This window comes from Chenopodium album, chromosome 15 (genome assembly GCF_948465745.1).
Source record: "Chenopodium album chromosome 15, dcCheAlbu1.1, whole genome shotgun sequence".
NCBI classification, from domain to species: Eukaryota; Viridiplantae; Streptophyta; class Magnoliopsida; order Caryophyllales; family Amaranthaceae; genus Chenopodium; species Chenopodium album.
This window is the reverse complement of record NC_137848.1, coordinates 27,896,306-27,965,120: the sequence shown is the minus strand read 5'-3', so window position 1 is coordinate 27,965,120 and position 68,815 is coordinate 27,896,306. Positions and strand designations below refer to the sequence as shown.

Genomic DNA, 68,815 nt, shown 5'->3' with positions numbered 1-68,815 from the left:
GATGCTTGACCATCTGGCCGACAAGGGAGCTGAAGTCCTATGTGAAGTCCAAAGTGGCTTCCAAGGCGAATCTGGGGCAGTCTAGCAAAAAGACTCCCCAGCCTACTCGTAGTTCTGAAACCGATGAGGAGCCGGTCTACACAATAGCTGGCGGATTCGCCGGTGGTGGCCCAACCATGCGGGGCACCAAGGACCATCTTAGAAAGATGGTTCACTCTGTTGAAGAAGGACAGGTGGCTAGCACATCCGCCTTCCCTGAAGTCATCATCACCGAAAAGGACAGAGGCAAAGTCTGTCAGCAGCATGATGACCCTGTGGTCATAGAATGCAAAGTGGCAAACCAAAAGGTTGGCCGCATATTGATTGACATAAGAAGCTCCTTAGAGATCATCAACCGCAAATGTCTATCCAACTTGAAATACAGGCCGAATAGCATGATGGATGTCTCCCATCCCCTTGTTGGGTTTGGGGGAGGAGTTGTGCACCCAGTCTTACGGATAGATTTTCCTCTCCGCCTGGGAGAAAAAGGAAGCGGTCGGCACATGACCATCTGGTTTTTGGTGGTTAAAGAGCTGACTGCCTATAATCTCATTCTTGGCCGACCCACTCTTAATGAGTGCAAGGTCGTCATCATCCCTTCTCTCATGCTGGTCAAGTATGAGAAGGATGATGGAACTGTTGGCTCCCTGAACGGGAACCAAAAGACGGCTCGAGAGTGCTATCTCTCGGACGTCCAGCAGCGGCAACTGCAGCCGGTCAGGGCAAAGAACCATTAGATCTTGATGAAATCAAGGATGACCATCCGACCCAACCAGCCACCAAGAAAAGAAAAACTGATCAGCTGGTGGTGGTCAAGAAAGAAAAGCAATAGCAATCACTGACCGAGGAACGGTCAGATGACCTCCGTCCCCAGCCAGCTGCAGAGTACATTGATATTCCTCTGGACGACAGTCGGCCAGAGCAAACTGTTAAGGTGGGGACATCTGCTTTTGCTAAGTTGGGTGCAAGCTTGCACCATCTGCTGAAAGAATTCAAATACATATTTGCCTTTGAAGTGGAGGAGATGCCAGGCATCAGCCCGGATCTTGCTGTCCACAAACTCGCTGTGGATCCTAAAAAGAAGCCTATTCGGCAAAAGAAAAGAAACCATGGCGAGGAGAGAAGTCAGGCAGCAGCCGCCGAAGTAAAAAAAGTTGTTAGACACTGGGTTTATTCGGCCTTGCAACTTCCCTAATTGGGTTGCGAATGTTGTGCTGGTAAAGAAGTCGAATGGTACCTGGCGCATGTGCGTTGATTACACTGACTTGAAAAGAGCATGTCCGAAGGATAGTTATCCACTCCCAAAGATCGACAGCCTGGTCGACTCTACAGCCGGACATGCCCTGATGAGTTTCATAGATGCCTACTCAGGCTTCCACCAGATTCCCCTATGGAAAAAAGATCAAGAAAAGACGGCATTCATCACTGATTAGGGGTTATTCTGTTATACAGTGATGTCGTTTGGCTTGAAGAATGCGCCTGCTACTTTCCAATGAATGATTAATATAGTCTTCATTAATCAGATCGGGAGGAATGTATAGGCGTATATTGATGACATGATAGTCAACTCCAAGCAGCAGGCGGATCACCTTGCTGATCTCCGAGAAACATTCGCCACCCTCAAGCGGCACAAGGTCATGCTTAACCCCAAGAAGTGTGTCTTTGGTGTTGAGTTTGGGAAGTTTCTCGGATTCTTGATTGACCAAAGGGGGATAGAGGCTAACCTTGAGAAAATACAGGCGGTCATCGACATGCAGTCGCCCCGCACTGTTAAGGAAGTACAAAAGCTAACAGGTTGCGTGGCGGCCCTGGGGAGATTCCTCAGCCGATCAGGAGACAAGTGCCTCTACTTCTTCTAAGCGATCAGGAAGAAGACTAGATTTGAATGGGGGGATGATGCTGAGGCGGCCTTTCAAAAATTGAAAACACATCTGCACTCTTTGCCAAGGCTCGTTAGCCCTCTGCCCAAAGAGACGCTCTATATGTATTTGGCTGTCTCAGATCATGCCATAAGTGCCGTTCTCTTAATTGAAAGAGACGCCATCCAGCTCCCGGTCTACTTCATTAGCGACGTTCTCAGGAACGTAGAGCTTCAGTACCCCGTAGTTGAAAATTTTGGTCTTGCTCTTTACATGGCTGTCAAGAAGTTAAAGCCCTACTTCTTGGCACATCCGGTTGTGGTCTACACTGACCAACCGATCAAGCGGCCAATGACGACCCTAGATTCCTCGGGCCGAATGCTCAAATGGGCTATTGAGTTGCAGGGACTGGAAATCACTTTCGAACCAAGTAAGGCAATAAAGGGGCAGGAATTCGCCGACTTTATTATCGAAATGACAAGGCCGGCTGAGCCGGATAATATTGATCAGGTTTGGAAAGTGTATGTGGACGGGAGTTCCACAATGAATGGCTGTGGTGCAGGCATAATTTGTCAGTCTCTTGAGGGGGACAAGTATGAGTATGCACTACGGTTCAAGTTCCAGGCCTCAAATAATGAGGCCAAATATGAAGCCCTGCTAGCCGGCATCAGCATGTGCAGGGCAGCAGGGGCAACAAAGATTGACGCCTGATCTGACTCCCAGTTGGTCGTAAGCAAATACCATGGTGACTATGAAGCCACCCATCCGGTCATGATCAAATATTTGCAGGCGGTTAAAGCTGAAGCTGGGACAATTGAAGAATTTTATCTAAGTCAAGTGCCTAGGTCTGAAAACAACTAGGCGGATGCTCTGTCAAAAATGGCATCCTCCGCCTCCTGTGATACGCCTCGATCAGTCTTTAGAGAAGTTATGGAAAAAAGGAGTATATCTAATGAAGAGCCCATTGGAGTACTTGACTGAATCTCTACCTGGATGGATGGCATCCAGGCATATCTGACAGGCGGCCATGCTGAAGAAACAAGCTGCAAACTTCGAGATGAGGCAAGGAGAGCTCTTCAAAGCAGGTTTCTTGAAGCCTCTATTGAAGTGTGTTACCCCAGAAAAGGGAAGGAAGTTCTCGAAGAATTGCATGCGGGATACTGCGCCTCTCACATAAGCGGCAGATCCTTGGACGTCAGAGCCAGGCAGCACTACTTCTGGCCCACCCTTGAGTCAGACGCCATGGAGATGGTTAAAAAATGCGACACGTGTCAAAAATTTGGCAAGCTAATCCATCGTCCAGCCACTGACCTGTCGGCAATCCACAGCCTAGTACCGTTTGCTAAATGGGGCATGGACATTCTAGGGCCTTATACGGCTGCTCCAGGCTGCAAGCGCTACATCTTAGTGGCTGTAGATTACTTTACCAAATGGGTAGAGGCAGAGGCGGTCAAAAACATCAAGACAAAGGACGTCATCTCCTTCATCTAGAAGAATATCATCACCCGGTTTGGGGTGCCTATGTCTATGGTTTTTTACAATGGTCCTCAGTTTAAGATGCCTCAACTCAAGGCTTGGTTGGGAGATCAAGGGATCTCAAGTTACTTTGCATCAGTCGGCCGACCCCAAGCAAACGGCCAGGTCGAAGCCTTCAACAAGTTAATCTCAGACGGCATAAAAAAGAAGATTGAAAGAGCTGGCGGCCTATGGGCGAATGAGTTACCACACGTCCTATCGGCCATCAGAATAACAGCGAAAGGGGAAAATGGAGAGACCCCATTTCTCATGGTGTACGGGGCAGAGGCCATCATGCCTATGAGCCGACTCTTCGAATCATGTTGTATGATGAAGAGGCAAACTGGGAGGCCATGCGGCTGGCATTGGACTCAATTCCAGAGCGCAGGGGCAATGTCGCCTTGCGCCGTGAGATCTACCGCTTGAGAATGACTCGGGCCTATGACACAGCGCCCCCTGAAGGTTGGGGACTTTGTGCTACGGAAAATGAAGGTAGTCGGTAGGGCGAATGAGCAGGGAAAGCTAACCCCAAATTGGTAAGGCCCCTACCGAATCTATGAAGAAGTAAGAGGCGGCACCTACCGTCTGAAGACACCAGACGGCAGGCAGCTACCCAGAACTTGGAATGTAGATAACTTAAAAAAGTACTACTACTGAAATTTTGTAATTTTTGACTTGTTAATGAAGATATGCCTTCATTTCCAAACTTGTCTTTTAAACATAGTATTTAATCGCCGCTTGCACAATGTGCAGACGGACCAAGCTAAGAGATTTTATTAAAGTGCCGCCTGCACAATGTGCAGACGGGCCAAGCTCAAAGATTTTATCACAGCATCGTCTGCACAATGTGCAGACAGACCAAGCTCAAGCTTTTTGACATAGTTGAACATCGCCTACAGAATATGCAGACGGACAATGTTCAAACTCTATAAGGTACCGCCTGCACAATGTGCAGGTGGCCTTATTTGCTTAACAATGTTTAATTATCTTGTAAAGGGACCGTCTGCCCCAAAAGCAGACGCCCCAAAACCTTGCTAAAAAGTGACGAATGCACAAAAGCAGTCGCCCCTATTATTACTCACCTTTAACAAGTTAAGTCCCAAAGACTTAGCGGCTATCGACTCTTCAAAAAACAGGCCAATGGCCGGATACATTCTATTCAAACAACCGTCTGCTCCAACGTGAGTACAACTGTCTGCTCCAACATGAGTCAGACACCGGCGACGTCCATTCAGGCGAATTCGTCGAAGAGAAGCATCTCCCATTTGGGTGGCACATTGCTCTATGAACAAAAACAAGCGACCCTACCGTATGCGTTAAGGCAACGCTCGCAGTAGTTTGATCTAATCTGACTTGAAATCTAAAAAGCTTAAGCTTTTCGGACTGTTCTAGTACAGGCGAAAAGCGGCTACTATTTCATTTTAGAGGCTATACCAATTCTACCGCCTGTTGTTGCTCTAAGGGCAATCCAGGCGGACAGATTATTCTAGTGAATTATAAGCTAAGTTCAAAAACTTAGCGGCTTAACTAGATCTCAAGAGGCCTTTGGCCGGATGCACTCAAGCTATTAAATCGTTTGCTCTACATGGCCGTCTGTCGCTTGGTTTGAGGCAATCACCATAGTGATTGATTGACTTAGAAACCATGCATACTCCTAAAAGTATCAATAATTTCTAAGTCAACCAATCCATTTTTTGAAACCAACCGACATCCGGCCAGGGGCAAGGACATTCGCATAGTATACAGGTCAAAATAATACTTAGCCCAACAATCAATCTATGCATAAAAAATTTTTAAAGCATAACACCAATATAAACAAAACCGGTCAAAACGACCGGATGCTTCATTAAAATAAATAAACATCCATCAAATTGACGATTGTGAATGTCAGCTGGCAGAGCCAGAAATTGTCAAATTACCCGACCCCTCGGTTGGTATAAATACAAGATTACTCGGCACGCAGGCCGGAAAAGAAAATATTTGGCCGTTCGGCCGTAGAAATAACATAAAGCTTAAAAAATCAAGGGAGGCCCTCAACATTGGCAGCCACATTCTTGTTGTCCTCCGGCGCCTGCTCATCATTCTTCTCATCCTCCTCCTGATCCACATCGCCCCCGAGGACGACCCGTCTGAGGAGTCGAACTCCTCATCATCCCCGACCGACGCCTCCTTCGCCTGCTTCATAAGCGGGTCGTTAAACTCATCATTGGCTACGTCAAACTTGGCTTACCAAATTTGGTAGTCAGAGCCCGGCTGCAATGATTCCGAGGTCATCAGCATGATGGATTCATAGCCCTCCATCATTTGTTTGACTAGGTCCTTTTTCTCTTCCTCAGCCAGGGACTTGTATTTAGTCCTGAGCAAGGTCTCTTGGTTTTGCAGCCGGCCCTTGAGTTTGTCAACATGCCTCTGTAGGCGGTTCGCCTTCTTGTTCGCTTCCTCGAGGGGTTCCAACTTGGCCTTGAGGTCCTTGACCTCATTTTGAAGCTCGGTTACCCTCCCCCTCGCTACATCTAAGTCCTTCTTGACCTGCAGATTGGCCCGAGCTTTAGCAGCCGTTACCTCTTTGGACTTTTCAAGGATTGGCTTTTTAAGCCCGTTCACGCGCAGCATAGCCTGCATTCGGCCAACAGTGAGAATGGTCAGTATCAAGCGGCTATACTCATTATTCAGGATAAAATCACAAGTATCCTACCTCACAAAGAAGCGCCAAGATGGCGTCGAGGTTGAGGGAGCCAACTCCTCTAACAGATGCCTTATCTTCAGGCTCAAGCACCCTCAATATCTGTTTGGCCAGCTGTAGGACAGTCGGCCTCTCCGGAACCTCTGTCAAATCAAACAATACAAGTTAAGCAAATTTCCAAAAAAAAAGGCCAGTTCCCTTTTTGGCATCTGTTGTTCAATCAAGTAATTGGGAGATGGACCGAATAATGATACCTTCCTCCTCCCCCATGGAGGCTTTGCCTCCGCTTGCTGCTGAGCCGATAACAGTGTTGAGTGGCTTGCCACTCTTCGATACCCCCTTTGGGGCATCCGGCTTCTAGAATGGTTTGATGGGGGTGAAGTCGCTAGGAACCTTCTCAGGCTTATGGGCGATGTGCTTCCTAGGCTTCCCAGAAGTGCCCACATCACCACTCGACTACTTTTGAAGCTTCGGGTCCGGCTGTTTGGAGGGAGAAGGCTTGGACGAGACATCCTTCAAAGAGTTCACATGTTAGTTGCGATTAAATAAAAAAAAAAAAAAAAAAAAAAAAAAAAAAAAAAAAAAACCTCAGTCTAAAAGAGAGGAATATGTTTCACCTTAGGAGTTTTGCCTGACGGTTGCTCCTCATTCGACCGATTGCCCAAATTGGACAAACGGTAGAAGGCTGCAGAATGTGCAGCCTGCTTTTTGTTGGCCGAGAGTTTTGACATTGCTTCGCCTGCACAACGCAATAACAAAGAATTAGAAACTCAAACAAAAACAATGATCATCAAGAGCAGCTAAGCAAAGTAAAACCAAATAGCCTACTACCTCTCGGCCTCTCAGAACTAAGACCGCAAGCGGCCAGATACGTCCCATCCGATAGCCACTCGTAACCAGGAATGTAGCTCTGCGGGGTTACCTCCTTCACCCCTGTTTCCTCATTGGTTTGAACGGCCACCGAAAAAGGGCCTCGATCCAATATTTGCGACTGCGACTGCCTTGGGACAGGCGGCAGGGCTTTCTTTCCAGCAAGGAGGGGAGGTTCCTTGTTCCAGCGGTTGTACCGCCTGTTTCGCTGAAATTCTGGGGAAGAGACTATGTAGAACTTTGTTCTCCAATCCTTCCATTTGTTCTCTTTCCCCAACGTCATCATAAACCCCTTATGGCTAGTAAGGGTAAACTAGCCGGCCCCACTTGACTGGGGAGTCTTGCTCAAATAATGCATATGAGTGAATGCCTCGAAGCTGGGGTCCACCTCCAACATCTCACAGGCGGCAACGTAGCCTAAAATATTTACCCAAGAGTTGGGGGCTAGTTGCCAGATACCCAGTTGGTATCCTTCAAGAATCCTCTCCACTGCAAAATGGAGAGGGAAGCGTAGACCAGCCTGTATGGCGGCCTCGTAGCAGCCGAAGCACTGGTCGCCGTAGTTGGCCTTCTCTGGCCAGACGATTGTGTCCTCGGCATCTAGCACGGACAGAAGAAATTCATGTCCCATGACATGATTGAAGACGAACTTTCCAAAATCTACCATTCCCGCCTGCCTTTGGGAATGTGCAAATAATAGGGAGCACGTTGCAGCCGGCGCGAAGCAGACGGCTCTGCCCATCCTTCTCCCCTGTCTGCTAACAAGGACTCCTTGGCAGCATCTAATTTTGAGCGCGCCTCCTCCGAGTCAATGGAGGCGCAGTAAGAGGATGATGACCCAGAGTCATCATCAGAGTCTTCCTCGGAGCTGGGGGCCTGCTGACTAGGGCCAGCAGTGTCCTCCCTCATTACTGCATCCGGCACCGAATCATTCGGCCTGGGGGATTGATTATCATCCGACTCCTCCAGAATTGAGGAGCTCAGGGTACTAACAGTGCTTGGAGGGTCCCGGCAAACCTCAGAGACAAGTGCCCTAATGGAGCCTTCAGAATAGACTGTCAAACTCTCCGAATGGTCCCAGGAACTATCCGTCCTATACGTTCGACTGGTCTGCTTTGTTCTTGCCATGGTGTCCTGCAGGGGCACAGACACAGTCGGATTTGGAGAAGTTCTCAAAGGGGATTCCTCGAACGAGCATTCGGCACTCCTAGTTCTAGATTCAGCCGTCCCCGGTGACCTGCTGATCGCTAACCTAGGCTGTGCCAGGTGCGTTTGGGAAACCATTTTTGAAAAATAAAAATGCAAAAATAAAATAAAGAAAAGATCAGGCGGTTACCTTATAAGAAGGTACTAGAGGTGCTTGGTCTGGAAGTCTGCTAAAACAGGCGGACGAACGGCCGAGTGTCAGATGATGTCAAGAAGAAGTCAATTCTTTGTAAGTCAGAGATTCAAGATTCTCTCAAGATTCACGCAAGTGTAAATCCAAAGGGAAGTCAACCCCTATTTATAGAAGGGGTTAAAACCTGGGGTAAAACCCTAGATTCTCCTCAACAGTAAAAAGTAATAATTCAGCCAGTAAAAGGCCGAAACCTGTCACAGGCGTCACGTGGCAAGCCATGTCACCCCTGTGAGGGGCAAATGATTTGGGTATTTTTACCCCTCCAAGTGGACCAATGAGAGGGTGACATGTGTTGCTCTCTTAGGTGTTCAAATGGACTCCCCAGATGACGACACGTGTCGCTCAGATATGCCCTCTGGGAAAAGCGGCCTTCAAGGCCCAAATCCCGAGGTGAGCCGCAAAACGGCGCTGCCCTAATTCCTAGGTCATCAAACCCTAGGATAGGTCACGTTTTTCTAGGATCCTATAAATAGGGAGATTCCCCCAATAGTTGGGACATCTGAAATTCTACGTCTTAATCATTAAGACATTTATTGCTCTCGAAAACAGAGAACACCTGATCTCGGAACCCGAGAAGATACTTACTTTCCGCACGTTTTTCTCCGAATTCGTACTAACTTAATCTTTGGAGGCGGACCTCCGACCATTCGGAGCTCCTTTTATTTTGCAGGTATAGGCGCGCTTGTCGGATCCAGTCTTCGAGTTGTAACTCTCCCAAGGGACATAAAAACACCCGAAACAAGCACGAGCCCCGATTATTGTTATTATTATTATTATTATTATTATTATTGTTATTATTATTATTATTATTATTATTATTATTATTATTATTATTATTATTATTATGTTATTGTTAATATGTTTTTTGTTATTATGATTATTGTTGTTGTTATTGTGATTATTGTTATTGTTGTTGTTGTTGTTGTTGTTATGATTAGTGTTGGTTTATAATTATTATTATTTTTTTTTGTTATGGTGTTGGTATGAAATTATTTTATTTGAATATTAATATTTATAGTCCAACTTTAATCAAATAGTGTTTTTTGTAATTATTACTGATATTTTATTTTGTACTTATTTAATGTAGATCGAGGGTTCTGGTGCTCGTCATGCAATATCACGACGTTTGAATACGTCTGTTAGGAGACAGTCATCTCGTTCAATAATGACCGGGTCACCGCTTCAGCATGAGCAGCAATATGGGTCTCCTAGTGGTTGGTCGGGAGACCATCAGTCAGGAGCTAGTCGACCCATGTATTCGCCAGGTGGACTACCTACATCTGACGAGGAGGACGAAGATTCGGCTAGTCATGCTGGTGATTGGGACGAAGAATCGGACCTTTAGGATTATCATATGGTATATAGGGGTTAGCAAGGGAGATTTTGTTGGTAGTCAAGCGAGTCAACCTACCACCAGCTCGGCAGAGACATGGTTAGTGTAGCAGCCGATGCCAGGTGGTCCTAAGGATGGGACTGTTATCCCTAGTTTTGGTGGTCACGTGGCATCATATATATGGGTTGAGAAGGAGTGAAATGGTTTATGGTGTTTGAGTAGGTCAAAGTTGTGTTCTGAATTGGTTAAGTGGCGAGGTCGGCTTCCACAGGAGCACCTCGAATTGATTGATGCCAGTTGGTTGTCTCACTTACCCGGGCTTATGTTTAAAAAACTTGATTGGCCGTTGATTTCAGCTTTTTTTAAGAGATGGCACCCGGATACGAACACATTTCATATGTCATTTGGGGAAATCACGATCATGCTGCACGATGTGTACTATATTCTTGGGCTTCGTGTCGATGGTGCTATGGTTACCACTACACCTTGCACAAACGTCTTACGGGACGCGTGCTCGGTTACCATGGATAAGACTACGAATGAGTTGACTGAGATATGCGGTACTAAGACGATTTGGCAGGGTAGTGGGGTGTTGAGTGATAAGATTTTTGGTACGACGTTGGAGGCTCAAAGGCCCTTTTGTGTCCATTATTCTGCGTACATGTGGTTAGGGCTTGGAGGTTCACTGTTTTTACACAAGATTGGTAATTGGACTCATCTTTCCTTCCTCGACGAGCTAGTTGTTGATGATACCCCTATTAATGAATATTGTTGGGGTACAACTACTCTAGCTTACTTGTATCGGCAATTGGGTACGGCATCACGAAAAGTTGCTGATTCGATTGCTGGTTGTCTCACGCTTCTACAAGCGTGGATGTATGAGTACTTTCCGTGCTTTCGACCACAGCAGGGTACCTTGACAAAGGACCTTAATATCCCTAGTGCGCCTGCTTGGGATGTTGGAGCGGGATGTCCTAGCAAGAACGTGGAGCGCCTCCTTTCTTTTCGTACTAGAATGGATGCGCTAACTGACCTTGAGGTTAACTGGCTCCCGTATGGAGTTGATCCTGCACGACACGTTCTGACCACCTTATTTATTGGCTGCATCCAGTACCGTAACATCATTGAGCCGTACATGCCTGATTGAGTGGTTCGACAACTTGGATTCATGCAAGACATTTCAAGGAGCATTATCAGGCCAAAGAAGGCCAAGAGGCCGACCAACTTGAAGATGTACCGGGTAGACTTTCCGACTGAGATGAAATCTAATTTGTGGAACCGGTTTGTCCTTGATGTTTCTTTTAGTGTTGTTTTAGGTGCCCTCGCCAGACTTAGTTCTGGAGCTCCTACTGTTGCGTCTGGTTATATGCAGTGGCTGTATAGATTTTCTCACCCTCGGGTATCTCCTAGTTCAGGATTTACATGCAATCTACCTAAGAGAACTAACACGGATTATATAAGTTGTTGTGTTTTATTATACTATTATTTCGACTACTAGTAATTGCTATTTATATAATATGTTGTCGTCTTATTTGCAGTGGATGGGTCAGTCCATGGAGATTCACCAGAGAGCACTAGACGAGTATCCTCACATGTCGCGTGAAGTAAGGGCAATGACTGAGCAGCTTGTATTTGATTGGAAGTCGAAGATGGGGTTGTAGATTACTCTTTATTCGTAATAGTGGTTGCATTTTTAATACATGTTTGAACTATTTTATATTTGTTTTTATTCGGCATGTAATGTAAGAACTAGACACTTTTATAATTTGTTTTGTTGCATGTAATGTAAGAACTTAAATACTTAATTAGTTTTATAACTTTAAATTACACATAGCTACAACTATTCAAACTTAGTGAAAATACATTAGTAATTACATACATAACTATACTACCTAATTAATGTCTCCCACATGTTCCTTCTAACTTCATATTGTTGATCTCATCCATCAACACTAGCCTCGTGGTTCTCAGTCCACCAACCTGCGATTGGCGAAAGAGGTGATTCATTTGCAAGTTCAAGACAGATGAAATGTGACCCACCAACTGTAGCGATCACGAACTCTGTACTCGGTGCCGTGACCCCGTTTCGTGCCCTCAGCGGTAACACTGTGATGCATGGGTAGTAGCAAGTTGGTACAAGGCCTACACTAAGAAAAATCACCCTTGTGTTGAACCAAGTAGCAATAGGAAATAAATCTTGAATTGTTACCATCCAATGTCGCTCCCCAACCGCACCACCATCCCATCGAATACGCTCTATATTCATCCAAAGTCTCCCAATCCCGTAAATCCGTTCGTACAACTGTGGATGACCAGCGATCTCGTTTGCTATTGTTTCTCGAGCGTTATACCATTGCGCTTGATCACCAAAGAAGAAGTCGGCCACACAACGAAAGCCATAGTTCCCATCACCAATAACATCCTTCCACGCCGTGATGTACGACAACATCGGTCCCGAAAGCTGTCGCAAATACCTGCAGTGACTAATGTCATATGGATCTTCTGCACAAAAGTAATAGTCAATATTAGTAAAGCTACAAGATCTTATACACTCAATTTATAAAATTAATAGTTATTTATTAGTACCTGTTTCTTGGTTACCACCACTTTCAGTGTTTCGACGGTTTACATGCTCGAAATAACTTGGATCACGCCTGGTATCATTGTTCCTCCGTCAACCTCGAACATTCAGGTTTACATGTGGTTCTTGAAGGTTTGTATGAGCCGGATGCAGCTCCTCTTCAATGATGCGAGATACATTTCGAAGTACAACAGGATCACTATCCATGACCTCATCAACCAGAGAACAAAAATGTGCAGCTTCCTCGGTCGAATTGTTAACCAAATCAAGAATATTAACACCATCTCCAATAACCAAGATCTTCCAGTAGGAATGAATTTTCCTGGTATACAAGCCTGTCTATGCAATTAGTGAATCATGTATCTAGAAAGCACATGGTACACCATGAGTCACACGCATTGCACATCTACAACGTTCATAGACCTGGTAACTCAAATCCCGTATCCTTTACGTCTTATCATCAAGTACTTTCAAACAATGTTGAGACGACAATTTGCCATTTGCACGTGACAGTGGCAATTGTCTGCACTTCTCACCAATTTTAGATCTTGATGCTTCCAAACCATTACGAATTGCAATGATTTGATTATTAATATGACAATGGACTTGGACCCATATGGTATCCAAAGAACCTGCTATTGATTCAGATTATTAAAAACATTATTATTTTTTGAAAATTTTGGAATTTGGTACCTCAAAAATGGGGGGTGTTGAATTTTGGTACCCCTTTAAAACTTTATTTTATTTTGGTACCCATCAAAGTGTAAAATAATAGCTTTTGGTACCTCCATCCATGTTCAGTTAACTTTTCCGTTAGTGGGCCTTGTCACCTTCCAGCCACCCCTTAGCCACCTTTAAGCCACCAGCACCTCCAATTCGCAGCCACCAATCACCAGCACCTCAAAATCGCACCACCAACACCTCCAATTCGCATCACCGCACCTTCAATTCGCACCACCAGCACCTCCAATTTGCCGCTCCTTCTAGCCACCTTTAACCACCAGCACCCCCGGCAACATGCACCAGCAAAACCACCTGAAACATCCTTGCAATGGCCGCAAAACCCACCTGAAACAACCCAAAAAACCACCCGTTTTCTGGGTTGTTTAAAAACCCTAAACGGGTTTTGTTTTCAGGTTGTTTCAGGTAGGTTTTAGGGTTTTGAGGGGTGGCGAAAGCGCGATGGTGGTTGTTTCAGGAAGGGAATAGGTCGGCAAACAAGGGAGGGGGGTTGTTTTCGGCAAACGATGGTTATTTTGGAGGGTAGCTACTGCTGTGCGGTGGTGTGCGGTGGTTTTGCAGCAGTTGTGCGGCAGTGTGCGGAGGGCTGAGATCGTAGGAGGGAAAGGGAGAAGGTGGGCTCGCCGGCGCCAGAGTAGTGTTTGGGCACCGGTAGCCGACACAAGGTGGGGGAAGGGCGGCTGACAGGGAGGAGGGAGGGGGGAGGGCAGTTGGTTGTTTTTTTTATTATTATTTTTTATTTTTTAAGTTTTTATTTTTTTATTTTATAAGTTTTTTCTTTTTTTTTAATAAAATTAATTAGATAATGGGCCCTACTAACGGCAAATTTAACAGATAATAGACGGAAGTACCAAAACCTATAATTTTAAAGTTTGATAGGTACTAAAATAAAATAAAGTTTTAAAGGGGTACCAAAATTCAACACCCCCCATTTTTGAGGTACCAAATTCCAAAATTTCCTTATTTTTTTATTAAAATTACAATAACGAAGTAAACACAACAACTAATATAGTAAAACAACGAACCTGTGGATGATTCAAACCACGTCTTCACTGCTGAATGTTGGCTCTCAACTCTACAGTTGCCCGTGGTACCAAAGTGAAGAACTTGGTTCGTCCAATATGTCACAAATTTGGTTTTATGACAAAGCCATGTTCTCTCAACATAAAGAATTGCTACCTGAAAAATTTGCCACCTAGCTTTCATCGTAGCTAGAGCATCATCATACTCCGCCTCGGTTGTAGCATCCATGATACGTTTCCATTTGCCATTTTTAAAACTCTTACCAATCTTCTTGTTTTTGAACATATCAGCCACCCTATCTTCCACATCTTTGTTAATATGCCATCGACATAGTAAATGCGACGTCCCTGGAAACACTTCTCTCAAAGCCGCACAGAGGCCAAGTTCAAGGTCTGACAAAAATACCGTTGGCTCTTTATCAAACCCAATCAACTCCCTTAATCTCTGCAACACCCACCGATAGCTTGCTGTGCACTCGTTGCGCATGAAAACATAACCAACTAGGAAATTCTGGTTTGTCGGTGTGACACCTACTATCTTAAAGAACGGCATCCTATATCAGTTGGTCTTGTAAGTCGAATCCATACCTACTACATGTGGGTATGTGCGGAGTATGTTGACCATGATTGGGTGCACCATAAATGTATGTTGCAGGACGCCGAGATCATCGGCCATGACCCAATAAATATACTTACTCTCTTTCGCCAAATGAAGAAATTGCTGAACAACTCCTCTTCCTTCAGACATCTCCGTCCTCAACTCATTCTGTCAATTGTAAATGTGCCTGATGTTTGGATGATCATCAGGAAATTGCTCTGCAATAGTTGCCATGATGTTACGTGGTGCAACCTTAGACTTTGTCATGTCACGCACAACCTGTTTTGCACTCGGGCTCAATCCACTAACTTAATTTACGATAACCCTCTTGATACACAATCATTGGATGGTTATGGGTGCCGGTTTCATCATTTTTTGCACGGATCTTCCAATTGTTAGTGGTGAATTCATAATATATCTTGATGTAGAAAGGACAACCATTAGCTTTGGTTTTTGTCTCCTTCCGTATCGCGTTCTCCAACTCTCTCGGCTTGCTCCTCCGTCCCCGATCACATTTCAAATATCGATACGGCCGACCATCTCTGGTTTTGTTATAAGACGATTTCACCAAAATAAATCCCAAATTTATGGAAGCAGCATCCGCCCATTTTACTGCATCATCAAACGTTGGAAATAATGTGTCCGTGATGAAATTCACACTATAATTCACACCACCACCGCCGTCTTCAAATTCCAAATCTTATAAAAACAAAATAAACAAAACAATGGTCTTAGACATTATGTTCTTTTTATAATATTAATAATAATATTTATAAAACGATATTAGAACTAATAATATCATTATTCACAAAATATTGCGAAGTAATAATAATAATGTTAGTACTAATAATAACAAAAATAACATTAATATTAATTACATAAACAATAATAACATTAATAGTTATTATTCAAATTATCAAAATATTAATAATAACCACATTAAAAATTATAATACTAATAAGAAGACTAAGTTAATAAATTTAATTAATTAAAAAAAACATTAAAAATATTAACAATAACAACAATAATACTAATAATGATAACTACAATAAACACATTAATACTAATTACAAAACAATCATAACATTCTTACTAATTACTCATATTATCAATAACATAATAACAACCACAATAAAAATAAAAAATAAAAAAAGTAATTTAATAATCACGTATTACAATTAATTTAAATTAAATAAAAAAAATCTGGAAATGGGACATCTGCCCAAAAATTCCGGATTCGCCTAAAATTTTCAGATTTGCCTAGGTGGATCCGGAAATTTTAGGCGGATCCACCTAGGTACATCCGAATATTTTGGGCGGATGTCCCATTTCCAGAAAAAAAAAAGAAAAAAAAAACTAAAACTTACAGATTCATCCGACAACATCTCCGGAGTACGAATGTTCCAGTCGTCCATCGTCCAAAACCCGTCGCAAAAACTTGATAATTTTTATAAAAAAAAAACGATTTTTGGGTGGTGGATCGAAGCAAGTGGGGTTGGATGTCGTGGGGACCGATTTGGTGGGCTCGGGATTTACGTGGTACACATTTGAGGGGACCGTTTGATATAATAATGTTCATGACCAACAAAGGAGCTTTTTATAATACAACTTGCAAAAAAGGCAAACTTGTCCATTCATGTCAAAAAGGGAGCGTTCCCTTGTAAAATGGGAGTGACGTTTAGCAGCTCACTTTTATTACCTAGGGATGGTAGATAATAAAATAGTGGGACTGGGAATAAGTGGAAAATGACATTTTTGCCACCAATGAAAAGAATGGAGGAGAAAGATTAATAAGGGTAGTTTTGTATTTTCGTTATTTATTCCCTACCTATTCCCATCCACCACTCAAACAATGTATTGCCATATTTTTATGATTACCACGTTTTAATCCCCAAACTCCCATTCCTACATTCCAAAGGCCCCATAGTTGTTACTCCCTCCGTGTTTTAATAAGTGTTACAATTTGACTTTTTTCCACTATTCACATAATGGTTTTGACTTGATTAATTTACTAATATAAAAAAAACAAATGTTATTGTATATTGTCCTGTTCTCTTCACCTTAAAAAAATAATATTAAGTAAAAATAATTTCAGTTCAATATAAATAAGTTCAGTTCTGTAAAATTAATTTCAATTCAGTAAAAATAATTTCAGTTCAGTAAAAATAAGTTCAGTTCAGTAAAATTTAGTTTTCTTAAAGAACACTTATAATAGAAAATCAGTAAAAGTAATTTCAGTTCAGCAAAAATAATTTAAGTTCAGTAAAAATAATTTAAGTTCAACAAATATAATTTTGTTTTAATAAAAATAATTTCATTTCACTAAAAATGAGGTGAAGAGAACGGGACCTAATACATTATTAGATTCGTTATAATGTATACTTTCATAATATCAATTTTCCTATAATTTAATTAATACATGATTAGATAAATTAATAGTCAAATTCGTGTCTCAAGATACACTTTTGACTTGGGGCGACTAATGTTTACTCTTTATGGTCTACACTTTTGCCTCCCGACAAACATCCAACTTCAATCTTTGTCTTCCTTTTCGTATTATATTCGGAGCAAAAAATGCAACAACAATCTCACGAACTTTGCGTTTCAAAAACCGAGAATGATTCCGAACAGGTTATCTCTCTTGATTTAATCTATATTGGTTTTTCATTTTTGTTTAATCGATATCTGATTGCTCATCTTTTTTGTGATTGCTTGAATTCTGTTTTTTTTTTTTTTTTTCTTTTCTTTTTTTTTTTTTAAAAAAAAAAGTTGATTAAACGTGTTTATTGATAATTGCTTGAACATTTTTAGGTATGTTTCGATTTTGATAGCAACTGATGATTTTTGCTGAAATCTTATTTGGGTTTATTTTTTTATTTATTTTTTTTTTTTTATTTTGCTTTTGTTCTTCTGTGTTTGATTTTATTTTATTTTTTTCCCATCAAAAGCTTGAAATAATACTCATTCAATGTTGTGGAATTGATTTTGTATTAAGTGATAATCATGTGATTTCCTTGATAGCTTCACTGGATTTTGCGAGGATCAAATTCTTGTTGATTCTTAAAACTTTGGGTATATTTGTTATTCTTATTGTTTACATGATCATGATGTGTGAACACACTATGTTGCTTGGATTTGGGCACTCGTGTCAGACACGGGTCACTTGTCCAAGTGTTCAATTTGACTATGTAGCGTAAACATTGCATGATTTTGGTCCAAAGTAACGGGTCCAAGTGTCGCACTCTTGTTCGAGCGTTGAGGATCTGACATGGTATTTGAGGTAAGATGAAGTGTCTGAGCAACATACCTTGCAATAATACGTGTTATTGTGTTGTATGCTATGATTATTGAAGATAAGTTTTCAAAATGTGGCAAATTTCCCATTTTAAATTAATTTTATAAGTATTCATTCTTATTAAAAAAAATGTGGGAAAGCTGAAAACTCGGAAATTTCCATTCTTGTTTGTGAGGGGTTTGTTTTTTTGTTAAACATGATGTTTTAAGTTTAGAGTTGAAGCTACAAAAGGGTATAGACGCCTTCAATATCAGACCTTTATTTATCTCTTTTACAGTCGACATTGTAGCGTAGCTAATTTTTGTGCTTCTTGAAGAATGGTTTAGGCTGATTGGTTTAAATGGAGCGCATTATTTTGATATGAGATGGATATAATTAGAGGGTAGGTAAGCTTGAGGATGTAAAAGCTAATTTTGAATGACTCATACCTCACATGAACATATGGCGTGATACTGGGATGAAACAAAAGAAGGGAATTTATAAAAGTATCATTGATTGCTTTACTGATTTGAAATTTTTTGGGATTTTTAGTTGTTGATGGTGAAGAAGCTGGAATTTGTGATGGGTGTATATGTGTTTCTAATTGTTTAGAAAACTAGAAAGCAGGAGGGTCCTAGATACATGTAAATACATGTTGCTGTAATGATCTTTGAAACTATTCCCCTTCTTCCCTAGCTCCCCTCCATTAGATATATACTATTTTAGAGACCTTCATTAACTTGGAAATCTCTTTCTACATCATTAAATCTGTTTGTATTATTTGTATCTTAAGATGGGCGGTGATATCATGTCAAAATAAATTTTCTCACTGTTGTAAGTGCTCTCTCCTTCCCTAAATCGAAGCTCTATTTTTCCAAATTATTTAACCTAAATAAAAGCTCCCTTCCTCATTTGGGTGGGTTCTATCACTTATACACTTTTTATCAACAAAGCCCTTCAACCCCCACTGGACTTTCTCTCACTTACCCTAAAAATAACAAGCTAGGGGAATACCTTTATATATATATATATATATATATATATATATATATATATATATATATATTTATTTTAAAATTCAACTACTAATCAATAATATTTACTAGAATTTCTCTTCTAATCTTTTGCTCAAGAGAAATGCGGCTTTTATTTAAGGACGAACGGTGTAATTATTAATCACTTAATTAATTATTCGACAAAAATTCTATGACTAGTGAAACCTTAAATAACCGTTATTATTTTGATGTTATCGACTACCATAACCAGTACTCTGCCTAAAATGTCGATGAATTGTTTCGGTACAACAACTACTCTTCTGTAAAAGTGAACCAATACCCTCAAGCCCTCAACTAACAAATAGTAATGTCAAAGGCATAAAGCTCCAGCCTCCAAGATACAGTAATCAAATAGAATAAATGTGCAACATGGCAACAAAATTTTGTTTAAAAAATCAAGCACCAACCTATAACTTAATAGCCAAATCAACAAAATAAAACAAGTAAAACATTAAAAACACGAGGAATAATAAATAGGAATTATACAGCCAATGGCCAGTAAAAGTTGATTGTGCTGATTTTTTTTTTTTTTGAAACAAGTTTAGTCCTTTTATTATGCTAATTCAAGGATGGGAAGATTGGTCTGGGAGGAGTCATGAGGGACTGTGGATGATATCATGGCTGCTACATGCTATGTGGTGAAGGTTGCGGGTTCTGTCAAAATTGCTGAGGCCATAGCAGCTAGACATGCATTGCAAATTGCTGTTGAGGCTGGTCTTACACGCGTGGAATTGGAGACTGACAGTCTTAAACTGTTTCATCACCTTGACCAGAAGAAATATGAAAACAGTTGTTTTGGTCTAATTGTTTGTGATATTTTAATGTTAGCAAAGCTGTGATGCTCTATTAGGTACTGTCATGTAGAGAGGAATGGTAACAAAGTGGCCCATAAACTAGCACAATTGAGCAAAAACTGTAATGTACTTCGTGTGTGGATTGAGGATGTTTCTCATGAAGCTACTAGTTTTGTATTAGCTGATTCTGCACTTTTGAATTAATAATACTCCCTGCTTTCTGTAAATAAAATAAAATTAAAAAAAAAAGCCTTAAGCATTCTGTACATGATTAGGTGAACCAAATACTTATGCTTCATTGAAATGCATCAGATTCGTAGTTTGAAGGATTTCATATCTTTTTGACGTTGGAAGGATTTCATTCATTTAAAAGGGAGAGGAAAGTGAATCCTACACTGATTCTATTTCCCTTTCCTTTCCTGTAATCGTCTCCAAGCAAGGGAATATGGATCCCTCCGGATTCCCCTATCTAGACAAATGTAAATCCACAAGTAATTAGCTAGTCTATGATAATTAGTAGCAGTAATCAGCCCATTTTCAAGGAAACTGAATAGTATTAGAGTTAGATAAATACCAATCAGCCCAAAATAACCCTTGTTCTTTTTGCATGAACTTTGTTGATTAAGTCTACAGATTTTGGTGCAGGAGTGAAATTTTATCAATATACCCCTTTATAGTTCTTTGCACTTGAAATGTGTTGTCTGGTCTATAGATTATGGTTCAAGAATGAACTTCTATCAATATACATAGTGTACCTTATAATCGGGGCTGTAAAACTCAACTAAAGACTTGCAATTTTACTAAGATCAAAGTTTGATAATGTTTTAGTTCAATTCAGAATCAGTTTTTGATTAAATTGTGATGAGATCAGAGGAATTTCACTGAAAGGGGTGTTACATGTAGGTTAATTCTCATGGTTTGCGTACAGTTACTGAAGAACAGTCAACTTCGGATTCAAAACGGGAAATCCCAAGACTTTCACTTCAAATTCCTATAAAGCCTGTGGTATTTACAAATTTTCAAGGTGTTGAAGGTTCACTTCAGCCTCAAATTTCATCAAAATGTGGGGCATCGTCTCCAGGAAGTATCCTACGTGGTTTAAGCTTCAAGAAGAAAAATAATCCTCTTGATGGTGAGAAAAGTCGCCTCTTAAATTCAAATCCACAAGCAGTCGCAGGAAGTTCATCTTTGTCCAGGGCCATGTGGGGGACAAGATGTTCTTCCCTTTCTGGACCTGTATTGGAATCATCCCCTTCAGTTACCACCCCTGCTTCTGCAAGAACTGCACGTGAAAATCAGAGATCATATGTAGGTTATTACTTTCTTTCCCTTTGACAAAGTATTATATTAATCTGCTTTTATAGCATGTAACATTTGTAGGACTTGAAGTTTAATGCAGTTTTTGACCGTATGATCAAGCTTCTCCATCTCATGTCGGTCACTCTAGAGTCTAGACTTAATGTACAATTCTTGAAATGATTCATTTGAGTCTTCGTCCATTAGAATTAATGACTTGCACCCTTAGGTTTTGAGATTTTCTTTTGGTTCTTATGCCACTACCATGATTTTTTTTTTTTTTTTTTTTTTTTTTCAAAAATTAATGATTCTTCTTCATATTCTTCTAACTAGCTTAAATAAAAAATTACAGTGATAGAGATAGATTTCTAATTCAGTTTTGGACTAGCAGAAAGGGGCTGTTAATAAATATGTTACAAGGTCATTGTCAGTACCTGGCAGAAATATTGTTATCGTGAGGTCCCCATCATTTGCGGCAAGTATTGTGCAGAATCATCCTGATCATCCTGATGGTATGTTATTATTTTTTGTATGTGTTTTTTTTAGTTCTTTGTTTTTAGTAGTAGTGACGGGTTTCAAAAGACAACACTTGATTATCTCTTCCAAACATGATTTTAGCATTAAAAATGTGCAAATGGGGGAGTTTTTAGATTCCGGGCCTTTATAACCAGTATTCTCAATAATTTTCTTTGTAAACTACATTAATTGACAATATCTGCTTTATAGAACTAAAGATTCATAGATTTCTGAAATACATTTTCTCAACGCTTGAATTTAAGAAAAATCTTTCGCAAATTGCACTGATTTACGTTCAAATACATTAGGTTTCACTTCATTGGGATAAGTAAGAGAAAAAAGTTCCAGTATGCAAGGGAAATATGAGTATCTTGATTTTCAAATATCTGAACTCTGTGAGTAAGAAAAATCCCCATCCTAAAGCTACTAAGATACTTATCACAATTATATTTAACTTAACAACTTCCTAGGCATTTTCACACGCCTCATACAATATACATTAATCATTACATAATATACCTTTTAAAACTAGTACTCTCTGTATCACCTTTATAATATACCTTACATAAGAATTATGAGAATAAAGAAGAATTTTACCACAAAAGGAAAAGAAAAAGTAGTAAATTACCCGAGTATATTTGGTTAATCACTTGTCGACGTAGGGGTCTACTAGAATAATAATATCTATGATGAACCTTGTATGCAACTATGCAAGGAAGTCCGGCCATTGAATTGTAGACCTTAGACATCGTCATTGGTTCTATGTGCATATTTATAGCTCTAATTTTCCAAGGATCAGATGAATGAGAAGTAATTTCATCAAAATTTGTATTTAAGAAACATGAAAATTTTCTCCGGCCAAATTGCATTCCATTGTGCAAAGGGGTGCCATAAAACTAGTACTCCCTGTATCCCCTTTTTCATTGTGTTGCTATGCCCATGCTTTTGAGATCGTGTGTTTCACCAATCAACTTTTATTCTTCTGATTATGGTAATCCCCATTAGGTGTCATATGTGCATGAACACTTTTTGAGAGTGGCCCCAATTTTAGAAGACAGTTTAATTTCCAAAATACCTGTAGAGGGTAAAAGTACCAGATAACCCAGCGCAAACCCTACAATGGGATCTTCGGAGTTGACTGGGTCCAGATCCGAAAAAGCCTAAAACGACCATATAGCGCCTAAAACAATCCAAAACCCTAATCAGGTCAATAACTCTCCTCTATAAATACTAATCAAATCAAATCATTAAGGGTTAATTTATCTTCTACTTTTTCCCTCTCTCAAAACTCTCTCTCGAAAGTCATTTACTGACTTGTCCGTTATAGGGGCATTATCGGGAACACCCCTTGTTCCCCTGAATCAGTTGACTTTTGTTGTTTTGCAAGACTCAGTTTGACTGGATAGGCTCCCCCATTTTCACATCAGAAACATAAACGGAACCAAATACTTACCTCCGTTTTTTTTAGTTGACACTTATTCCTTTCTAGGAAGTTTATTTTTAGTTGACACGTTTCTTTTTTGGGTAAGCTTTATACCTTACTTTTTTAGTGTACCCCACTTGCTTTATTATCCTCTCTCCTCTCCTTAATATGTGTGTCTAAATTGAACGTGTCAACTGAATAGAAACACAGGAAGTAGTAACAAAAGACTACCAAAAGATACAATATTCCGGGCTAAGCAACAAAAAAAAGAATGGAAAATGCAATGTAGAATAGAAAAGAGTCTTAAACAATGTGAGTTAAGGAGCTTTAGCCCATTCATTATGTTAATAGAGGGAAGTGATTTCAAGAAGTCTTCGTTGTAGTTGGTTGAATTTTCTGGTGACAATTTAATATTTTAAATGGAGGATACGAGTTACTTTTTCTTAAAGAAAAGGACTGTTTTCATAATTAAAATGTCTGATTCTCTGAAATATTTTTCTGTATCGAGAGTTCACTGTCAATTGCTCGTTTATCCTACTGTGGATTCTACTTTATACAGTATGAATTTGGCTATTGTTAAAATTCTTGTTGTACTAGGATTTTGATCTCATTTATCTCTGTCTTGATTTATCGTAAATTGTGTATTTTTATTTTATTTTACTTTAGTTAATTATATTTTCTTCTTAACTTTATATATATACATTCTGTTTCCTCATCTTCAGTTTGCTGTGCAAACTTTCTCCTGTAAGCATAATTTACTTTCTCCTGTAAGCATAATTTACTTTCTTAAGGTTTTCCCAAACCTTTTTCATTTTGACCGCCTCACAATTTATTTTAAATGTTATTTGCTCCCTTTATTATGTGGGTTTAGGTGTGATTAGTGTAATTTCAATATTCATATTCATAACGCCTAAACAGATCGCATGCATATAAATAACATGGATCATGAAACAAATTAGGAATACAACCTTTGATGCATGTTTCCAATGTTACATTCGAGCTCCTGCTTGGAGATTAAATCCTTACACGTTGCTCCTCTGTTGTTGTTCCACATGCACGAATCAATGAATCTACCTTGCGTTTAGGGAGAAAGGGAGCGCTGGTTATGGGTGAGAGAGGAGAGAGAGTGAATAGCATTCTTTGTGTTGTGGAATAATTCTACAATATCTCTCATTTTTATTCCTCAATATATGTAATCTTATTATCAATTTAGAACTAACTCCCTTGGTTTACTCCTCTCAACTGACCACTAAGCCCAAACATGGGCTTGATGTGTTTGCTTTGACCCGTCACTTATTGTGTGACTCATAGGATCCAGTTAATTATCAGTGGGCTAATCGTCCACAGATGATAATTGGTATCTAGCAAGACATTATGCCCACCAAAATATCCGAACTAATTATCCTGTTATCCCCATAATGATCCTTTATTTAGTGATTGCAGTAACGATTGAGGCCACATTTCCTTCATTAACACCTCTTCTTAGACTTTTAAATTTCCTCAAATTTTAACTTTATATTTATTTTTTATTTCCATTAACACCACCATTAGCTCCCTGTGTTTTCTCTCGTTTTCTTCCACTCTCATTCTCGGATGGTTCCTTATAATGATTTATTTTAGCCTACCCTAATCACTTAGAGCCTAGTGTTTTGTTGTTGTTTGGGTAATGGGTTACATACTTACATGTCCATTTGGCATACTATTTTCAAATGATAAGTATTTCACTTCCTGTTGCCAGGGTAAGAACTATGAATTTATGACTGCTACAAGTTTTTAAATGTAATAACTAATTTTTGGGTCCAGGTGACGCCCTGAGTTATATCATGTTTAAAAATAAATATGCGTAAATACTTTTATCAAATTGTTTATTATATGGTCATTTATTAATTTTGTTTACAATAAATGATGTGTAATATGACATCGTTTATCGATTTAATTGTATGATGATGTGGAATGATAATCAACTAAGGAGGAAGAGTGGCGGTGTATGGACTTGCCTAGGAATGCTTTAAGATTGTATAGTATAGATTTATGTAGTGTTTGGTAATAAATGGGTAGATGCAACTGAAACTGAAGTGAGACTTGTTTTTTTATTTTAATTTTTCTATTTATGCTATAACACCAAGTCATTTTTGTCTCCATGGTCAGACCAAATAACTCCTGACTCACCTGGTTGTGATAATGATGAAGAAATTCCTGAAGATGAAGCAATTTGCAGGATTTGCTTTGAGGCTTGTGAAGAAGGAAATACTCTTAAGATGGAGTGTAGTTGTAAAGGTGCCCTACAGTTAATACATGAAGATTGTGCAGTGAAATGGTTTAGTATTAAGAGAAATAAGATATGTGATGTATGTGGGCAAGAGGTTCTTAACTTACCAGTGACCTTGCTTAGAATTTCCTCTGATGTGCAGAGGAACAATGGACCAGTCCAAAGTCACCACACTGTATCTTCTCGATCATTTAGGTGAGTTTATATTTTTGATGGGTATAACATAACATGTATTACCTAGCTGGCTGGTTCAGTTATTGTCTTTGTATGGATCTGCTCGGCTAAAAATTTATTTCTAAGAGTTAACATTTGAATTTTGTGTCATGAATCAAGCAGTCATTTTGCTGTTTATCTAATAATGCTACTTTTGCATATGATGGTTATACTTTTGACATTTACTGCAGCGCTTGGCAAGATTTTGTGGTGCTCGCCATAATTAGCATAATATGCTATTTTTTCTTCATTGAGCAACTGTTGGTAAGACATTATTGCTACACAAACGATACTCCGATGCTCATCTGCCTCTCTAATTTCGTGGCCAAATGCAGATCCAAGACTTAAAGACTCGAGCAGTTGTGATTGCAGCACCATTTGCATTTGCTTTGGGCCTTGTAGCATCAATGCTGGCTGTCTTCCTAGGTAAGCCATTCGTATTGAATGCGAATGACAATAGAACTTATTTATCAATCGTTCAATCAACTTATTAATGTAAACTTCCTTTGATTCAGCAATCAGAGAGTATGTATGGACTTATGCTGCTGTAGAGTTTGCATTTGTGGCCGTAATTCTTTGTATTTTCTACAATGTGGTGAGTGTTACAAAGTTTTGGGTTCCTCTTAGGTGCTGCATAGTACTTTTTAACCACTATTTTATGGAAAGTACATTGTTCCAACTAAATTTAGCGACCTACTCGAAAAAATTGGGCATGCTGCTAATTGATATCTTTCTCTATTGCAGCTTCATCTGAATGCAGTCTATGCTGTACTGCTTTCATCAGTGTTGGGATTTTCGTTCGCCTTGAGCCTTAATGCGCTGTATATTCATTTTTTTTATTGGAGGAATCGTGCTGCTGAGAGCTCCAACAATGTATGATTTTTGAGTTAGTAAATTGATGAAATGTAAAGTATTTATTTAAAATAAAAAATAAAAAATAAATAAATAAATAAATAAAAAAAACAATTATTTTGAGGGATGGTGGTGTATTATAATTTTTTGATATTAAACCTTATTTACACAGTAAAAATCCAACATTCCTTAATCTTTGGATCTATACAACTAAAATCTAGGAATTGTTGGCAGAATTATTGAAAAAAAGAACGGTGCAACAAGGTTATAAATGATATCATCATTTAATGTTTTACTTGAGAGCTTGCCTCACTACAATATTTCTCTCCTTCTACATGACTACTTGTGATTTCTTTATTAAGCATGGTCTGTATATTTTAAATATTCTTTTATATATAGAGAGAATTTATTTGTTCATTTTCGAACTGCATCTATTATATATTGTATGTAGACACTTCTAAATATTAGATATACTACCTCTGTTTCTTTTTACTTGTAACAAATGAATTTTTTGTCTCATATAGTATAAAATACCCATTTTTGCATATAAAAAGAGGTAGTACTTAAAATGAGGATGAAGAGTTGTGGTTAACTATCCAAGCACGTGCAACACTTGTTTTTGTGTTAGAGCAATAGTAATGGGGTTCTTAAGGAGAAAGAAATTGTAAGAAACTCATATATTAGGAATAGGGGTTTCTTACCTAGAGTTTGCAAAGGGGAGTTTCACCTATAGACCATCTCTAATGGTAATACATATTGGAGTTCTTTTTTTCAGGAGAGAGTGTTTTATGTAAAGAATATTAATAAGTTACTAGCAAAGACAAACCTAATAACTAAAGAGCTCCACAACCTTATCATAATGTTTTTGGACCAACAATTAACACTTGATTGTACTCGATTGTTAACGAATGTCGTTTGAAAATTTTTTATGAGAAAATTAAAGTCATCTTACTCAGTAGCTACCACAATGGTAGAGAGTAAACCTTCATGCTTCAATGGAGAATTCTCACTGCAATTGCAAAAAGAGGGGTGAGAAATTCGGATGAAAATGGTGAAAATTGTAAAGGGGAAAAGAGAAATGAAATTACATCATTATCCCAAACTAAATTGATTAAAAAGACAATTTTAACCCTTGAGTAACTTTTATTGTTACTCATATTGAGTAATTTGGATTTTCCCCAACTAATATGATCCCAAGTTTTGAGCTTTACTTTTTCCTATATCTTCCCCAAATATAAGTCAGCTATGAGTATAACATAAGTTGTAGCTACACAAATTATATTGTTATTTGGTATCAACAAACATGTAATATCACTTTTTTTTTTCCTCAACAACAGATGAATTATGTAACCCAGAATAATAAAACAAATAATTTCATAACAAAAAAAAAAAAAAAAAAAATGCATAAATGATGTTTCACCATATTTATTATTTCATTGAATGAATTCTGCTCTCAGGTAAGATAAAAGAAATTAGACTTTTTTTTTTTTTTTTGGAACTATATTAAATTTTGCCATTTTTCTCGATTAATCAAGTGTTAGTTCCACGATTGCTTAAAGCATGGTACCATTTTAATGATCCAACCAAAGCAAGATGCAAACAATTCTAGTTATATCAATAAATACAGCATGGAGATTGGCAAGAAATTTTTTCTGTTGAAAACTATTTTGTTACAGCTTTAACATTGCATCAATCAAAATTACTAATACCTAGGTCTTAACTTGTCAGCAGATATTTGGTTTCAATTAGCAAAGCTTTAAAAAATGGAATTAATAAATGGCTTTGAAATAAAACTTAAGAGTCAAAGTTGGATGTGGGTCATTGAAGGAAAAAAATGGGGCATTCTATCTACATGAAGTGGAGATTAATGTTTGTGCAAAATTGACCCTCTATTTTAAAGTTTAGTCTATAAAAATTTTCATGCACCATTTGTTTAATGCCGATATTTAATGTTTTTTATTTATCGTCGTCGTAGCAAATTTAACATTTTTTAGTAGTAAGTTCAATCAACATGAAAGAAATTACATTAAAATTATTTATAAGTTAACAAATTATGTATATCGATAGAATATTCATATTTTCATATTATCTTTCTCATATTAAACAATTCAATGTTAAATAAATTATTATTTATTCATCTATTAAATATTTGTAATAAGAATTTTTTTAAAAAATAAATGGGATCAATTGACCTCATCACCTTAAATTTTGATTTGCCCCAATTATTTTAAAGAGTTGATAGTTAAGTATAACATTGGGTCTAAATTTTTGTATTTTTTTTTAACTTTTGGGACCTAGTAGTTTTTTTTTCATCTTTTGGGACGTGTGGTTAACAATTTGGCCAACTAACTAAATTTTAACCCATCGAATCAAAATTTAGGTCCTTCAATTAATAAATTGTGCAAAAAAACATAAATCTTTCAATTAGTATCATGTTAATTGACAAAAACATAAGTCTCAAATTTGATAAAGTCAATAAATAATATTCTTTTCCTTTTTCATTTTTTCACTGGCTCACTGCTATTTTTTTAATTCTCTACATTATTAAATGATGAATTGGATTAGTAACAACGATGAATTAAGATAGGGGAGAAGAAAATGGTGTCTCCTCGTTGTCATCGTCTACTTTCTTTCCACTTTCTTGCATTGTTAGGAATTTTATAACAATGGCATGCTCAAATTTCAACCGATTTTGAGTTTTGTTTTTGAACTAGCAAATTTTAAGCAACCTTTAAATTTTCTTTGCTATTTGTGAATTAATCCACATAGTCTATTCGCATTAAGAATTTAATTTATATCCTAGTTATAAATGACATCTTTCTAACAATCTGATGTATATGCGCCGTTAATTTGATGTTTGTGTAATGATTCCTTAATGTATCTATAATTATTGCTCCATATTATTTTTTTTTTTCATGTGTAATAATCCTAATTAGAGAATATTATAAATCAGTCCACGTCTACAAATAAAATAAAAGGAAAATATTTTTGCCCGTTAGTATAATCTTTTTTTTTTTTTTTTGAAAGAATGGCCAGTTAGTATAATAAAATCCATATGTTTTAGGCTTTTAGCAATTTATATTTTCATCCAAATTTATAATCCTAATTAGAGAATATTATAAATTGATCCACGTCCACAATCTAACGAAGGCTTCAGCCAATCATACAGGTTTTGGTTTAGTTGTTGGAGTCTTGGAGATATCCCGCAGCTTGGTTTGTTAAGAGGTTAGGGAACCATGCATGTGGCTAAAGGTGGGCACGGGCCGTGCCGGCACGCGGGCGGCACGGGCCCGGCACGACTCCAGCACGGGCACGGGTGGCGGCACGGCACGGCGGCCCACCTGTGGGCCGTGGGCCGTGCCGTGAACAAAAATCCGGATTCCGGCACGGGCACGGCACGTGGCACGGCGGGTGGCACGTGGGCCGGCACGCTGGCACGACCCGCCGGCACGGCACGTGGCACGGCCCGGCACGAAGCCAGGCACGGCCGACACGGCACGGCCCGTGCCTTACCGTTGGAAAGCTAGCCGTTTATGGCCGATCACAACATGTTTATCGTGGATATCTTCCATCCATGGAGGATAAATGGCGTAAATATTACACCGATATTCCTATGATTTATATTTTTGCTTCTATTTTAGATCCTAGACAAAAATATGATGGCACCTTCTTATTAATTGATATTTATTATAGTAACATGAATTTTGAAGATGATGTTGAAACTTTTAAGAATAAGGCGACGGATGAGTTTTTTAATTTATATAGAGTTTATGAAAGTAAATATGGAACCGTGTCTCGATTTGCCCCTTCTCAAACATCCAAAAATATAAGTAAACGGGCCAAAGGTTTATTTGCACAAGCTGCTAACTTGATGTCTAAGTATTCAGGTACAGAATCATCATCATCTAGGAGAACACAAAGCGATGTTTCGGAGTTGCAAATGTACTTAAGTTACGACTTCATGAAAAGGCATGGACGATGAAGAGAAGTTTGGCCTCGACATCCTCGATTGGTGGAAATCACAAGCCGTGAAACATCCAATTTTGTCGGCAATGGCTCGTGATATTTTTGCTATCCAAGTCTCCTTTGTTGCTTCCGAAAGAGCTTTTAGTGCGTCGGGAAGAGTTCTAGACGATAGAAGAACAAGACTAAAACCCGAAACACTTGAAATGTGTGTTTGCTTCAAGGATTGGTTGGATGCCGAAACTCGTTCTCAAGATCGTACTTATGCACAAAACGACGACGATGAAGGAACGTCGACTTCTTTTAGTTCTCATACTTCTCAATCCACTCAATTGGCGGATGAACTTGAACCTCTAGGAGACGAAGACGAAGATGAAGACGAAGGCGAAGACGAAGACGACCAATAATAATTACATGATTACATATTTACATTATACACTATTGTATTCTTTTTGTATTATCGAACTTCGTATTCCGTATAATAAATGAAGTTATTCAATATTCATACACTATTGTACGATTTTTAATTATCATCACTTATTTTGTAATTTTGTATTATTGAATTATCGTACATTCGTACCGGCTACCGTCATATAATAAAATAAGTTATTCTTCAATTTTTTGTGTTTTCGGATTATCGCACTCGTATTTTTTTTTATTATATGCATTGTTGTTTTTAATTCGTTTTTTTTATCATTTATTTTTTTTAAAAAAAAAAAAGAGTGGCACGGTTTGGCCCGCGGCCCGGCACGGCACGGCCCGCTAGGCACGTGGGCCGTGCCGTGCCGTGGGCTGGGGTGTGCCAATTTCAGGCACGGCACGCCGCAGAGCCGGCATGGCACGGCCACCACCCCGGCACGGCCAGGCACGGCCCGCGGCGGCACGGGTACGGCCCGTGCCCATGTTTACATGTGGCTCATAGTATAACTAGATTAAGTAGTAGCTTTGAAGGTCTTAGGGTAGGTAAAAAGCGTCTAACAGATCTTTATGAGCTTGTAATGGCTAATTTAAGCCTCCCTCCTTCCTAATAATACAGCAGGTTTTTGGTCAAAAAAAAATAATAATAATAAAATTGGTCCCTTAGTATGAAATCCATTTTTTTTTTTTTTTTTTAATGTATATCTATCTTTGAAGGAAAAATATAAAGATCAATAATATTAATACCTAATATTGTTTAGATTGGGGGTAATGTTTGGATTGGGGGTAATATATTAAGGGGTAATAAAAGTCAAATTTGAAAAAACATAAGTAATTAAAAGTGTTGTTGTACCAAATGAAATAAGATAGTTGTTGCATGAGGAAAAGAGAGAGACGGAGGAATTATTACCCTCATAATGAAGGTAATAGTTACACTCCCTCCCCCTTCTGTAACTAACTATTACCCAAAATGAGATTTTAGAGTTTAAATTAATTAAATACGAAATATTATCTTTTGACATTAGGAATTTTATCAAAATACATAACAAATGAGAGAAAATGTACAATATATTTTAAAATAAAAATAATAAATAATATACTACGTACAACGAATAAAATAATACGAAGTAAATGTTATCACATAAATACATAATATATTTGTTTTAAAAAATACAAATAAATCGTAATCGTGCATCGCACGGGCTTCATATAGCATACCTAAAATTTATGAATGACATTATTGTAACACATATAATCAACCAAACAAACTACGTTAAATTTTGGATATAATGTGTTGTGTAGTCTTATAAAACTTGACTATCAAATTTAAACATATATTTTGTACATGGTGAGGGTTTTTTTTTTTTAACAAATAATTTATACTCTAGGTATCAACATACTATGACCAACTTTAATTTATTATTTATGTGGTCAAAGTAGCATATGAATAGTACTTTGTATAGCTTAATAAAAAAATTATCATATAAGATCTTTTTATATTCATTTCAATGTAAAATTTCATACTAATATAAATTAAATATAATAATATCCAAATAAATGCAATAAAAATTATGGGATGAAAATGGGAAATATTTTATCAAAGAGAGAGAGAGAGTACTTCAGATTAATAAAGTATTATCTTTTTTAAAAGTGTAAAAAAGAATAAATTTTATTATTGCAAAATGAGTTGTACCCAATTGATCTCCTAGATAAATTTGGGATGTTTTTCTAGGGTTATTAATGTCATTTCCAGCTATTAGTAAGGGGTATGACAGTAATTTAACAGCTACAGAGAATATTGTCTTATAACTGTTGTTAGTCCTAAAAACGAACGTCGTTAGGTTCCAAACCTTAACCATAGTTAATTTTCTCAGTAATTTCAATAACTTGGATGTTGCTATTTCGTGGTTGTCAATTCTTTGGTAGGCAAATTGGGGCTCTCTTTTTGGTTGTTGTAACCCCATTGTTGCTTCCTCTGAACTTTTGGTGTTTCGTGGCATGTCGGTTGTTCGAATTACTCATTGGAGTTGAATTACCATCGACACCGACATGCATTACATTTTCGGCGGCTTTGCCGCCAAAATAAACGAAAAACGTAAGGAAAAAAAATGGCATGGTTAACCCTAAAGGGTCCTCATTGATTTCACCATTAAAGTTGAATTTTTATTTCCTTGTGAGATTTCTCTATTAATGGCTAAGCAAGTAAAAAGTCGATTGATTTGGGTATTTCTACCCCGCCACATGGCACAATGAGAGCTCACCACGTGTCAAATGAGAAGGCCTCCAAATGGACCTCTCAGGGGCCGACACGTGTCAAGCATATATACCCTCAGGAATTGGCAGCCTTCAAGGCCCAATTCCCGAGGTAGCCGCAAAACGGCGCAGCCCAAAATCCCTAGGTCATCAAACCCTAGGGTAGGGCACACCTTTATAGGACCCTATAAATAGGGAGATTCCCCCAATTATTGGGACACCTTGCAATCATTACATCATTTATTACTCTCGAAAACAAAGAAGACCTGATCTCGGAATCTGAGAAAATATTTACTTTCCGCACGTTTTTATTCCGAACCCGTACTAACTTAACCTTTGGAGGTGGACCTCCGACCATCTAGAGTTCCGTTGTTTTGCAGGTACAGGCGGCTTTGTTGGATCCAGTCTTCGAGTTGTAACTCTCCCAAGGGACACAAAAACACCCGAAACATTTGGTGCCGTCTGTAGGGAGAGTACCTCAAAGATGGTTTCACAAGAACCTGTACCGTCTCCAGAGACCAACCGGCCTTTGGTTAATGGAGAGGTTCATACGGACCATGACTCTTAACGACGACTGTGAAGTTGAAACCTATGTGGCCCCTGATGGGTCACTCATCTCTAAACGCATCCGTCCCAAAGACAGACGGGAGCGGAACAATGACCAGGCTGGTACAAGCAAGCCCACTAGACCGCCGTCTGATTAGACGCAGGCGGCAGGATTAGCCCCAGTCACCCAAGACGAGCTCGTGAAATTCATGACAAGTTTCAAGGGTGAAATCAAGGAATTGATCACTAAAAAGACGGCTGCTCCTAGAAAAGAGCAGTCGACCCCCAAAACCAGCTCAAGATGAGAGAGCTAAGTTAGTCAAGGACCGACAGCCTACCCCTCACCCTGCTACGAAGGAGAACGCTCGACCCCTGATTGATCTTTCTTAAATCCGTTTTCCCAGAAACGGTAAAGAGATAGGCCATCCGACATGTGCAGCCGGACGACAGCAAAAAGACCTTTTCTAATGCTCGACTTTACATTGAGCAAAAGAAGAATCAGCAGCTGTATGAGTCGGCTTCCACGTCGACTTACCCAGATAAATTCAAGAATACCTCAGTGAGGAATTCACAATCTGTACATGGAACTCCGTCAGGCGGTCCCTCTGTCCACACAGGTCCCCATGTAATTAATTGGGCACAGTATGTGGCCTAGCCATTATACAGGCCGCCTACTCTGCCCTACATTTAGCCTGCCTTCTTCGGAGGATAGGTGGCATACAATTTCCAGCTTATGGACTGGCAGCTTCGGCTGCAAAACCTTGGAGAAAAACCCTCTGCGTTCTCCAAGGAGATAGCCGAGGCCAAACAGCCGGCCAAGGTTGAAAATGTGTTGGTGGGCACCTATGATGGTACCACCAACCCAGAAGATCACCTTCTAGCATACACCCACCTCATGTATCTACAGGGGTTGGATGATGCCGCCTGGTGTCGCTGCTTCCCAGCTACCCTGAAAGGCATAGCCCAACAGTGGTTTGGCAACCTGCCGGCTGGATGCATAAACAACTTCAAGACGCTTGCGTTCTTGTTTGCTTCCAACTTCTCTATGAATATCCCTACAAAGAAAACAAGCCTCGATCTGAGCAGTGAGCAACAAGGAGATAGAGAGGGATTGCGCTCCTACGTCAGGCGGTTCAATCTAGTGAGAATCCAGATTCAAGGACTGTCTGACAAGGTAACCTATACAGACTTCTTCAAGGGTCTGAAGGATGGGTCGACCTTCAAGTTCGACCTCGTCCGCAAGAAAATTTTTACCCTCCAAGGAGCCCTGATGAAGGCGGAAGCCTATATACAAGCGACCGAACTCTGCTCCTTCAATAAGCAGTTGGACTCTAAAAATTCTGATAAGCAGAAAGAGAGTCGGCCTACTTAGAAGTCTGAAGAGAGCAAAAGGAAAAAAGAAATCTGGGCGGTTGATGACTCTGATCAGCCGTCCTAGAAGAAGAAGAAAGAGTTTAAACCTTACGTTCCAAGGTACGAGTTTAACAAGGACAGCTACTCCATCATGGAGATAAAGGATCGGCTGACTTTAGAGAAGCCGAATCCAATGAAAGGTTCCGCTGAAAATCGGAACAAAAACAAACACTGCCATTACCATGAGGATATCGGCCATGACACTAACGATTGTTATAGCCTCAAGCGGACGCTTGACTGTCTGGCCGATAAAGGAGCGCTTAAGTCCTATGTGAAGTCCAAAGTGACTTCCAAGACGAATCCGAGGTAGTCCTCCAAAAAGACTCCCCAGCCTGCTGGTAGTTCGGACACCGATGAGGAATTGGTTTACACTATAGCAGGAGGATTCGCTGGAGGTGGCCCGACCATGCGAGGCACCAAGGACCATCTAAGGAAGATGGTCAATTGTGTTCATAAAGGGCAGGCGTCTGCCACCAGCACCTTCCAAAAAGTCGTCATCACTGAAAAGGACCAGGGCAAAGTCCGCCGGCCGCATGATGACCCATCGAATGCAAAGTGGCCAACCAACTGGTTGACCGCATTTTGATTGACACGGGTAGCTCCTCTGACATCATCAGCTACAAGTGCCTGTCCAAGCTCAAGTACAAGCTAGACAGCATGCATGATGTCTCCCACCCTCTTGTTGGTTTTGGGGGAGGAGTGGTGCACCCAGTCGGACGGATAGATCTCCCTGAAAAGGGCAAAGGCGGGCACATGACCGTCCGATTTTTGGTGGTCGAGGAGCTGACCGCCTATAACCTCATTCTGGGTCGACCTACTCTGAACGAGTGTAAGGCCGTCATCATCCCATCTCTCATGCTGCTCAAGTATGAAAGGGATGATGGCTTTGTTGGCTCCCTGAACGGAGATCAGAATACGGCTAGAAAATGCTACCTCTCTGACGTCAAACTCGCGGCCGTAGCAGCTGGGCAGGAAAAGGAGCTAATAAACCTTGATGATATCAAGGATTCTGATCGAACTGTTAAGGTTGGGAGGGTTGCTTTTGCGAAGTTGGGTGCAGACTTGCACCATCTGCTGAAATAATTCAAGGACATTTTTACCTTTGAAGTGGAAGAGATGCCAGGCATTAGCCCGGATCTTGCTGTCAACAAACTCGCCGTGGATCCAAAAAAGAAGCTCATCCGGAAAAGAAAAGAAATCATGGCGAGGAAAGAAGTCAGGCGGCAGCTGCCAAAGTTAAAAAGTTGTTAGACACTGGATTCATTCGTTCATGTAACTTCCCTGACTGGGTTGCGAATTTTGTGCTTGTGAAGAAGCCGAATGGTACCTAGCGCATGTGTTGATTACACTGACTTAAACAGAGCATGTCTGAAGAATAGTTATCCACTTCCAAAGATAGACAGTCTGGTCGACTCTACAGCCGGACATGCCCTGATGAGTTTCATGGACGCCTACTCAGGCTTTCATCAAATTCCCCTGTGGAAAAAGGATCAAGAGAAGACGGCATTCGTCACTAATCAGGGGTTATTCTGCTACTCTATGATGTCGTTTGGCTTGAAAAATGCGCCTGCTACTTTCCAACAAATGATTAATAACAGTCTTCATTAATCAGATTGGAAGGAATGTAGAGGCGTACATTGATGACATGATAGTCAAATCCAAGTAGTAGGCGGATCACCTTGCTGACCTCCGAGAAACATTCACCACACTCAGGCGGCACAAGGTCATGCTCAATCCCAAGAAGTGTCTTTGGTGTTGAGTCTGGGAAGTTTCTCGGATTCCTGATTGACCAGAGGGGGATAGAGGCCAACCCTGAAAAAATACAGGCGGTCATTGACATGAAGTCACCCCGCACTGTCAAGGAAGTTTAGAAATTAACAGGTTCCCTGACGGACCTAGGGAGATTCCTCAGTCGGTCAAGTGACAAGTCCCTTTACTTCTTCCAGGAAATCAGGAAGAAGGCTATGTTTGTATGGGGGATGATGCTGAGGCGGCCTTTCAAAAGTTAAAGCAACACTTGCACTCTTTGCCAAGTCTTATCAGCCCTCTGCCCAAAGAGACGCTCTATATGTACTTAGCTGTCTCAGATCATGCTCTCAGTGTCGTTCTCCTTGCTGAAAGAGATGACACCCAGCTCCCGGTCTATTTCATTAGCCATGTTCTCAGAAATGCAGAGCTTTGGTACCCCATGGTTGAAAATTTTGGCCTTGATCTTTTTATGGCTGTCAAGAAGTTGAAACCCTACTTCTTGGCACATCCGGTAGTGGTTTATACTGATCAACCGATCAAGCGGCCAATGACAACCTTGGAATCATCGGGCCGAATGCTCAAATAGGCTATTGAAATGCAAAGTCTGGAAATCACTTACAAACCAAGGAAGGCAATAAGGGGCAGGCATTCGCCGACTTTATTGTCGAAATGACAAGGCCGGCTACGCTAGATAACACCGATCAGGTTTGGAAAGTGTATGTGGACGGGAGCTCCACTATGAACGGATGCGGTGCAGAGGTTATATATCAGTCTCCTGAGGGAGATAATTACGAACATGCACTACGGTTCAAGTTCCAGGCCTCGAATAATGAGGCAGAATACGAAGCCCTGCTAGCCGGCATCCGCATGTGTAAGGCGACAGGGGCAACTAAAATTTACGCCTGCTATGAGGCCACCCATCCGGCTACGATCAAATATTTGTAGGCGGCCAAATCTGAGGCCAGGACACTTGAAGAATTCAATCTAAGTCAAGTGCCTCGGTCCGAAAACAATCAGGGGGATGCTCTGTCTAAGCTGGCATCATCCGCCTCATGTGATACACCTTGGTCAGTCTTCTAGGAGGTAATGGAAAAACGAAGCCTTGAAGAGGATCCCATTGGAGTACTTGACCGAACCTCTACCTGGATGGATAACATCCGGGCATATTTGCTAGACGGCACGCTGCCAGATTCAACTCCAGAAGCAACCGCACTAAAAAAGCGTGCGGCCAACTTTGAAATTCACAAAGGAGAGCTTTTTAAGAAAGGGTTCCTACAACCCCTCTTGAAATGCATCACCTCCGAAAAAGGGCAGGAGATTCTGGAATATTTGCATGCGGGCTTTTGAGCCTCACATATATGCGGCAGGTCTTTAGCAGAAAGGGCCAGACGGTAAGGCTACTTCTAACCCACCCTTGAGAAGGACGCCATGACATTGGTGAAAAGATGTGATAAATGCCAAAAATTCGGCAAACTTATACACCGTCCGGCCACGGATCTGACGCCCATACATAGCCCAGTACCATTCGCCAAATAGGGCATGGACATCCTGGGGTCATATAATCCTACTTCAGGCGGACGGCGGTATATCTTTTTGCTGTGGATTACTTCACCAAATGGGTGGAGGCAGAGGCGGTCAAAAACATCAAGATAAAGGACGTTATCTCCTTCATTTGGAAGAACATCATCTCCCAGTTTGGGGTACCTATGCCTATGGTTTTTGACAATGGTCCTCAGTTTGAGAAACCTCATCTCAAGACTTGGTTGGGAGATCAAGGGATCTCACACTGTTTTGTATCAGTCGGCCGACCCCAAGCAAACGGCCAGGATGAAGCCTTCAACAAGTTAATCTCCAGCAAAAAAATGATTGAAAGAGCTAGCGGCCTATGCGCGGATGAACTACCACACGTCCTAAGGGCCATCAAAACAACAACAAAAGGGGAAACTAGAGAGACCCCATTTCTCATGGTATATGGCGTAGAGGTCGTCTTGCCCATTGAACACTATGAGCCGACTCTTCGAATCATGCTATATGATAAAGAGGCAAATTAGGAGGCCATGCGGCTAGCATTGGACTCACTTCTAGAGCGCAGAGGCAACGCCGCCTTGAGTCATGAGATCTACCGTCTGAGAATGACTAGAGCTTACAACAAGAGAGTGCACAAGCGGCCCCTAAAGGTTGGGGACTTTGTGTTACGAAAAATGGAGGCAGTCGGTAGGGCGAATGAGCAAGGATAGCTAACCCCTAATTGGGAAGGTCCCTACCGGATCTATGAAGAAGTAAGAGGCGGTACCTACCGTCTGAAAACACCAGATGGCAAGCAGCTACCTAGAACCTGGAATGTAGATAACTTGAAAAAGTATTACTTCTGAAATTTTGTAAACCTTTGAATTTAAAATCATTAATGAGAAATCTGCCTCTTTTCCAACTAAGTTTATTTTCTTTAATTACATTTGAGGGAACCATCTTCACAATGTGCAAATGGCCTGAACATTTACATTTGAAGAACCGCCTGCACAATGTGCGGACAGCCTGAATAATTACATTTGAGGGAACTACCTGCACAATGTGCAGACGACCTGAACTCACTTAATATTTTAAATACATTTGAGGGAACCGTCTACACAGCCTGAACATTTACATTTGAAGAACCGCCTGTACAATGTGCAAACGGCCTTAACTCACAACATTGTAATTACGTTTGAGGGAGCCGCCTGCATAATGTGCATACAGCTTGGAAATTTACATTTGAGGGAACCGCCTGCACAATGATCAGGTGACCAGATCTCACGTACCATTCATAAGCTAAGTTGTAAAAACTTAGCGGCTAACCTTTCATTTTTTTAACGAGGCCAATGGCCGGATATGTTTTACGAACAACCAGTCGTCTGCTCCAACATGAGTATGACCGTTTGCTCCAACTTGAGTACGACAATCGACGACGTCCATTCGGGCGAATTCGTCGAAGAAAGCATCTCCCATTTGGGTGGTACATTGCTCTATAAACTAAAAACAAAAGGCCCTACCGACTATCTGGATTAAGATAACGCTCGCAGCTGTTTGACGTAAATCTAATTTGAAACCTAAAAAGTCTAAGTTTTGCAACTGTCCCAATACAGGCGGGAAACGGATACTATTTCATTTTAGAGGCTTTAATATCCATATGGTACCGCCTGTTACTGCCCTGGGGCAAGGCAAGTGGACAGATTCTATTTATCAAATATAAGTCAAGTCCAAAGACTTAACAATTTATTAAGGCTAATGGCCGGATATAAACGATTCATTAAGGCCTATGACTTGATACTTCAGACACGTACCCGTCTGCCCAAGATGGCCGACTGTCCGCTTGGTTTGGGGCAATCACCATAGTGATTGATTGACTTAGAAACCAATCATACTCCTTTAAGTATCAATAATTTCTAAATCAATCAATCCACCTTCTAAACCAAGAGAACATCCGGCCAGGGGCAAAGACATCCAGTATCGCAAGCATAAATCGCATAGTATACAGTAAAGCTAAACACTTAGCCTAAATCTATGCATGGCAAACAAAATCTATGGCTTTGAAAATTTTAAAGTAAAAGACATCAATATGATAAAAACCGATCAGATTGCCTAACAAGCCGTCCATACAGACGACTGAAAGTGTTAACCGATACAACCGGCAGAAATTAATAATTCACCCGACCCCTTGGTCGGTAAAAGAACAAGTTTACTTGGCACGCAGGCTGGAAGATAAAACACTTGGCCATTTGGTCGTAGAAAAATACCTAAAAGCTTAAGCATTAGGAGGGAAGTTTTCAGTATGGGCAGTCGCATTCTCCTTGTGGCCCTTAGCCGGCTGCTCATCAGTCTCTTTATCCTCTTCCTCCTCCTGATCTTCGTCGTCCCTAAAGGTTGAGTCCTCTGTGGAGGCGGACACCTCAGCATTGGCTGCCGCTTCATTTTTAGCCTACTTCAAGATCGAGTTGGGCGTTAAACTCGTCATTTGCTGCATTAAACTTGGTCTTCCAAGTTTTGAAGTCAGCACCAGATGGACTGCCTCCCATGTCATCCGTGTGATGACATCATAATCCTCCATCATTTGTTTGACCAGGGCCTCCTTCTCTTCCTCAGCCCAAGACTTATATTTTGCCTTAAACTAGGTCTCCTGGTTTTGCAAACGACCCTTGAGCTTGTCCACCTGCCCCTACAGCCGGTCAGCCTTCTTGTCTGCCTCCTCGAGAGGCTCAAGCTTGGCCTTGAGGCCCTTGACCTCCACCTGGAGCTCGGTAATCCGCCTCCTCGCTCCATCCAAATCCTAATTGACCTGCAGGTTGGCTGACGCCTGGGAATACATCATATCAAGTGTCAGAAGCTCGTTTTGAGCAATCTCAAAATTGGCGGTATCAAGTGAGGAGGCGCCCCGAGCTTTCGCAGCCTTTACCTCTTTGGACTTCTCGTTGAACGACTTTTTGAGACCGTTCACACGCAGCATAGCATGCAATCGGCCAAAAATGGGAAACAATTATAACCAAACGGCCATATGCATTATTCAAAATATATATAAAATATTTTACAAGTTGTGTACCTAACAAAGAAGAGCCAGAATGACGTCTAAATTGAGGGAACCGACTCCTCTGACGGCCGACTTTTCTTCGGGCTCAAGGACCCTCAGCATCTTTCTTGCCAACTGCTGGACATCCGGCCTTGGAGGAGGGACATCTACACATTCAACTTTTTGTAAGTATATGTTGTATATTCGGCCGAATGATCGAGAATATTCGGAGTTTCTAGACGACTATTTATTAAACTTTACCCTTCAAGGATAGGGTAAAGGGTCGAATGTTGTTATACCTTCCGTCTCCTTCTCGAGGGGAGTCTTGCCCCACCCCCTACTGGGCCGACAGCAGTGTGGAGTGGCTTACCACTCTTCAATCCCTCTAGGGGATCCGGCCTTACGTGGGTCCTGCCAAGTGTAAGGTAGGGGCCGTCTCCAGTTTTCTTGCCAGGCTCGAAAGTGATGTGCTTTCTAGCCTTGCTAGAAATGTCGCCCCCGGCTTTCTTCTGAAACTTGGGATCCGGCTGTACAGAAGGAGAGGCTTTGGACGAGCCGCCCTGCACCAAATAAACAAAGTTAGAAAGCAGGCGGCGCTAAGGCACTTCTATTCAATTTTAAGTGGTAAATTCCTTTACCTTGGGAATCCTTCCCTCTTCAAGCTCCTCATTTCTCCGTTTACCCAAGATGGACGAACGGTACTGTGCGGCTGAAATAGCAGCCGGTTTCTTGGTGGCTGAGAGCTTTTCCATGGCTATGCCTGCACCAAGAAAACAAGAATTTGAAAAAAAAACAAGTAAAAATCAAGTTCAGCAAAGTAATAAAGACCAAACGGCCAACTACCTCTCGGCATCTCTATACTTAGACCGCAAGTGGCCAGATATGTCCCGTCAGATAGCCACTCATGACGGGGAATATAGCTTTGGAGGGTGACCTCTTTCTCCCCCGTTCTCTCATTGGTTTGAACGGCCACCGTGAACAGGCCTTGATCCAATATTTGCTCCTGCACCTGCCTTGGGACAGGCGGCAAAGCCTTCTTCCCAGCAAGAAGGGGAGGATTCCGGTTCCATCGGTTGTATTTTTTTGTTGAGCAGTCGGTCAGGGGAGGAGACTATGTAAACTTTCTTCTCCAGTCCTTCCATTTGGACTCTTTCCCAACATCCATCATGTAACCCTTATGGCTTATAAGGGTGAACCATCCGGCTTCGCTTAATTGGGGGGCCCTGCTGAGGTAGTGCATGTGGGCGAATGCCTCAAAGCTGGGATCTACCTCCAGTATTTCACATGCGGCAACGTAGCCCATGATGTTGACCCAAGAGTTAGGGGCTAGCTGCCAGATACCCGGTTGGTATCCATATATAATTCTCTCCACGCCCGGGTGGAGAGGGAAGCGAAGACTAGCTTGAATGGCCGCCTCATATAGCAGCCAAAGCATTGGTCATCATAGCTGGCCTTCTTTGGCCAGACGATTGTGTCCACAGCATCCGGCACAGAGAGAAGAAAGTCATGTCCCATGACATGCTTGGAGATGAATTTCCCAAAATCATCAGCCATTTTCTTCCGCCTGCCTTTAGGAACATGCAAATAATAAGGAGCATGTTCCAGCCGGCGCGAAGCAGACGACTCGGCTCATCCTTCACCCCTGTCAACTGACAGGGACGTTCTCGCTAAATCCAACTTAGAACGCGCCTCCTCCGAGTCAATGGAGGCGTTATCAGAGGATGATGATTCAGAATCATCGTCAGATCTCTCGTCCGAGTCGGGGGCCTAATGGCTAGTGCCAGTAGTGTCCTCCCTCATTTCCTAATCCGACGCCAGATAAGTCGGCCCGGGAACTCGTTGTTCATCCTCAAACTCCTCCAAAATCGAAGAGCCTGGGTATTAGGAGGACTGGGCGGATGGTTAGAAATCTCATCTATAGGTGCCCTAATGGAGCCCTCTGAATATACGGTAGAACTCTTCGAATGGTACCAGGAACCATCTGTCCTATACGTCCTACTTTTTTGCTTTGTTCTGGCCATGGTGTCCTGCACAGGCACAGATACGGTCGGATTTGGAGAAGTTCACAAAGGGGAGTCCAAGAACGAGCATTCGGCACTCCTGGTTCGAGATTCTACCGTCCCCGGTGACCGGCTGATCGCTAACCTAGGCCGTGCCGTGTGCGTTTGGGGAAACCATTTTTGAAAAAGAAAAAGAAACGAAAATAAAATAAAAGAAGCTCAGACGGTTACCTTACAAGTGAAGGTATGCGAGCCGCTTGGAAGATCTGGGACGTCTGCTTAACAGGTGGACTAGGTGCCGAGCGTTGGATGTTATCGCAGATGAGGACAAAGGTTCTCAAAGTCAAAGATTCAAAGATTCTCTCTAAAGATTCACGCAAATGTGTGAACACAATGAGGGGTCAACCCCTATTTATAGAAAGGGTGAAAAACTTAGGGTAAAAACCCTAAATTCTACCCATGGTAAACGGTATTACGCTGGACCAGTGCCTAGCTGACACTTGTCACAGGCGCCATGGCGCCATTTTGACATAGGGAAAATGTAGGTCGTTATCTAATCTTCCCTAGAGCCAAACAAATTTATAAACACTTAACAAACCTAAATACGAGTATAGAGGTAAGTCAAGGGTCGAACCCAAAAGGAACGGTAATGTTCAAGCACTCTCAATTATGCGCCTAAGCTAGGTCGAAGTCGAAGGTGAAGAAGGAACACTAACAACTAACAAACAAACAACCAAACAAATAAAACACTAGGAATGGGGATCAACAAGTAATCATGACAATTGCAACAATTAGGGAAGATCATGCTAATCAAAGGTTGTGAAGACTAATGATAAGAGCTATCAATTGGAATCAAAGAGCTATCTCCTAATCATTAAGCCAGGGTTCACTATGAATTACAAACTAAGAGAATCACAATCCAAACCAATTGATAATTGCAATTCCTAAATCAATTGGTTGTGTCATTAGCAATTACAATGCAATATAGTATAATTCTCAAGGCCTAATCGAATTACACACATGCAAACCTACATTAATCACTTTAATCTCAACAATCAATCAATACAATTCCCAAATTAATCACAATTGATCAATCATACAAGTTTTACCCAATTCCTAGCCAAAAACTACTCAAGAATCATCATCTATCAACAAACAACTAAAGAAATCAAGAATCAACAAAATATCAAGAACAAAAACACTAATCAAGAATCAAACATCAAAATCAAACCAAACAAACATGAAATTAAACAAAGCAATAAAGAGGAGAGAGAGCGAGAAATCCTCATTGATTGATAATAGAGATCTTCAATACAATTGTCATCTTGAATCTTCAATCTCTCAAATAACCATTAAAATCCCTCACTTTCTCTCTCTAAAACTACTCCTAAACTAACCCTAGATCTAGAGAGAGAATCTCTCAACCTGAGCTAAAAATATGTGAGATCTAAAATTGGATTCTAATTCTAATTGTCCTCCTAATTTTACCCTAAAAATGGGTATTTATATTTATAAATATAAAAGAAAATAAAAGAGAAAAGGAAAACAAAAGAAAAGAAAAAGAAATGAAAAAGAAATAAAAATAATTAAGAAAACAAAAGTCAAAGAAAATAAAATGGGAAAAGAAAGAAAATTAAAAGAAGTAAAAACAAAACAGCCGAAATAGTGGAATCGGTTTTGGCTGCTCTTTGAGGATGGGAATTTATCCCCTGCCACGCACATCATCACCGCAAATCATCACAGCCGTTCGATCATCAATTTCCATCAAAATTAACGGCCGAAGTTTGAACCCAGAAGTGCGCACGCATCAAAGGGTCTTCACGCACGCATCATATTCAAGGGATGCTAGTTGCGGTTGGCGGAAGTGGAGAAATCGGTGGTGATTGTAGGGCTGCAGCAGCTCGGTTTGCGTGGAGATGGTGGCTGATTTAGAGGTACGTGAGATGGTGCAAAGGGTGGCTGTTGGTGGCTGATGGTGTGAGGCGTGGCTGCTGCCTTAAGGGGGTTGATTTTTGGAGGTGAGAAAGGTGGTGGTTTGCGGAGGAAAACAAGGGAAGGTGCGAGGAGCTGCGGTGGTTGTTGCGGCTGGAAAGTGGTCTATTTGAGGCTGCGAGGCTGCTATTTGGTGGCTGATTGGTTGCGGCTGAAGGTGGTGCGAAGGTGGTGGTGAACGATGGTTGTTGTTGTTGTAGGTTTTTATTCATGAAGTGGGGAAGCAAGGGTAAGGTGCGGCTGTTGAGAGTTGGAGGTTGTGGTAGTGCAGCTCATCTGCGCTCTCGAGCATTAAGCTCGAGTGATGCTCACGAGCAAGGCAGCCCCAAAATGAGCAAATTGACTTGTTCATCACCAACAACGATGGGAGCGCAATCACGAGAGTGCGGCAACTTGAACTTTGATTATTCACCTATAAAACACAAATAAAAGTAAGGGAGAAAACAAAATAAAATAAAACTAAACTAAAACTAAACTAAAACTACAAATTATCATCTAAAAATCTGAAAAACTCGTAAAAACTAATCGATAACCAAAAAGAGTTATTAAGATGGAAAACCAAGTAAAACTAAGAAAATTATATGAAAATAATGAAAGAAAATATAGAAAATGAACCTAAATCTTGTTCTTTTGAGCGCCATAAATGACGCTCATCACATGCCACGTCACCCCTGTGAGGGGCAAATGATTTGGGTATTTCTACCCTGCCACATGGCACAATGAGAGCTCACCACGTGTCACATGAGAAGGCCTCCAAATGGACCTCTCAGGGGCCGACACGTGTCAAGCATATATACCCTCAGGAATTGGCAGCCTTCAAGGCCCAATTCCCGAGGTAGCCGCAAAACGGCGCAGCCCAAAATCCCTAGGTCATCAAACCCTAGGGTAGGGAACACCTTTCTAGGACCCTATAAATAGGGAGATTCCCCCAATTATTGGGACACCTTGCAATCATTACATCATTTATTACTCTCGAAAACAAAGAAGACCTGATCTCGGAATCCGAGAAGATATTTACTTTCCGCACGTTTTTATTCCGAACCCGTACTAACTTAACCTTTGGAGGCGGACCTCCGACCATCTAGAGTTCCATTGTTTTGCAGGTACAGGCGGCTTTGTTGGATCCAATCTTCGAGTTGTAACTCTCCCAAGGGACACAAAAACACCCGAAACATCGATAATGGCAGCAAAGATGGAGAAACTAAACAATTTTCTCTAATAATGGTGAAGCAAACAAGAAAAAGCAAGGAAAAATATGTATTTGTTGTATGAAGTTCTCCATTAATGGCCTTTGTCTTTCTCTCTCCTATGCAAGAAGACCTTTACAAGTTTTACTGAATATAGTATTGATACTTTCAAATTTTCAATTATCTTACCTAACCTTGAGTTAAAGTGCTAACAGCACTAACGATGATTAGTACAAAAGTTGTTCACTCTGTCAGATGCCTTTAAGCATGCTAGCTGGACAATTGGCTTGAAAAATATATTTTTTTTTTCCTTTGATTTTGCAGATTCCAAGACATCTATATAACTTTATTACAATTATGCCACTTGATAAACATCATCAACATGCATTTGATGTTTATCAATGAGATTAACTTGGATTTCTTCTTGCAAAATTTACCTTTAAAATAGATAGTTTCTCTTAGGATTTCTTACAAAAATAAATAAATAAAATATACAAATAGACGAGTATGGTCTTGAACCCAACCCTGATCTTCCCCTCACACTACCAAAACTTATAACTAGCTATTGTTAAAGCAATGTTGATGAACATGTTCTATATCAATACAAATTATTATAATTATTAAACAAATTTGGAGGACATTTTTTAAGCAAAACAATATTTTTTTTAGGGGGTGGGGTAGCACATGACCGATGACCCCCCATGCGCTAACGCGGATCTGCCAATGTTGTCATGGTTATAAAAAGAGGAAAGAGAGAACTGTTTGTCAACATTGCTTTTATACACTTGTATATTCCAATTTTTTGTGAATAAAATGAGCCTTTCAAATCATTTATTACTGTATTGAAATCATCAACCAACATCTATTACACTAAGGTATTGTTTGGGTCGGTTATCCTACTAACTTTTTGTCATTTCTACAATTCTCAACTCCTCGTGAAGATGTGCTTCAATATCAAATTACTACATTTGTTTCAAAACAAATGCCCTAATTGACTGGCATATTTGCTAACTCATAACTTTGACTAATAATTTATTTAATTATGAACAACTAGAAATTATAAAAATTTAGTCATCATCAGTAAGCATATATTGGTATGATATCAACAAATACCACCATCACTATTTTAAAAATTACAATATGCATAAAACACTATCACAGGTTAAATAAAGTAGTGTACAATAATACAAAAGTGAAAATGAGACCTTTATACAAATTCTTCCTCCGTTTCAATATAAATGCCCCATTTTGAATTTTTTTTTTTTTTTTTTTTTTTGGTAGTTCACTTAAGCCACTTTGACCAACGTTAATGATTTATAATTAAGAAAAAATATATATTCATCTATACGTGCTTGTCTGAATTATCACAAGTTATGATTTTCGAAAATAAACTTTTTATTTTTGGAGTATTACATATTAGTCGAAATTTTACATTAGCATATATGTTCAGTTTAAGTGGGACATTTATTTTAAAACAGATGGAGTACACACAAAAACCGAAATAGAAAGTTGAGTTGACAAGATTATCCAATGAGACAATCACTAGTCACTATTCATTCCAACAAGGTAAGCTATCTTCTCTCTCTATCCACTTAAAGATTTCTGATGACGTGGTCCAATCAAATCACCCCAAATCACCTCCTAATAAAATCTTGAGTTTTTAGGTGCATTGCATACAAAAACAAAACAAGCTAAACAAACATGGGCAATTTGGCAATACTCAGTGCTCACTTTTAAGTGGTAACGCCTATGACAGCATTTCACTCATTGTTAGGGCACATTCTCCATTGCCTACCGCACAAATCATCCTCTCTTTTCTTCTCTTTTTACTTCAATTTTTAACTTCATTACAATGAAAAGCCAATAACAATAGTTTTATTTCAATTGGGTATTTCAATAGTTCCCATTTTGTGAAGATTTTGTTACTTTAATTTTCTGGGTTATTTGATTATTGGTTGATTTTTGATCAAGAATATTATTGGTTAATTTTTGATCAAGAATTTAGATTGATTTCTGGGTTTGATTCAAAATTGAAAATTTGTTTCTGGGTTTTGATTGAATTTGCATATAGAAGTTTGAGTGTAAAAAATGGCGTTTTGTTTGAGTTCAACGGCTGTACATTTTGGTCCTGTAGTTAGTTCAGATCTGCTCAAGCCTCAATTAACAAGGAGCAAAAATCTGCAAAATCTACCTAAACAGCAGGTTGATTTTTTATTTTTTATTTATTCAAATTATGCTTGGATAATTTTGGAATTTATTGGTTGTTGCACGGCTTATTCTTCTTAATTTCATAAAAGTCAAATAAATGATTAAAATGTTGTTACCATATCATTTTGCATGGGTTGGAAATTACAGAGTTCAATTATTCTTATGACATAGTTGGAAATTTGATATGTCTTGCTTTGTAATTTGTACTCCTTTAGTTTCTTTTTGTTTGTCCTAATTAAAATCTTCAGTTTGAGGAGGGAGATTTGAATATATATATTTTAAAAAATATTTTATAATGAAGGTATCACTGCTCATTGCTCAAACATGTGTATTGAAAATTGTGAAAAAACAAATGAGATAAATAAAAAGGAATGGAGGGAGTAATTATGAATTATGGATAGTTTAGTAACAAATTTTGGGTTAATTCACTCAAGTACATCAAACAAATGAAATTAAAAATTTTAATCCTTTTGCATGCATTGGATAAAACTTAGCTTCTCTGTTTCAATGATGTGGTAAGAAATAAAAATCATTTTTGCTAATGAACAATTTGGTGAAAGTAAGTGAAATTCATTGATTTACATCAAATAATAATACAAGTTGAAAGTCTACTCTTTATGCAGGCTTTGGCTACAATTCAGTTACTTTGTTACATTGATGAGTCACCCAATTTAGTCCAATCTTGCTAGAATTAAAGGAATGATTTTGTGACAAATGCGGGTTGATTAATAGATTTACATTTATAATCAAGATTAAAAAATCTATTCCTTAATTTGTAATAACGATTTGGGTGGAAATTAAATTTATTCTTGTGAAGTGATGAGTAATTAGTTTACAAAGTATTGTTTTCTTATATATTTATTTAACTTTGTTCAGGTGAAAAGAAGACCTGGTAATGTAAGGGCATCATTGACAGAAAGTGGAGATTATTACTCAGAAAGACCACCTACTCCTCTTTTGGACACAATTAACTACCCCATTCATATGAAAAACTTATCTGTTAAGGTAAATTATTCTGTGTATGTTTCTGGCATTAACTAAATTAAGTTTATTATATTCAGCAAAATTTGATGATTACTGTCAATGCAGGAGCTTAAACAATTAGCGGATGAGTTACGGTCCGATGTGATCTTCAATGTGTCTAAAACTGGCGGTCACCTTGGTTCTAGCCTCGGGGTTGTGGAGCTCACTATAGCTCTTCATTATGTCTTTAATGCACCTCAAGATAGGATATTGTGGGATGTTGGTCATCAGGTATTGATCTGAACAATTTTCAGATGACAGGCAATGTTGATTCTGACACTTTTAATCAAAAAATTTGTAGTGGCTACATGAATATTTTGAAACAAAAGATCTACACTAATGATCTTTTATAGTATGTTATTATGCCTCGGCAATCATTTATTACTTTGATTACAATAATATTGTAGCCATTGTAAAAGCTTACATAGAAAATCTTTAATTCTAAATGTGGCTAGTAGCTGAGTTCTATTTAAAAGCCCATTAAATGCATACTTATTATTGATGAAGTTTAAAACATGCTTTTAGAGGATGTGATGTGAGAGGGTTTTTTCTTGATATTTACATCCAGGAATACGTGCTTTTCATTATTTGCAGTCTTACCCACACAAGATCCTGACTGGAAGAAGAGATAGGATGAGAACATTGAGACAGACGAATGGGTTGTCAGGATTTACAAAGCGCGGGGAGAGTGAATTTGATGCCTTTGGTGCAGGTCATAGTTCAAACAGCATTTCTGCTGGTTTAGGTAAATTCCTATTCTTAAAATCATTTTAGTTTTTACTTGGATAATTGGTTTCAACATTCAAGGACGTTAGGAAGTAGGTTACATTCTCTTCAACTAAATAAGGTGTTGTAATATTAATTTTCTAATCTTTGGTTTGGTCTGTATTCTACTAATAATATCTGATTTTTTGGTTTGACTGAAACTTGACTGTATTTATACTTTAATACTTTAGAAAAATAATTTATAAGGATGTAGATTCTTAGATTAGTTTAAATATGTACTTTCGAAATATCTATTTTTTCGTTATTTTTATTAAAAATGAATTGAATATATTTTGCTTTGCAATGGCAGATGGTAGTAAGAAAATCTGCTATGGTCTGATACTTATAAGAATAATAAATGTAATAAGCTTATAAAATGAGTCTCTGATAATTCCACCTTATCTAAATGGTCTGATATTTAACTTTGATGTTATTTACATCAATCCTTAAGAAAAAGAATTTTCAAATAAGATGTCATTAGATTAGTATTCATGTGTATTTTTCAATTATGAAATGATCCTAATTAATTTTAATACAAAAAGAAAAATCTGGACTCGTGTATAGCTAATGATGCAATGTTGTATATGTTTATATTCCTTTCGAGACATCCTTTGATGCCTAGCTGAGTCATTAGACTCTGGCACTTTTTAAAAATATTTATAATTTTCTATTTCTTTGTTAGTAGTGATGGGAGCATTTGACTAAAATATTAATTGACTGAAGAGGAAAGTCTACTTAACAGTTGCTTTATACATTATTAACTTCTATTGGCTTCTGAAAAGATTATAACTTTTTTTTCCCTTGCAGGTTAATAGAATTTCACCTAATTTAACTTGATATTTTACTAGTACTTTCTTGTTTACTAAAAGATTGTTGGGTTGTTATCATCTGTATAGGTATGGCCGTAGGAAGGGATCTAAAGGGTAGACAGAACAATGTAGTTTCCATTATAGGCGATGGTGCCATGACTGCCGGCCAAGCCTTTGAGGCAATGAATAATGCAGGATACCTGGACTCTGACATGATTGTCATTCTCAATGACAATAAGCAGGTCTCTTTACCCACTGCCAGTTTGGATGGGCCTATTCCTCCAGTTGGAGCTCTTAGCAGTGCATTGAGTCGATTGCAGTCGAACAAGCCTCTTCGAGAATTAAGAGAAGTTGCCAAGGTATTGTATGAAATACAGTACATGTTTAAGCAAAAACTCAAACTTAGGGAGTAAACAAGGTATTGACTGGCATGATTGACGGTTTGTGTCATCATTGAATTTATTGCAGGGAGTAACCAAACAAATAGGAGGGCCCATGTATCAGCTAGCTGCCAAAGTTGATGAATATGCCCGAGGCATGATCAGTGGTACAGGATCAACTTTGTTTGAAGAGCTTGGACTCTACTACATTGGTCCTGTTGATGGTCATAATGTAGATGATCTTGTAGCTATACTTAAAGAGGTTAAGAGTACAAAAACCACAGGTCCAGTGCTTATCCATGTTGTGACAGAAAAAGGAAGAGGTTACCCTTATGCTGAGAAAGCTGCAGACAAATACCACGGTATACATATCTTTCCAAATGCCAGTTTTTAGGCCACAGTACTAATTTTAATGAATGAAAGGCTGTCCATTAAATTATTTACTATTTTTTTTATCAAATTTTGATCTTATCCCACTTTAATTTTTACAGTTTATATTCTCATGGAATTGTTAAAGATTCGTTATTAAAATGATGAAGAAACTAAAGCTAATAATTCACTTGGATAATGTGCATGACTGTTGTTTAAAACATATTTCTCATCGTGTAGGGGTGACCAAATTTGATCCAGCCACTGGCAAGCAGTTCAAAGGCCAATCAACTACTCAGTCTTATACATCTTACTTTGCTGATGCATTAGTTGCAGAGGCAGAGGTGGACAAAGATATAGTTGCTATTCATGCTGCCATGGGTGGTGGAACAGGCTTAAATCACTTTCTACGACGCTTTCCTTCACGCTGCTTTGATGTTGGGATAGCTGAACAACATGCTGTAACTTTTGCTGCTGGATTGGCTTGTGAAGGTCTCAAACCTTTTTGTGCAATTTACTCATCTTTCATGCAAAGGGCATATGATCAGGTAAAACTTCTAGTCATCTTCACATAGTAGATCACATTCTTAGCGACAGATCACTTTCTTTACTGTTCCTATGGTAAAACTTTTTGCTAAAAGTCACGTTGGTTTTTATGTACAGGTAGTTCATGATGTGGACTTACAAAAGATACCAGTGAGGTTTGCAATGGACAGAGCAGGCCTTGTAGGATCCGATGGCCCTACACATTGTGGCGCTTTTGATGTAACATTTATGGCTTGCCTCCCCAATATGATAGTAATGGCGCCATCAGATGAGACAGAACTATTCCACATGGTCGCCACTGCTGCTGCTATTGATGATAGACCTTCTTGCTTTCGTTACCCCAGGGGAAATGGAATTGGTACAGAGTTGCCACCAGGCAATAAAGGCATTCCACTTGAGGTGAGCCTTAGCCTTAATTTTGTACTCCTACTCTCCTACATGCTGATTGATAACGTTTATTTCCTTTACATCAAGTATTCTCATTAGAGTTAAAATCATATGTGACAGATTGGACGAGGCAGGATATTGAAAGAAGGCGATAGAGTAGCACTCCTAGGTTATGGTACAGCAGTTCAGTACTGCATGGCTGCAGCAGCTTTGGTTGAATCTCGTGGCTTGAATTTGACCGTAGCAGATGCCCGCTTTTGCAAACCACTAGACCATGCACTAATCCGTAGTCTAGCAAAATCCCATGAAATTCTAATCACTGTTGAGGAAGGATCTATTGGAGGTTTTGGATCTCATGTTGCCCAGTTTATGGCTCTTGATGGCCTTCTTGATGGCAAACTAAAGGTACATATATGGTCAACATATTGTTTTTTATTTAATAGGTGTAAACTCTTTTATATCAGTACATTCATATATAAAAAGATTTGAATTGCAGTATGTGGTAGTTTACATACTAAAACTCTTGATAAGATATGGAAGTAGTTATATTAATTCCCTGTGTTCTTAAATCTTTTTAATTTGTCTGCAGTGGCGGCCTTTGGTCCTCCCAGATCGATACATTGAACATGGCGCACCAGGAGACCAGTTGGCTGAAGCGGGGCTTACGCCATCACATATTGCTGCGACAGTATTCAATATCCTTGGGAAAACAAGGGAGGCTCTTGAAGTCATGACATAGAATGAAAAATTTTCAAGCCATTATTTACAAGTGACATACAAGTTGCAACACCACTATGTTTTATCGCTTGTGATTGAATAGGTGACTGTTAGATTGGTACATGAGTAGTGAGTTTGTAGCATGGAAACCACAGATGATGTAACATGGTAGCTATTTCGATATTTAGCACCTTCAGAAGGTTTATAGATGTCCCAAGTCGACGTAATACATGGACAATATGCCGCAGCTAGTGGAGATGTACATAGTTTCATTGATGTAGCAATTGGGCAAAGTTATAACCTGCCTTTACATTAGCAAAGAAAGCGGAAACAATTTCAAGGTGGTTGAAGATTGTAAGTGCATATATGCTGACAGATAAATAAAATGAGCTTTGAATGAAGTTGTAAAACAGGAAGTTGGGGTTATTACTAAATGGCAGAGTTTGCAAAGACTGATTTGCCCATGAAACGTACGATTTAGAGGCTCGGGATTCGAATGAAGCTTTTGTATTGCATTGGAAAGGTGCAGGCTTTTATTTTCTCTCCTACTTGTTAGACTCTTACAAGTATTTAGATAGAAAAGATAAACAAGCTCATGCTAATTGAATTAGATCCAAGGAGGAAGAGTTACCTCCATAAATCACAATCGGAGATTTGCTATTCACTCCCAAGAGTTCACATCATTCTATCGCTATTGCTAAACTAATCTAGGCTACTAAACCTAGAATGCTAAGAAACTAAGAAAGCTTAAAGAAACATAAAGTACAGTTTGATTATATAGACATCTCTAATGAAAGTTGCACATTGTTTATTATCTTTGTCGTTTCTTCTTTTGGTGCCGAATTTATTCTAAAGTTTAGATTCGTTATATCTTCTAAGTTTCGAGTTTTCTAAGGCCATTATTCTTTAGGTTGGGTTGTGTGATTGACTTGATATTGAGCCCAACAACTTAGGGTCCAATGTGAATTGGGAAATTTTTTGCCTACACCCTGAAGTAGGCAGAGATGCCTGCACCCCCACTCCTTCCTAATGATGTCATCTGAGTTGTTTTTTCCGTTCTGAATTACATATAAAATGTTCATTTTCAGCACTGTAAATGTTCACTTTTGTATTATTAAATGTTCAAATCTATGGAATAATTATTAAATGTTCAATTATGCTGATAATTCATGAAATATTTAAATTATTGTAGTTTTGTATTTGTAATTTGTGTTTCTAGATGACTATTTATAGTAGTACTCAAGGACAAAGAAAAAGTTCATTTCCTTCTTAATAAAATCAAATGAAATTGTATACCACTAAAAATTGAACAATTGGATATGAAACTATACAATACAATTCCATATATATCATCAAACACAATAAACTTCTCGATCCAAATTCGAAAATTCAAGATTGTGTTATTGGTTCATGTTGCGGTGATTCCATGCCTTCTTGGTTTCCTTCTTTTTGTCATCTTCCTTTTTTCCTTACTATTGTGCGGTCTAACTCACTATATGTACGATTCTTTGTTAGCAAAATAATAATAATAATAATAATAATACTGTATTAGATTTGAGCAAGAATAAATGTTGAAATGAACCGATTTCAATTGACATGATCGATATGAAAATTAACATCTATTAGTATATAAATAAATATATATTAATGTATAAATGAACATGTATTAGTGTGGAAATGATCTATTAATATGAAAATGAACAACTATTGATACATGAATGAACATATTTATGTAATTCAGCATAAATATAAACGTTTATTAATATATAAATGAACATATATTAATTTGAAAATGACCATAAAAGATAATGATCAATGAACATATACATAAAATATATACGTAAATATATAAACATTCTTGAAGCTATCAATATGTGATTGACTATATATCCATATGAGAAAAGTTATATATTGAAAGTCAAAATTAAAATGAACCTGGAATATAAATATTTGAAGAAGATGACATAAACATGCACATTTATCAAAATTTTAATAATCGTATGTTAATATGTGAAATTGTGAATGACTATATACTATTATATGATTGAACATCTACCAAAATAAAAATAAATACTTATCAATATATTTTTCTACTCCAAACTATGATATGACGGTATACTAATATATAAATGAACATTGAAAATGAACATGCGTAAAAAAAATAAAATTAAATTCTCTACGAACCAAATTTATTAATACTTATATGCCTCCAGAATCTTTGTTTTTCTACTCTTGAAAGTGTTTCTTTCATTCTGCAAAAAGAGGAAAAAAAATACCGGTTTAATTTACTAGTTTTAGAACAAAAATTACTAAATCTATAGTATTATTTATACTTACATTGATACAATTTCCATAGTTGATGTTCGCTTATGTTCCTGAAATACAATCGCAACAAAAAATTAGTAAAACCTAGAGTTCATACTGTAAGGAAGGTGTGCCTATTGTAGGGGATCCTTCTCCTTATATGCCCTTGTCCCTTTAAATGCCTAGAACTTTACACTTGTTAGAGTGTATTAGGATTTAAATTCCTAACTGTTTGGGGGACCTTGAATTAGAGTTAATTCTATTATTATGCTTTTTTGTAAGAAACTAGTAAGGAATTGCCAACGAGTTTTAGGAAAACTCATAAACCTCGTTCATGTCTTTCTCCCAAGTAGAGTTCAAGAGATATTTAGCACGAATCGTAGGTTTACCCATGCCCAAATCGGGAGCGAGGGTACTAAAATAACGTTCCCTTTAGGGGGGGAATCGTTATTCTAGCCCTAGTGTGGCCTCTACTAGCTCTTTCTTTTCACAATTTCATTACCAAATAATATATGCAACGTGATACCTAAAAAACTAAGTTAGTTGATTTTATTTACAAGCATTTAATCACGTAGGAATTACATTACAAAGTCGTTATTCTTTATTTAATTAATATTCGTGAAAAGAACGATAAATAAACAATATTTGCCTTGTATTAAGTGATCAAACAACAATTAATTATTCTATTCTATTATTTGTTTAACGCAAGATACTATGTGAAATTAATTAATTAAAAGTTTGTTTAAAGTGGTCAAACAACACTAGTTAATTAATTAAAGGTTTGCTTAAACAAAAAAAGAAAAGATGATTGATCTAAATGCTCAGGAATTTACCACTTTTCTTTGCTAGATCTTCGTTTAGAACACTTATAGACTCTTTCTGTTCGAGAACCTCCACCGTAGTAACAAGTAACAAAAAGGGTGAGTGTTTAGGACAAGAGGGTTAAGAGTACACAAGTTCACAAAGTTTCTGATAGAGTTTCGGGTTATTTTCTGTCTGTTTAAGCCTCGTATTAAGCCTCTATTTATAGGGAATGGGTGCATTTAGGGTTTCAAGTGTTCTGTAACTACAGGTGTCGCGCGCATCTAAATGGGTTGCGCGCGACTCCCCAGCGCAAGTGATTTGGATGCGCTACAGAGGGCAGTGCAACTGAATGTCTTGCGCGTGGTATTATGGTAAGATTCGATTTTATATCTTTATGAAATTCTGAATCTTCCGCGAGCGCATCACTAGAGGTTGCGCTGCGTGTCACGCACAACCTTGTGAGTTGCGCGCGCCAGACCAGCACGACTCATTGAGATGCGCGCGGATTTTTCTATGGCAGCTTTAATTTTTAACCTAGGCGCGTTAAAATTAGGTTTTAACCTCGAGCTTAAGCCTAATTATGATCGGGCTTAGTTAATTTGGACTTTAATTCTTTTTTTTTTGGGTTAAGCTAGATGTTTTGTATTTTTGTAGCTCAATCAATTGTCCATAAGCATTCTTCGCGTTGATCCAACACAAAGATGGTTTTATTTATCGTCATAGCACTTCATGTCGAGACAGAAGGCCAAAAGTAGATGTCTACACATATTCTTTTTTGTTCCAAACTTGAAGAAAATAACTTACTCTTTTTGAATTTCACCTTTGTTTTGTTGAATTTCGAAGTAATTGAACAACTTCTTGTGATAATTTTGTAATAATTTTGCCATTAAAGATTTTTATAAGAGAGAAAATGGTTGAGAAATGGGTTAGGAGAGCGAAAATGCAAATGGAGGTTTATATATATATATATATGGTCAAATGAGAAATTTCTTAAAATAAGAAGGATGAGAAGAATTTTATGTGCATATATTTTGTACTGAATGTGCAATTTTTTTAAACTAAATATGCAAATATTTTTTGACTCGAATTTTATGTGCATTAATTTTGATTAAAATGTGCATACTTTTACTGCTAAATATGCTTAATATTTACTCTATTACTTCATTCTAAAAGGACTTTACTTCTAGCACTCTCTCATCCTCTACCTACATTAAGATACTACACGTGTGTGCAATCGAAAGAAACCTTCAGTTCATTGTGCATAATTTTTGAACTAAATATGCATAAATCTACTTCAAAATATGCATGATATTTACTCCATTTATTCCTTCATCTAAGATAGTCTTTAGCTGCAGGGGTTCGAGTAGCATTACAATAAACCTCAAATTATGCAAAGCCATGACAAATATAGTCCAAATTATGAGTATAGTACGTGAAATCGATGACATTTTTGAAGAATATTAAGCAATTTGGAACTTAAGCTAGCATCAATGGCGGATTTCTTCCTTCGGGAGATTCATTACTTTAAAGCTTTCAATGAATATTTCCCAAAAAACCTTCTTATGTGCAGTAAACTGACTAATATCTACTACTAATTAGATATTAACGCTCACAAATTTTTTGTATTTTATTCATATAAATGATACGACCACTCAAATTTGATTACCCCAATGTCGTAAAGTTGTACGAACCGTTTACTCCCAAATAATAGAAAGGAGGAGGAAAGAGTAGTAAAGAAAATTCCCTTCTTGAATCTCAAAACAATGGATACTTCCTTTGTTATCTTTAAAATAAAAGTTAAAACTTTAAATAAGCTTTAATGGAGGGGAGAGAGATCAAAGAGAGAGATTGTTGCAGTTAAGAAGAAAATTAAAAGTAAAAATTAAATGTGCATAACTTTTGTATTAAATGTGCATATTTTTTGTGCTAAATGTGCATTTTGCGAAGGTGAAATGTGCATCTTTGGATATATATGTACGATCAAGATTCCTTCTCATTGGATCTCAATATATATATATATATATATATATATATATATATATATATATAGGGGTGTGCAGAAATGGACCTGGACAGAAAACCGACCGGGACTAGGCCGGGGGATTCCGGGTCGGTCTTCGGTCCTCACAAATTGGCGATTCCGGGTTTCCGGTCCGATCCGGGTAAAAACCGGAATATTCCAGTCCGAACCGGAATGGACCGAAAAGTGTATTTTGTAATATTTTGGGTAAAAATATTAAATTTAATGTTTATTTTTCTAAAATATTTAGACACAAAAGTTGTAATTTATAAATTCTAGGAGCAAAATAGGAAAGAACGCAAATAAAAACAAGGCGTTAAAAATGTATGTATATATTAAGATACTAAAATAAATAAATAAATAAAAATAAAATATAATCAGTCCATTCCGGTCCAAAACCGGACCGGTTGTTACGGCCTGGTCCCGGCCCCCAAAAAAAGTCGATTCCAGGTTTCGATCCCGGTCCGGTACCGAACCGGTGCACATATATATATATATATATATATATATATATATATATATAACCAAGTTATAATGAGAACCAAGGGTAAAATAAGAACTAGGAACTAATCTAGGCCCTTAGATCATGTTAATCGGACAGCTCACATGCTTCCCGTGTCATTAATGGCATTTTTGTAATATTTTAACTTTATAAAGTAGTCTCTAGTTTCATTTTTCAAAAGTAAATGAAAATTTAGTAAAAGTAAATGAAAGCAGTCTTAAAGTAAATGAAATTGCCTTAAAAGTTAAAAAAAACTGAAAAAAAGTTTGAAAACAGCGAAATTACGAGAATGCCATTAATGAGAGCGGGTGCAATGTGAGAGTGCGATCAATGGCTGAGATTAGTTCCTAGTTCTTATTATTCACCTTGGTTCTCATATGATCTCAATTTTTATATATATATATAGGAACTCATCTAATTCGTTGATTCCGTTTGATCTAACAGATGAGAGTTTGCCCGCTTCATTAATGGCAATGATGTAATTTTCCGTTTGATTGGCCTTGTTTTGTGTTTCATTTCTCTTTCTCTTTCTCTCTCTTCTCCCACGTTTCTCTCTCATCTTCTCTCTCTTCTCCCACGTTTCTCTCTCATCTTCTCTCTGGTTTCACTTCTTCTCCTCTGCAATTTCTTCTTCGAATGCAATTTCTTGTAAATCTTATCTTAGCACCTTGCTAGTTTCGAAATTCATCACAAAGTAAGTTATTTGTTTAATTTTCGAATTAGGGCTTTGTTGTTAGTTTTTTCTTTCAATTGGATGCTTTAATTGAGTTTTGTTATGAATTAGGGTTTTTTTTTTTAATATCTATTGATTTGTTGTTAGCCTTTGATAATGATCAAGTTTTTAACTATTGTTTTTCTGATATTATTATGTGGAATTTGGATTTTAATTATTGTTTGTTTTCTTTTATTTAATTCGATTTTTAAATCAAGTTTATGCGATTTTTGACTGGGTAAATCAATTTACATGTTAGGAAATTAAAGTAGATTAAAATATCTCAAAAGTACATTATAATCAAGATAAATATACTTTTGAGTTCATTGAATAATTAGGGGATAAAATAGAGAAAATTAGGGTTTCCCATGTAATTTGTATTAATTTGGGTTTAATTTTACAGGGTTTGTGGTTAGTGGACTAATTTATAAGTATGGGAAATGTGGGTTTCTTGAATCAGCTAAGAAGTATTTTGTGTTTGTATATGGATCTTGTTGTTTGGAGTGCCATGATTAATGGGTATGTTTGGAATGGTGATGAATTTGAAAAGGGTAGAAGGATTTTTAGGGAGATTAGAATTGAGTGAGTTTCAAATTAGAATAAAGATGGATACCTGAAAATTAGATTGAGGTGTTAAACGAGTGGGATTTTGTTATCTTGTGTTGTTACTTTTGAGCTTAAATTATTTACTTTTGAGTTGATTGTAATGATTGAGTTTTGTATATTGTTGTGTGGTGTTGGAGTTTCATAATTCTGTTATATTTTGTTGTTGTAGTTATGAGAATTAAGCATGGAAGGGTTGGTTGACCTCAAATGGAGCACTTTTCAAGTGTGGTTGACCTCCTTGGGCAATCAGGTTAATTAACAGCTCCAAATTGTTTACAGTTTATAGGGCACCTCCATGACAAGTTGCGGGACAAACAGGTGCTCCTGGTGCACCAGTGCAAGCAAATAGGCCACCTGGGTCACCTCCTTTGAATACCTCAACATCAGTACCAGGAGCAACGCCTCCTGTTACTAATGGTGGTGCTCCAACTGCATCACAGCCTGGGTTCCAGGGTGCTCTTGTTGGCAGGTGCTTTGGAGGGAGAAATATGCCTACTGTCTCTAGCTTTCCTTAAGCTGGTGGAAACGTTTCTTATCCGGCAACTTCAGGTGCTGACGGATTCACTTATGGTCAATCCCCAAACGACAACCTTCAATCTAACTGAAATGCTGTATAGATTTTATTTATTTACTTTTTAGATTTTATTATTTACTTTAGAGATTTTTTATTTACTTTTGATTATTGTTTCCTTACCTCAAATGTGTTAATGTACACTAGCCTACTAGCTCAATAGGTAGAGCATTGTGCAAATACACAAAAGATGTGAGTTCGAATCCCACGTAGGTTTATTTATCAGAGAAACGATTTTTATTTAATTTTGTGTATTTAAGTAATTTTCTACCTTAAAAACTTCTATTTACTTTTTGTAATTTCTTATTCACTTTTTACTTAAAAACCTTTACTCGTTTGTATGATTTAAATATTAATGACTCGGTTTAATTTCTATGTATGTATAACACTTTCAAGGATTTTTTTTTTTTTTTTTTTTTTTTTTTTTTTTTTTTTTTTTTGAAGGGAACACTTTCAAGAATTTAATTATACATATGCTCTTGAATTTTTTTTATTTTTTTTATTTACTTTTGCTATTGTTTTATTTACTTTTAATTTGAAAACCTTTACATTGGGCTCCACATACTTCTTTCTTATAACTTGACTCATCTTGTAATGGTATGAAAGTTAGTGACTCAGATTTTTGCTCTGTAACAAAGTTTCCATAGTCACTTAATTATTAAAAGCTAATTAATTGTTCTTATACCTTAGAGCTAATTTGATTTACTTTTTAATCATTTTTATGTACTTTTGAGGTACTTTAAATAACTTCCGAGTCTTTTATGTTTTCTAATAAAGAGAACTCATGTAGGAATTGAACCTATGTCTCTATAAATTTACATAGTGCCTATAGTGCTCTATGAGCTAATAGGTTTTAACACACTTTATAGTCGAAGGATTCCCTTAAAGAAGATTACCTTTATATAAGCTCACTTTTAATTTACTTTTTGAGATATTTTGATTTACTTTTGAGATAATTTGGTTTACTTTTGAGTTTCTTTTTAGTTACTTTTAGAGACAACCTATGTAGGAATCGAACTTACATCTTCTATGCATTTGCATAGTGCTCTACCATTTGAGCTAATAGGTTTTAGCACGAGCATAAACCTGTTCTTGAATTATTTCTTTAAGGGTATCCAAACACTACGTTCTGTTGAAATTTGGCATAGCTATGCCTGTTCTAGAGACTTGTTAGCTTCCATTTTAGTATTCAATCTAAGCTAGTTTAGCAATCTTTGCCATAACTTAGTGAAAGAAAGGTCCCCTGCAGTTTGTTTATTCAGCTTCATTGTTACACATTATTACCACATCTACTTACTAAAGAGAACTAGATATGATTACAAAGAACTAGAGAACTTAGTGAAAGAAAGGTCCTCTGCTCTGAGGTGTAGCAACCACATTAGATTTTTTTCATATTCACCAACCAAATTCATAGCCTTATTGATCACATCCTCAACTTTCACACCAAAATCCTTTAGCACCAATTAGCACAAATTTTCTATTTACTTATGAGACTAATTATTTCACTTTTACTAATTTTCTATTTACTTTTAAACATAACAAGAAGCACTAACAATTCATATTCACTCAGTTTGTAAGCAAGAGGTTTGAATAATTCTCAACCAAATTACATACCTGAAAATTGATTAAGAATAACTAAGTTGGCCTCATTAAATATCAAAATAAGTAACTATCATAATTCCAACAAAAACAAACAAGGAGGTCAATGATTTGTTTGAAATATCTCAAATCAATTTAGTTTGCAAAATTTTTCATAATTCGAACAAATTCATAAACAAAATATCAAAAAATTCCAAACATAATTTGCAGAAAAATCCAATCTAATTTGCAAAAAAAAAAAAAAAAAAAAAAAAAATATCAATAAAAAAAATATCGCTCAAACTTTTTATAAACCTAGAAAAATATTAAGCTTTCTATGAATGGATTTCAAGTTAATTTATAATCGTTTACAAGTTCACAACCTCAGAAATTATAATCATAATTCGAATTTCACTATTATCAACCCTAAATTCACAATACTGACAATAGATTAACGATAAACCATAGATATAGAAATTAAGTGATTTAAAAACGAGAAGAAAAAAATTATACCTCAGAAGCTGCTTCAATGGAGTAAATAAAGCTCGAATATTGCTTCAATGGAGAAGTGAAAGCTCAAAAGTCGCTTTGATGGAGAATTCAGAGCAGTAGCTTCAATGGAGGAGAGAGAAATTGATTGGAGGATAGAGAATCGGGAGAGAGAGGTAAATTGGGTGATCTCTAAATATTAAAATGATCCTATCCGTCCATTACTTTTTAATCTAACGGTTGTAATGAGTTCTTAATTCCTATTATAACCTGGTCTTTTATATATATATATATATATATATATATATATATATATATATATATATATATATATATATATATATATATATATATAAGTATATAAAATAGGATTTTCTTTGTTTATTTCTATTTTATATATTATATATAATAATTATGAAATATTGAATATGAATATATATATATATATATAATATATATATATATATTACAAAGAAAATCCTATTTTGGCTAGACCTAAAAAAAAAATTCGAATTAAGAAATAGGATAGGATTTTGGGTATAAGTAATAAAATAAACAAACTATGGATAAATCTAAGCGACCCCTTATAAAATCCAAGCGATCTTTTCGTATGCGTTATCGGGGGATCGAATTGATTATACTTATTGTGCAATATGGAGGTAAAGGGGTTAAACGTAGTGTTTTGATGGGGGTGTAGGTAGAGGTCCCTACCTTAGGGTATAGGGATAGATAATTACCATAACTTCTTCGTTATAACTCGGATTTGGGCTTATAATATATCGTTGGAAAGCTCTTTTCAAACCTCATCCAACTACACAATTATTGGATCCAGAATATGGACCAAAATAAACTGGTTGGACGATTTTATAAAAAAAGACACGAAATAAATGAATTTAAGGACACGAAATGAATGATTTCGGGTTTAAAGGCACGAAATAAATGATTTTGGTTTGAAACATTTAGGGTAAGGTTAGAAATGGTTAAGGACTTAAGGCTTAAGGGAAATTCACAAGATTCTTCAACTCTTCACTTAACTCGATAATCAAAGATATGAAAGATATTCATCACTGGGTTTGGTTTTTGGGGAGACACAATCATGTGTCTATAGTACCAAAGGAAGAATGTTTTAAGAATTTAGAAAGGTTCGACCCCTCCTACTAATGTCAATTGTTCTAGGTGAAGCACTGATGATGGCGGTGGCTAGGCTATGGTTTGGAACTATTTAGGATGCTTATGTCCAAGAATTTACACTCAATCATAGTATCATACACGACATTAGCTATCAGTTGTTTACTTATCTACTATGCAGGTTCTCCGAATTGAAAGATAAGATTGATTAGAATTTAGTAAAACATTTGAAAGTTGTTAACCTAAATGATTTTGCTACTAAGATTCATTCCATTTTCATTCATAATCCTTGGCATATAACCTGGTCTTTCTGTCCATGAATAATGAAGGCTGAATAGTTTGCTTTCACAAAACAAACATGCATGGGAGTTATTTTAGATACCATTATAACTTATTTCAATGCATATACATATGTTTGAGGCAATAATTATTTGTTTATATGATCAAATGTTTTTTTAATTGTAGCTCAAAGCTTACAAATATGTTAGCATATACAAAGTATTTTCTTTGTTTAATATGGAGTATGATTATTGTATATATGTCTAAGGTACGATCTGCATTAAAATACATCAACTTGCTACTACCCTACAATAACTCAACACTAGTATTTCAAATATTGTTATCATTTATCCACTGCCGAGCTTTACAATTTTGTAATTAAAGCTCAAGGGTCTTTATGTGAAGTGTGAAATATATATAAGCATATTCATTTCCGAGCTTTACAATTTTGTAATTAAAATACATCGGCTTGCTTACTACCCTACAATAACTCAACACTAGTATTTCAAATATTGTTATCATTTATCCATTGTCGAGCTTTACAATCTTGTAATTAAAGCTTAAGGGTCTTTCTGTGAAGTGTGAGTCTAGTGTTGCAGTTACTTGCCACATAACTGTTGTCTTTCTTCCAACAACTAAAATCTAACAACTATAGCAATGTCAAAATGAGCCAAAGATTTTTTTTTTCCTTCCAACAATCAAAGTCTAGCTACTAAGCTCTCTAAATTAAAAAGGTGTCTGGAATTTCAAATTTGGTAGAGCTTTCTTCATTTGGGGTATCTTATTCACGTCAATATCTACATTGATTTCCACCTCAAAGAAATGTATATTCCCTTTTTTTTTTTCTTCACATTAAAACGAAAGGATGACCCTATTGCTTGACCAAGTTTGTACTCGAAATCTCGAGTATCAACCCTAAATTTGTTGCATGTGTCAATCAAGGTGGCATTCGCTTCATTAAAAGTCATGTCATAATCAAACTTTAATTAATAGGATGTCGATGGATTCTAATTTTCATGCCTATTTAATGTTTTTGGGTTTATTGTCAATGAAAAATCTAGCATTTTCTATTAGTGGATTTAATCAACGTGAAACAAATTACATTAAAATTATTTATAATTTAACAAATTTACATCTATTTTAAAGATTAAAATACTATTTTGCAATAATAATCTTATTTTCTTTTTATGTTTTTTAGAAAGATAATTGTTCTCTTATTGTTCACTCAAATAAGATGAAGATAACAGTTGATGATGTTTATGTATGTTTGAGGTTGTCTAAAGGTTCTAAATAGGGGTGTCAATTGGGTATACGGTTTGGTTTATTGTTTTCGGTTCATAACGAGTCGGTTTACAACAGGTTGAAATAATTAACAGTTCGGTTTGGGTCGGTTTTAAAAATTATCAGGTCGGTTCGGATTTGGTTAATTCTATTGCGCTTTCTAATCAATTCGGGTCCTAATCGAGTCGGGTTGTAATCGATTTGGGTCATAATTAGTTTGGGTTGAGCTCGTTCAGTTAAAAAATGGGTTTTGTTAGTTTAAAGCGGGTTTCGGGTCTATTCAGGTCGAGTTTTAGTCAATTTCGGTTGTAATCGGTTCAAGTCAAAATCAGGTTGAATACAATCGATTTGAACTCGAGTTTTTCTAGTTTAATGCGGGTTTTAGGTCAAAACAAATCGGGACCTAACAAATTGGATAAAATTGGGTCGGGTTGTAATTGGTTCGAGTCATAATCAATTTGAGTTGAACTGGGTCGGTTTGAAAAATGGGTTTCGATTCAAAACAAATCGGATAAAATCGGTTTAAGTCATAGCCAGTTTAGGTTGAAGTAGGCACAAGTTGAGTTGTAATTGGCCGAGTCATAAACACGCTCAATTAATTAATGAGTCATAATTCATAAATAAGTTAGGTTAATCGAATAATGAGTTGAAACGAGTCAGTTATTTATAAATTAAAATGTGACTATTAAGTTATAATTCTCATTGATTGCTCAATAAATACAAGGATCCCAATCTAAACCCCTCAATAAAACATCCACGCAGACGTTTAATTCATTCAAATTTAATTTGTCCCAAATGCTTGAATAAAACAATTCCAAGACCCTCAAAATCATTAAGTACACAAGCATGCTTTGGCTTGTCTTAAGACTTATTATTTTAAGGTAAGTGACAATCTCATTGCTAATAATTCCAAACTACTCTTGGTTGATAAGTCATCGCATGTAATGCCTTCTTGAGACAATATCCAATTTGCCACAACATCTAAGGACTCCTTACTGATATTGTTGAGTATAACCAAAACTAACGTGTATGTCTAACATATCACTTCCCTAAGAAAGCGATGATGCCTTAAATTACTTTGGCAGATTCTATCAACAACTTTCGAAGTTTTAGTAAGTGTCATTTTAGAATGGCAATTTTAACTAAATATTCTTTGGGACTTAGGGTTTCTATGTTGGTTTGATTTAAGTAAACTTAATTAATTATACAACATGAGAAATCCTATAGGCATGCATCTAAATATCAAGATATAATCAAATAAATTGATATATAAATGCATAGTGATCTAGCATGGCCCCTTGAAAATTATTTTGAATCATTCGATCTTCAAGGACACTTAGCACCTTTTGGCTCCATCTTTAAAAAAAAATGTCGTTTGTAATTAGAATTCACCATTAAGCATGCAAGTACTAGAAAACTAGGAAGTAATCTAAATTAACTAAGTACAAAAATACTTAACGACACGCAGTTCATATTTAGATTACAAAAATACATAACGGATCGTAGTCCGTACTTTCTATCCTAGTCGAGCCATACTAGTCACTTTTGTAATTTCAGCATAAGAACATTTCTAATAAAATCGATCAATTGCAATTGATGTCATCGTTCCTGAAATTTTTTTTGCTTGAGTTCTTGAATTAATTGAAGAATTCAAAAATCAATAGTATATTGATTTGTGCGTTTGTAACTAAGAATAACTGCATGGGAGAAAATGTTTATAGTTCAGAGAAAAATATTATAGTAGATCTTTTTTTTTTTTTTTTTTTTTTTTTTTTTTTTTTTTTTTTGTGACAGCAGAAACACGTTTTTACTAGTTTTGTCAAAAGTAAGAAGATGGTAATATTTACATAATTGTCATTACTAAGCGAGATTTCAGCCATAAGATGTTGTCAGATCCAACGATTATTAGAGGGGTACTCACATTAAAATAGTTCTCATATTAGTGAGGTTCTCAAGTCTATAATTTGAACATATATATTTTGATTTAAATATTATACATGTAAATATCATAATAGGAAATATTTTATAATAATATTTATATCTGATTCTTTATTTGATCTTTATTATGATCAATTTCTTCTTTATTTATTTTAACCTAAACACTATTCTATAATAGTGAATCAAATTTATTTTTTATTTCACTAAAGATCTATGGCAATTAATTTATTGATGCACATAAACCAATATCACAATAGGAAATCTTCTATAGCAATTGCAATTAAACAAAAATCACAATATGACAATAGGAATCTTCTATAGCAATGAATTAATTGATGCACTTGAACAATATTCTATAATAAATTGAATCTTCTATAACAATGAATTATACATTTATCAAATTTTCATACAACTATATTTAAATAACCCAAACTTTTATTTGTTAAGTTTGAATAATTTATACTATATAAATAAATCTATTAATACATGCATTTTGGAGCCACAAACACCTTTTTATATATCATGACAACAAATCATAATTCAATTAACAATATCAGTCCTACTAATGATATTTTAGTTATACAGGCTATAGTAATTAGATTTTGGAAGGTCCCTTCAAAAGCATCCAAATGAAATAGCTTCAATTCTTTGGAAATGGTGTTATTATTAGATGCAAATGAGATTTTAGTTATACAAACTAGAGTAATTAGATTATTGATGGTCCCTTCAAAAGCATATCCTAATGAAACATCTTCATGATTGGAAATGATGTTATTATTAGATGCAAAGGTGATTTATATATATCTTTTATGGTTTTTTCTACCTTCAAAATAACAACCATAAGATATTATCATACGATTCTAATGATGTTTTTTATACATTTGTTTAACAAACTAGCAAACACACAGACATCTATATAAAATTTCTTTCAACTTCCAATAACTAATTAAAGATGTAGTAATAAGCCCTTTTTCATCAATGGTTGATAGTGTTTAGGAAAATTTGCCCAG

General features: G+C 37.7%; 2 protein-coding genes and 1 long non-coding RNA gene across 3 annotated transcripts; 2 read left to right on the top strand and 1 right to left on the bottom strand.

The window, feature by feature from the left end:
• Positions 1-17,162: 17,162 nt before the first annotated feature.
• LOC145583071 (uncharacterized) lies at positions 17,163-26,757 on the top strand. Its single transcript, XM_081640185.1, has 8 exons — positions 17,163-17,271; positions 20,667-21,071; positions 21,451-21,571; positions 25,147-25,462; positions 25,672-25,744; positions 25,816-25,906; positions 25,996-26,075; positions 26,225-26,757. The coding sequence occupies exons 1-8, from the start codon at positions 17,215-17,217 to the stop codon at positions 26,357-26,359; spliced, it is 1,278 nt and encodes a 425-aa protein (XP_081496311.1). The 5' UTR covers positions 17,163-17,214; the 3' UTR covers positions 26,360-26,757.
• A 21,336-nt stretch (positions 26,758-48,093) lies between these two features.
• On the top strand, positions 48,094-54,027 carry LOC145583070 (putative 1-deoxy-D-xylulose-5-phosphate synthase, chloroplastic). The gene is made up of 10 exons (XM_081640184.1): positions 48,094-48,591; positions 49,474-49,602; positions 49,687-49,851; positions 50,215-50,365; positions 51,282-51,553; positions 51,663-51,936; positions 52,184-52,491; positions 52,607-52,888; positions 52,997-53,281; positions 53,466-54,027. Exons 1-10 carry the CDS (start codon positions 48,478-48,480, stop codon positions 53,613-53,615), a joined length of 2,130 nt encoding a protein of 709 aa, XP_081496310.1. The 5' UTR covers positions 48,094-48,477; the 3' UTR covers positions 53,616-54,027.
• Positions 54,028-54,847: 820 nt separating this feature from the next.
• On the bottom strand, positions 54,848-63,374 carry LOC145583069 (uncharacterized). Its single transcript, XR_014100025.1, has 4 exons — positions 63,204-63,374; positions 55,931-55,968; positions 55,778-55,845; positions 54,848-55,085 (listed from the first exon to the last, which is right to left on the bottom strand). It is a non-coding gene; the product is annotated as an uncharacterized LOC145583069 (long non-coding RNA).
• Between the last annotated feature and the right edge of the window lie 5,441 nt (positions 63,375-68,815).

Excerpts from the sequence above, each read along its gene's own strand:
- LOC145583070 (XM_081640184.1), top strand. The coding sequence starts at position 48,478 with ATGGCGTTTTGTTTGAGTTCAACGGCTGTACATTTTGGTCCTGTAGTT. Across the intron at positions 48,592-49,473 it reads AAAATCTACCTAAACAGCAG|GTGAAAAGAAGACCTGGTAA; the intron begins GTTGATTTTTTA and ends AACTTTGTTCAG. Across the intron at positions 52,889-52,996 it reads ATAAAGGCATTCCACTTGAG|ATTGGACGAGGCAGGATATT; the intron begins GTGAGCCTTAGC and ends CATATGTGACAG.
- LOC145583071 (XM_081640185.1), top strand. The coding sequence starts at position 17,215 with ATGCAACAACAATCTCACGAACTTTGCGTTTCAAAAACCGAGAATGAT. Across the intron at positions 25,745-25,815 it reads TCTTCATTGAGCAACTGTTG|ATCCAAGACTTAAAGACTCG; the intron begins GTAAGACATTAT and ends GGCCAAATGCAG. Across the intron at positions 25,907-25,995 it reads AATGCTGGCTGTCTTCCTAG|CAATCAGAGAGTATGTATGG; the intron begins GTAAGCCATTCG and ends CCTTTGATTCAG.